General features: G+C 26.9%; 2 protein-coding genes across 7 annotated transcripts; both read right to left on the bottom strand.

The window, feature by feature from the left end:
- Positions 1 to 19,971: 19,971 nt before the first annotated feature.
- LOC129970465 (F-box-like/WD repeat-containing protein TBL1XR1-A) lies at positions 19,972 to 46,618 on the bottom strand. 5 transcript variants are annotated; one of them, XM_056084462.1, is made up of 13 exons: positions 46,320 to 46,618; positions 41,094 to 41,186; positions 39,337 to 39,472; positions 36,347 to 36,491; positions 35,244 to 35,307; positions 34,223 to 34,320; positions 32,759 to 32,816; positions 26,897 to 27,018; positions 24,223 to 24,297; positions 23,306 to 23,433; positions 23,044 to 23,209; positions 21,144 to 21,245; positions 19,972 to 20,554 (listed from the first exon to the last, which is right to left on the bottom strand). In XM_056084462.1, the coding sequence occupies exons 3-13, from the start codon at positions 39,456 to 39,458 to the stop codon at positions 20,492 to 20,494; spliced, it is 1,143 nt and encodes a 380-aa protein (XP_055940437.1). In that variant the 5' UTR covers positions 39,459 to 39,472; positions 41,094 to 41,186; positions 46,320 to 46,618; the 3' UTR covers positions 19,972 to 20,491. The 5 variants fall into 5 exon arrangements, with proteins under 5 accessions (XP_055940437.1, XP_055940436.1, XP_055940439.1 ...); XM_056084461.1 differs by lacking the exon at positions 46,320 to 46,618 and adding an exon at positions 46,082 to 46,297; XM_056084464.1 differs by lacking the exon at positions 46,320 to 46,618 and adding an exon at positions 46,082 to 46,297 and having other exon boundaries at positions 41,094 to 41,182.
- Positions 46,619 to 51,551: 4,933 nt separating this feature from the next.
- LOC129970439 (F-box-like/WD repeat-containing protein TBL1XR1) lies at positions 51,552 to 71,540 on the bottom strand. Of its 2 annotated transcripts, XM_056084459.1 has the most exons (15): positions 71,257 to 71,540; positions 70,395 to 70,471; positions 66,614 to 66,759; positions 65,139 to 65,286; positions 64,728 to 64,860; positions 62,599 to 62,743; positions 61,610 to 61,673; positions 60,664 to 60,761; positions 59,201 to 59,261; positions 57,447 to 57,568; positions 55,365 to 55,439; positions 54,431 to 54,558; positions 54,178 to 54,343; positions 52,443 to 52,544; positions 51,552 to 51,852 (listed from the first exon to the last, which is right to left on the bottom strand). In XM_056084459.1, the coding sequence occupies exons 2-15, from the start codon at positions 70,450 to 70,452 to the stop codon at positions 51,784 to 51,786; spliced, it is 1,515 nt and encodes a 504-aa protein (XP_055940434.1). In that variant the 5' UTR covers positions 70,453 to 70,471; positions 71,257 to 71,540; the 3' UTR covers positions 51,552 to 51,783. The 2 variants fall into 2 exon arrangements, with proteins under 2 accessions (XP_055940434.1, XP_055940435.1); XM_056084460.1 differs by lacking the exons at positions 66,614 to 66,759; positions 71,257 to 71,540.
- Between the last annotated feature and the right edge of the window lie 217 nt (positions 71,541 to 71,757).

The following is a 71,757-nucleotide window of genomic DNA, read 5'->3' as shown; positions in this document are numbered from 1 at the left end:
ATCTACTTTAATCAGATTTGCTTATGATTCATTTCCAATTTTTTTTCCTATAAACCGCATTTGAAAACTAAGCCTTTATATACTTTTTGTTTTATTTATTTCATTCGTTTTTTTTAATTTGTGCTTTAATAAAGTATTTTCAGAATTATTCACTTATATTCGAATTCTTCACCATGATACAAAGATTAAAGGCGGTAACGTAATTGGTTTATAAAAAGTTTCACCTCTTTTCTCTTTTTGAATTTTATATAAGTTGGCCCATTTATAAAGTATATTCGATATATTTAATCTCGTCATTGATAATTTACGAATTTTATAGGCTTATATAACAAAACCCCAAGAAAATTAATTTTCAGGCGCTAATCATTTTCAAATTTGTTAAAAATTCACTTTTTTGAAAAATCATTTTCTAGAAAATCCATTTTGCTAGAACAATATATTGTGTGTGTGTGTGTGTGTGTGTGTGTGTGTGTGTGTGTGTGTGTGTGTGTGTGTGTGTGTGTGTGTGTGTGTGTGTGTGTGTGTGTGTGTGTGTGTGTGTGTGTGTCAGGTTTTTTTTTCTAAACTTAGCGATGATTATTGACTTTATTTCATTAAGTCATGAAGAAAAATTAAATGCAGTGTTGGTTGATTAAGTTCGTCCTTCACAAATCATAACTGTTTGGTCTTTAAAAAGCTACATCTAGTGTGAGAAGGATTTTGTTTAGTTTAGCTATATTATCATCCGTTTTAAAGCAACACTGGGGCTATTTTGGATGGACCTCGTCATTTTGAACTGCGGTGAGATGACAAGGACGATACCTGAGCTGGCACCCCTCCAAACTTCCACACCACAACAGAGGGGGGACGTTTGTCCCCGACGGATTTAACGTGCACCAGACCCGCTTATACGACGATTGTTCAGAGGAATCTGATCTCGAATCTGAAACCTTCCGTTTTCGAAAGCGAGACCTTACCACCAGGTCACCGCAGCCGCAGTGCGAAAAAGAATAAGCATAAAAGGAAAAAAAATTTTATCAAGTGGAATCTGTCATCTATTCTGTCCAAAATTCATCTTCTAGGACCACTCGAAACAAATGATTTTATTTTATTTTGTTTTGAATTCTCTTCGGAGCAATGCACTGTAAATTCCATGTAAAGTACATACATTTTCTTCAATTCATTAGTATTATTTTCATTTTCATCTAAAGTTATCTATTACCAAAGAATGCTAAAGTGTTGAGCTATGGAAGAAAATTTAAAGCCAATTACTTCGAAAACAAGCATAACTATTATAATAAATGCACTAATACTAATTTAAACACTGCTATTGAGAAAAGGGAAATTGACAAAAATAAATCAGACTTTCCAAAAGATCAGCAAGTACCATAATAGAAAATTGAAAATACGAAAAGTAAAGACAAATTGATCTCGGGGGGGGGGGGGGAAGCTGGTAAAAGATTTAAAAAAACGAATTGGAAACTAGTTGAAATCAGATACGAAACTAGCCCCGAAGTAAGTGAAAGTGAAACAAATTTAGAATCTTTTGAAAGATCAATAAAAAGAATTTTAACAGTGAGAATTCCTATACGTCCTGAGGTCTGGAATCTTTTCTTTAATTCTTTAGAGTGAGTTTTTAGCACAAAACTTGCACCTGAGATTTATAAAGCAGAATTCTGTTCACTTTTAAAAGATAGAGCTTTTAAAATTATTAGCATACTTGTTTAATAAGAATATCACGAAAAAAATAAAAAGAATTAACAATAAGAGAGTTTCCGCCAACGCCATGTTCTTACTTAGAGTATTTTTTTAAAAATTATACAATCGCATAAAATTTCTGTGTATTTTGCTTTAATCTAAAAAAAAATAAGGATTGTTATTTAAAATTCTGAATTTACTTTTCCCTATTCTTGAATACACATCAAAACATATTATCTCTCTTTTTAATTGCTTTCATTAATTTCAGTCACGTAGCCCGATTGTTAATATTGTTACAAATTTGCGAATTCTGCACTTCTCAACGCAGTAATTCTCCTTAGAAAGAAGATAATTTTGTAAATATGATAATGACTGCTATTCTGGTCTTGATGACAAATTTGGCAATGAATTGGCGACAATAAGGAAGAATCCCGGATATTCGAGAATCTTGGCGGTAGCTCCATTAGCACTTCATTTCCGGCTTTTGCTCTAGAACTTCCCATGCTCTGTCACAGAGGCTATAAAAATACAAGATACAGGGTCCATCAATAATGAAAAATAATCGATTTGAGAGAGAGTAGTTCAGTTCTTTCTGGACATTGTGTATTATTACGGTTGTTGATTAGCGACTTGTTGCTTCTGTCTTGAAGTTTACTGCAAGGACTGATCTTATGCATTTTTCAGTTCTCTATTGTGTTTTCGAATAGAATAAAGCCTCTTTATTTGTTATTGAACTTGTTAAATTTTTCATACAACCCACAGACAGACTTCGGATTTTTTATCCGTGACTATATTCTTAAAAAAAATTTTAATATAATTTTCAATATTCAGACTTCTTGTCGAAAAATTCCATAAAGTTGTATTTATAATTACAACCTATTTGAAATTTCCTAAAATATTTCGTACCTCTTTCACAGCATTTTAGCGACATATCAGCCAATTTTATCCTATGCATAATTTTCTATGAAACATTTTTCACAAATTAATGCATATTTTTTTTTAGTCTTTTTAATTTCGTCACAGAAAAATTTCGTCGTTTTTTAGTATCCCAAAATGTTCTAAGCATTTCATCTAGATTATTTTCTTCCTTTGTAAGTCCTCTTTTTTATTCTTTGTTGAAAAACTTCAAGATGCAACAAAAGTAAAAACAGTGTTTTGAAGAATAAGATCGGAAATACTAAACAAATTTGTTCTTATTAAAAAATATCCGCTCCTAACAACATGCTTTAACCTTTTGAATCTAACATCTATTAGTTTAGCATTAGAAAATATTGAATTGTCGATAACGTGCAAAAGCATTAAATCGGCTGTTATTTTTGGTACTGTTAAGAAATTCAAATTTTCGACAAAAACTTTCATCCTTATTGTGTTTACGCATAAACATGTAAATATATTGATCTCACTGCATATTGATGAATTATACTGTCAAAGATGCATCAATTCAACCTGAAATTAAACGTTTTTCTTTCTTTTTTTAATTGCAAAAGTTCAAAGAAATTCAAAATAAAACCAGGGGAATAGACCCACGAAACTTTCTCGCATATCCTTTAATAAAGGTGCCAAATCCCTCGCATAATATTGTGAAGAATTATTGTAACCATATTAAAAAGATAGTCAATACCATGTATGTTCAAATTTTTATTTTCAGAGTCCCATACCGATTTGTACTTCGCAATATCGTAACAAAAGCCGAGAATGCAGTTTTTTACTTTTTTTTTTTTTTTTGACGAAATAAAATGTGACACAGAATTATATTTTTAAAAGGTAAGATCACATCAAAAATTTCACTTATCTTAATCGTTGTGTGTTTGAGTTAGATATGCTAGTTTACAGATCGATTGATGGTCAGTAAGTCGACAAGTTCATTTAAAACTTCACGTAAATCTACACTTTAGACATTAAAAGCATGTACCACTTTTATTTATCTACTTCTTAAAGTTTTGTAATTATCACATTCACTCATACTCAAACAAACTTCCCATATATAGTTTTCATTCGGAATTAATTTCAATTCTAATTCCAAATTTGCAGACAGAAATCAATAAATTTGTTGGAAGATCACACGCTGAAAATTCATCCATCTAATCGTTTTTGAATAATTGTTCACTGACAGAGAGTTATAATTTCCAAAAATGTGTTTTTCGAACTCAAGGAGGTTTGAAATATCGAAGTCCAATTTTTTGATGATTATAATATTTTCTTGAAACCCGTTGGCGAAGCGGTACCAACGCACAGGTCCGAGGTTCGATCCTCGGGCTGGGCAAAGTCGACTCAACCTTTCATTCCTTCAATGGGTCGATAAACTGAGAACCAAGCATGCTTGGGAACTAAACACTGGAGGTTCCGCGTTGGGCTGACCACCTAAAGCGGCGTTCCAACGACCGGAGAATCTTCAAGCATGCCACGAGTTCCCCCCTTGACCCCCTCTTGTGATTTTCTGGGGTGCTTTGATGCCTGTCCAGTTTACCAAAAAGTTGTCGTTAAACTGGGAAAACATCAAAGCACCCCAGAAAACCGCAAGAGGGGTCGAAGGGGGAACGCGTGGCCCGTCTGAAGATTCTCCGGTCGTAGGAACGCCACTTAACCGGGACATATGCTTTGCACCCCAGGGGCCTCGGTCAAGAAAGCAGATATAGGCACTGTAGGCCTTGACCCACATGGCTGTCGTGTCACTGAGTTTAATTTATATTATTTTCTTTTTGCATATTTCATATAAAAAGAGATAAAAATTTATAAAAAATTTTCTCGGCAAGTTATTAAAACTCAAGATTTAACAATGCTTAAAAAAGGCTCTCTGTCTCAGAACTCCTTGGAGTAGATCGTAGAACGAGGTCTCTCGCTACAAATTGAACGTTATTGTGGCCAACTTTTATTTAATTAGCGATTTATTGCTTGCGTGTGAGGTGTCGATTTTTGCATGTGCTGTTTTTTTTTTTTTTTTTTTTTTTTTTTTTGTACATATGTACTGTGTTTTTCTACTTGTGTTTCGTGCTTTCTTGTGAAATAAAGCGTAATCATTCGTTATTGAACTTGTCAGACTTCTCACCGTACATCCGCCTGATGGATTTTCTATTACAATATTGAAGAAGGAAAGCCTCTGTGAGTCAAGAAAGTGAGTTTTAAACTAACAATTTGATATGCAAGAGAGTACTTCAACTGTCAAATGATGAAGGAAATAAGTCTCCTTTGACAGCAACTATATTTAGAGACATCCATTATATGAACGATATCCTTTCTTGGGCATAATTTCTAAGCTCTTCATTACAGATTAAATTGGCGGTAGAATTTTAATTAATTGTGATGTTTTTACACGATAACTTCCGAAAACATTCTTGTATAAAAATGTTCTTTTACGCCGTTTTGAATAGCAAAAAAACATCTTTTTGATCAAGTCAATTTCTTTGCTATAAAATTCTAAATTTAATTAACCTTAATTCATATTTTAAATATAATTCATAATAATATTTCCATTGTAAACCCAAATCGTATTCATTTTTTCATCAGATATTTGAACGCTTGATTTTCTTACATTGTTGAAAATTGGTGGATTAATTTAATACTATGTTATTTACAAGACAAATAAAAAAAGACACAATGAAGACACAATGCCATTAAATTAATCAGATAGATGAATCTGACATTCACGCTTTTAATAACGCTATGTCATCGAACTGGTCTCCATCAGAATAGTTCAGAGACACAATAAACAGATTATATGTAATACATTTAAAATAATACAGTGTTCATTTCTCACAATGTGACGGAATCATGCTCATGAAATTACGTCTAAATACTCTAAATGAAATTAAATACAAACCGTATCTCAATCGAACCAGCTGGTTACCAGAAGAGATTAGTCAAGAATAAATCTTTGCTTCCACAAGTATTTAAATTAAAATTTTTTGAAACAAACTTTTGCTATCTGATTAATTTTATTCCAAATATATTTTAAGCAATTATTTTGTTATAACAAAAAAAAATTAACACTCTGTGTGATAATTTTATGAAATCTATGAGAATGTTTTCTTTTGCTACCTTTAAATAATACCCGATGCATTGAAAAGTCGATTTCGCTTTGATTTTAATTTTACCAAAATTTGATGATCACCCCTTATACAAACAGAAGCAGTGATATTAATTAAAATCTAATAAATGAAGCAGATGCTCCAAAACTCAAATATTCATCATCACATTTGCAACCGCGATGATTAAAACTTCCAATTCATTCGAATTACATCCCCTTTTAAATTAAGAAACATAATTTTTCATCAAACGAAAGCGAATCGTACTTCTTTCCCTCTTATTAATCTAGTGATGCAGAGTCTGATTTAATCGAACCCGCATTCCGCGCGAAATATTTCGGAAAACCATTTGAAGTTTTTGATCGATTCCCGTTTCTAGGAGATAAGATACGGAAATCGTGAAATATTGAAGAGAAAAAAGCCGGAATCAACGGCTGATGTTCAAAAACTCATCATTTCTCCATCCTCCTGGAAGAATTGCGCCGCGCAAAGATATCATTTGTAGAGGGAAGCGACAGACCTGCGAGCAAAGTAGAGCTGTTAGGCTACATAAAATGAAAAATGTATATGATGTCCATTACTTGAAGCGTTTTGCAGTGCCGCAACGCCTTGGCGTTGGGCTTAATGTGTACTGGAGTCCGGCAATAAAATCGCGGGTATTTGAATGTTAGAAATGTTTTAACGAGATAGCGGAAATTTCAAAAAAGAAAAAAAATCAATATCTGAAAGCTGTATCAAGCGAAAAATAATGGATTCCTTTATCGAAATGGCAGACAAATAAATGTCTTCGTTTATTTGCTAAATTCTATGTTTAAACCAGACAGAGTGATCTATTCAAAATTTTATCTCATATTATTTTTTTAAAGTGTTATTCCCAACCTCCCGCAAAAAATTGTGAATTTCTACAATTAAGCACATGATAGTCACCAATGTTCAGAATTTTATTTTCAGGGTCTTGCACATGAGAGCTGTGTGCTTTGTAATATTGTAAAGAAGAGTTATACTTGTGCGTGGATCGTAAGCCATTAGTGTACGGTAGTTAGGAAACAGTCTTTTAGATCAGTCAGTCGATCTTTGGAGATTCATCGCTGACAATCAGTTAATACAGAAGTACCAGAGCCGGCGTCCTAGCATAGGGGTAGCTCGTCTTCCCCGGGATCTGGGCGTAGTAGGGTCGAGTCCCGGTTTGGGCATTGTTGTTCTTCCGTTGTTCTATCTGTGAGATGTGTGAATGTACCCTCCTGTAAAAAGGGGTTGTGCAAGCGAATGAGTGATGCGGAAGTGGCAAAGTCGTACTCTTGGCCCTAGTTACGCTACTAAAAAAACAAGGGACGCTCCCCCACCGGCTTAAAATCGCTGTCATCGTAACAGCGGGCTTGTCCATGGCAAGTGCCGTAAGATACACAACACAAGTACCAGAAAATGAATATGTATTTTCGACACCTTTCTTTCCATCTGATTGAAACCAACATTTGGTACAAAGATACAATTGCACATATCATTGATTGATTTAAGATTCACATATAAAATTTCATTGATTTAAGTTGTATTTTTTAACTATCCTCCTACATGCATAAAGAAGCAGATTGAAATTTCTTTAACAGATTTCGTTCAAAATTTAATAAGAATCTACACTTTAGATTTTAAAATTTGGAATCCCATTTCAGTTATGTTTTTGAATGATCGCGTTAACACGCGCACATAAGTATACACCGACAGATGGTCAATCTCAGGAGACAATTCGTTCCAAATTCGATACGAATCAACAATTTAAATGCTAAAATTGTGCACCAAATTTTATCGACCTATTTCATTATGTGCTGTTGTTTTCACAATCACTTGCCCTCAGACAGTTAAATGCATACATACATTGTGTATGGATTTCATTCAAAATTTGACAGAAATCTACAAATTTGATGTGAAGACCACATACCAAATTTCATCAATCTAGCTCAAAGTGTATTTGAATTATGGTGTTTACAAATAAAAAACAGAATTCCAAAAATGTGTTTTTAGGATGAAAACATAGAAATTTGTTAAAAGAACAGAGATTATACTTTTTGAAGCATTACAATCCTTTCTCTTTGTATACTCCGTGTATTAGCGAAAATTCTTGAAACTTTAATCAAGTAAAAGTAAAAAATTATTTCTTAGATTTAAAAAAAAATATATATTTCTTAAAAATTCTTAGATTTCAATCCTCAACTTAATATGCCACGATTTCCGAAATACATTAAGGTGGTTAAGTTTCATATGGTTTTGAAATATGTAAAGTGGTCAATGCTGGATTTAGGCATTTTGCAGTCCTAGGTATTCCATTTTATAAAGTCCTTTTTACTTTCTCGGCTTCGTAGAATAAAGAAAATATAGTAATCGACAAAAAATTTGAACTCGAGATTTTAATGAATTTTCACTTTTAAGATCTCACTAAGTTAAAAAAAAAAAAAAAAAAAAATCCGCATGTCTATCTGTCTGTGAGCTAGAATGTTGAAATTTGATATACGGTCTTTATACCAAATTTGCATATTTCTATCAAATTTTGAATAAAATATGTTCAGAGGAAATTTGTCTGTCCGGTTGTTCAAACATAATTTGACAAATTAACTACAAAACGAAGTGAACTAGTTAGATAAGATTTGGTAAGTAAATTTGACGTCTATGGTACAGACAGTTGACGTTGCATCCTATCCGAGGCAGCCCTCTACCACCAAAGTGCAGTATCGAAATTGCTTTATTTTAGCTTACCAGGCTCTTATCTCAATTGAAGTCTAATTCGGTTTTCCTGAAATAAACTTGTCGGTAAAAATTTATCATGATATAAAATTTTAAAAATTGCCTCAATATTTATTTTTAATGCCTTATTGTAAAATTCCATTTAACTACAAATTGATATAGTATACCACTAACTTTTTGCCTCTGTTTTCGTCTTTTTTGTGTGCAATTGGATCTTTCTGTGTCCATTCGTCTGAGAATTATTATTTTTTTTAAAAAAATCTGACTTTAAAATCATATGTGTTTAGAAATTATTAGAACTTCCAAATGTATTCAGATTTGCATAGTATACAAAAATCAATCCAAACTCATTTCTTTTTTTACACATAGTTTAAGATAAGCAATAGCAAAGAACGATATGGAAATATGTTTTAAAACTGTTTTCATTTAGAAATAGAAATTTAAAAAGAAAAAGAAATTCTTATTAAGATTTCGTAAAAAGTACAAAATTTAAGAATTCAGTAAGAACATTTGTCAAATATATATATTTAAAAAGGGAATTTTGATTACATGCATTGGGAAATATTAAGCTATAGAATTAATGCATATCTGTGAAAATTTATATTCATTGCTATACAATAATTCAAAAGCATTTTAAACTTTACTAAAATAAATATTCGACTTCACATTATACTGCAAGAGGAATAAAACAAAATAAACCGTCACAACTTTTGTTTGGCCATTTATAACGATATGGAAGGATTTCTTTAGTTGAATTTCAAGTCAGATGCTCTATATTTCACAGATAAGTATTTTAGAGAGGATTTTTTTCTCTCTATTTTTTCGAAAAAAGATGGGAAAACCTTGTCATCCTTTTCCCTTTTTCGAAAGTTAGAGAGAAAAAAAGTCAGGGAAAAGTCTTGTTACTTTTTTTCACTTCCCTTTTCTGTTAGAAAGAAAAGAAATTGCATGTCCTAAGTCGTTTTTTGGCAGATATACATAGCTCGGCAACCGTTGGCTCTCCATTCATTTTTCTTCCAAGTATATCTGTCTCTTAAACTTAGTATCATAAGAAAAATAGCAAATCTTTTATTCCATTTTTTTTTTTTTTTCTTTTTTTGTATGTAGATTTCGAAATCAGTCCAATCGCATCGGAGCACACGGAATTCTTAAAGAAAGGAAAAAGAGAAAAAAAAAATCGGAACAGAAAAAGAAATCGTCTGCAGAGAAGCAGTAATAGTTGATGAAACTGCAGAATGTGCAATATTTTCGAATTCTCGGAATAAATAAATGTTGCATGAATTTTTCGCATCAAAACAGATTTTGCTATAATAACATTTTTCTAAACTCGCAAAGAAGTCCATCGAGTACTATTCTGGACTGGATTAAGTTCCTTCAATATTTTACAAAGATCAGAATAATATTTTTAGGACGAATAATTTGATATAATAGTTACTGTTTTTTTTATTGAACAAACGTCTATAATACTTATTGTATTTATAAACCAATTGTTTGCATCTAAAGATTTACATTGGGATAAAATTATAATCTTTGTTATTACTACATGCTTATATAGCATTTTGCAATTTATTTCATTTCAGTTATTTATTCTCAGAGGCAATGTTAACTAACTGATTAGCTGGATTATCGTTGTACTTAATTTAAATTAACTCTCTTATACACAACTTGATATTCACGATTCTCGCACAGAGAATCATATTGTTTAACCCTTTAAAAGGCCCTTTTTTTTCTAGTCATATTACGTTAAAATATTTTTAGGCTTGCAATTAGAATAAGAAAAGGGATTCATTTAGCTTATTAGATAAATTTAATTTGATTCATTAATTAATTTGGTTAATTAATAATTAAGTGAAAAATCAAGACACATCATTTTGTCTGATATAAAGAACTGAAGCATCTAAGTTTCTGACTTACTAAAAAAATGTGTCAGAACTTATGTCAACCTACATAATTTCATACAACGATTGATAAATTTGGTGGGAAGCGTACTTCCCACTGCCCTAGAAAGGGTTAATGAAGAGTTCCATGATATCAAAGAGCCATTAAAAATTTGTGTCTAAATAATTTATTTCAAACTGCACATTATGCTTTGCGGTAGTTTAATGGCACTTTTGAATTCTGCTTATAAAATGTCATATAAAAAAAATGGACACCAAAATCTTTCTTGTTTAGTTTTTAGCAATGGAAAAAAAATCATGTTACTAAATGTTCAATGAAACAATGAACGGTTTGTACTTCTGAGAAATAATATAATATATTGCTGGAAATAAGACCAAAAACATTTTATTTTAATTGACAGATTTCAGAAAAAATTTTCAAGAAATTAAATTAGTAGGGGATTGTACTTTTGACCGCTTTTGTCTGGAATAAAAATGGGAGACAAAATTTGAAAGTTTTTGTGTTTAGCACAATGATTAATTATAAATTACTTAATTTAATTATTTACTATTTTTTTAAAGAAATGCATATTTTGATGAATAAAAATTAACCTAATTTTATTTTTAAAAAGTATTACAAACATAACATTCTACCCATAGTATTTTTTGATACAATTAAAAATTATGTAGGGTATTTAAAATTACATATGGCACACAGAGACTCGTATCTCTATTTCTACTGTATGAATCCGAATGAAATCTGAAATTTTTGACCAGGGATCCGAGGTTTCCATCTAAGAAAAAGAGTTTGAATTTGCTTAATGGATCTATATTGTTTTGAAATCATATGTTAATGAACAGATCATTTAATTTAGCTATAAAAACGATACGTATGGTTCGAAGGAATCATTCGCTCGCCCTGCACATGCTACTCACCAAGACAGAGCGTGTATTGATCGCAAAATTTTTTTTATCAGAATGCGAGCAATGCTTCAACAACATTCCGTGCTTACCAACATATAAAAAACTTAAGGAAGAAACAAAACAGCGTGATGAATTTGTCATCTCGCATACTTCCCCACTTACCTGGCCAACACGATCATCAGACTCCCTTTGCGACTACTCGTTGTGGGGTTTTCTCAAAGATCGCGTTTATCAAGGACGTGAAGTGGGCTTGAAAGCTTCGGTTGGTTTACAGTATCTTTTGAAGTGCCTCTTTCATTCATAATAAAATATTGCGTGCGGCCATTGATAATGCGGTGGTACGGTTTCAGTATATTGTTGACCAACAAGGTATGCACAAGTTTGTAAATAGATTAAATATTCTGTTACTCTTTTATTTTGAATTGCCATCTTTTTATTTATTTCGTTACAACAACATATGTTGGCAAAATTTCAAACTTTTTTTTTTTTCCAATGAAACTCTTGGCCTCAAGGTCTAAATAACAAATATATGATATTTCAATCGGATTCAAACAATGGAAATGGAGCTTCGAGTCTCTGAATGCTGTCAGTTTAATTTTAACCATCCTGTATTACTGAATGTACAATATAAATAGACTAATACGTATTTCTTATTCTGTTCCAAACCAAAAATGAATTGCGGAGATTTAAATGCGAAGATTTACCACGTAGTACCTTGGCCCACCATGATGTGTTATTCCTCTGACCATAGAAGAGCAATATTTCTTATAAAAAAGATTTTCATTTAAGATCATTTTCTCAGGTTGTGACGAAGATGGTAATTTCTGCATGCTGTGCATATTTGACCCTTGGTCCTATGGTCCGATGTCTTGCTTTATATTTTATTTTCACTCCAATCTGAAAAACTATTGTAATGGTGAGTTGATAAATATGTTTAGGAAGCCCAAAGTAAATCTTTTTCCATTGATCTGCCAAATGAAAATTAATTCACTAAAAAAGCTTAATTAGAATATTTCTGAGTTTTATGTCTTTTTTAATTCATACTTTGATATCCGATAATAAGCAATTTCTAAATTCTTAGTGGTTTAATCTTCAGTGTGTGTGTGTGTGTGTGTGTGTGTGTGTGTGTGTGTGTGTGTGTGTGTGTGTGTGTGTGTGTGTGTGTGTGTGTGTGTGTGTGTGTGCGTGTGCGTGCGTGCGTGCGTGCCCGTGCACGATTTTTTTTCTTACGAGCTTTTTTTTTCTACTTTTCGATCTTTAATTTACTTCGCACGCAAGACTACTTTTCTTCAGTTATTTAAGTTATTTCAGTTCTCCTATCCGATTAAGATCTGAAACTCAGCTCTGTTATATTCCTAATTACTCTTTTTATTGAGGCGAAAAAAAATGATGCGATTATCATGACAGCAATCGTAGAGTGCAACTGTTAGACAGGGATGTATTTGACCCATCAAAAATCCTTGCAGTTAAGCAATGTAACCAGTGGGAGTAGTCTCCTAAAACTTTCTCGCATACTCTCTAAAAAAGATGTTATCCCATTGAATCCTTACATGGCATTGGCGTGCAATAGCTACAAAATATTAAACCTTTGCGAGAATTTAGCATTCTTGCTGAATCTATTGTGTAATCTTTGGGTGTTAATTGGCGATTAACCTCTGGCATAATATTCAAAAATCGAAAATGTATTTCAAACACGTTTTTCCCAACCGACGGAAAGAACACTTTCATACAAAACTGTACTTGTAATTACAATATACCAGACCAAATTTGATATACTTAAGTCATTGCTTCGTCTATAAAAAAGCAAATATGTTCCAAAATTTGATTACTCTAATTAAGATTTCTAATAATTATTTAATATTTCTCAAATAAAAACTTGATTTTGTTTGAATGAAGGGGTTAAGGGATTTTTAGCAACAAAGTCTGTCATCCCAGCGTTTAACAATATCTCCAGTTAATAAATGTCAAAAAATTTCAAGTGTTGAAGGAAAATATGGAGACACAGTTTATCTGCAAATGCTTTGCTCGTGAGTTGTTTAAAATTACAGGTTGAAAGAGAGTTGAGGCCTAACTTCGAACAGAGGCAACGTCTGATACTTGAGTATTTTCGGCAGTGCAGTAAGATATGATCCAAATTATTCAAAGAGTGACATGTTTCGCAATTTGGTTGATTCGACAGGTTAAAACGAGGTAGAAGGCCAGGTGCAATTAATGTTTTGGTAGAAATTCTAGCGCAAATGACAACTTCTATTTCTTGTTCATTTAGCAATATTTTTTATCTCTGGAATTTCTCCAAGAATTTCATAATATTTGCTGTGCCTATAGCTGTCTGTTGTTTTTCTTTTTGAGATTTGTTTGATGCATGAGATGATGTCTTCCGATGCGATCCATTCCGATGCATGGGTTGATTTCTGCTACTGATTTTGCGATCAAGTCCGCTTTTTCATTCCATAAAACTTGATTTTATTTATATATATATAGATTTTTTTACTTTGAAAACAACTAATAATTCTTTTATTTGTAATAATTTCTTTTCCAATATGTGAAAATTTGTGAAGCAAAATTAAGATTCCTTCGCAACTTTCCTTCTCTTTCTTTTACTTCTCTGCTTCATGAATTTTTAATTTTATAAAATGCATTTCTTTCACGGCGAAACATATTGCTTTATACATAATTAGACCGCTAAGAATTCTTTTTAATATTCTCTTTTTGTACTGTATTTTTTATAGTTACTCCTAATATTTTTCTGTGTTACTCCTTAGCTCAAAAACGTATATATAAAAAGGTTTTCTAATCATTCGATTCAGCGAGTATTTTTATGTATGTGTATCAAATTTTATTCTGAAATTCGCACCAATTCTTGAGATACATTTAATTTTGTCTGCTAAAAACACCGCTTTTTTTTTTTTTTTTTTTTTCACGTTTCTATCCCAGAAATTTTCAAGGAGTAAACAATACGACTTACATTTATCCTTAATATGAGCGTATTTTTTCATAATATAAATATTTTTTTTTTCTTTTTATTAAATAGCTTTTCCTTCTTTTTATTTTAATAGCAATTCCATTACTTTTACAATCAATTTATTAATATTTTTTACTTGATCCCGCTAAAAAAAATTAACATACATCATAATTTTTATGAAAAATGAAATACGTTGTTTAACTTTTTTTTTTTTTTTTTTTCGTAAAAAGTCGCTTATTGGTGAAATGTGAACACCATTAAGACATTTTAAGCCAATGAAATTATCATTGTTTATTAGAGAATGGACTTTTATTTTCTGGTGGAAACAATTGTTAATCGGATAGAGAATGTATTAAGTTTATTACTCTAAGCTACTGTAAGAATGACAGAGTGATGGGCATTCTTCTTATTATGCAATGGCTGAATCAATCAAGACAAATAAATAAAAACGAATTAAGCCAAACACATCATCATACTATATGAATGAAAGCTCAACGTTACGCCATAAAGTATATAAATAATACATGTCAATTAATTTAATTATTTGTGTTAAATATTTATTTATTTATTTACTGAATGGTAAAAAATGTTATGGATTTTCTTGGGTCTCTGTTTCATTTACTTGCTAACGATAACTGCAGATAAAGAGTAAAAATTAAACATTCCAACAGGCAATCCGTCCTACAATCTAAATTTTTATCGCCTGAAAAAAAAATATTTTTTGAAAAAAAGTAGAATTCACGTTAAATTAATATCGTTTGATCTGAAAATAAATTTAATATATAAGTAACTGCGATATTCTAAATGCCATTAAAGCTTGGGCTTCAGAAAAAGTAGACTTATAAATCCGAATATACGGTCCGTTAAAAAGTAGGCATTGAAAATCGATTGTGGAAATTTTACAATTTTTATAGATATTTCGAAATTATTTGGAGAATGCGCGCAATTTTTTGAATTCCAGCATTTTAGCATGTCAGCTTTGCTCCCATGTGAAAATTTTACTTTTTCCACATTCATCTTTAAAAATTAATTTTAAAATAAATTTGTGTTTATATTGATAATAAATGCATAAATATTAAATTAATATTAATAAATGCATTTATTTCATGATATTAAAAAATATGATGGTTTTCTTTAAGCGAGTGAAAGATATTTTGAGAAATATATGTTTCCAATATCGACGAAATTCCACACGGTTCGTTTAATATTGGGACAGTCATTTTTCAAAACCCTGCAACTCTCGAAATTATCATCAGAATTCCATAAAATTTTATTAAGAAATTAATTTTATTACGACAAATCGAACCAGTAAAAAAATTTTAAAGCTGTAATGGAAAAATTTCTAGATAGTAATTAATTAACCATGTTAATTAAATTATTTAATCAGTTTGTCTATCTCAACAAATCTGCCCCCTCGAGTCATTTTCATCGACACCAAACTTCTAAAGAAGCGATAATAAATAAGAAAATTACAGAGATGTTTCTCTTTTTTAATGACTATACATAACTAATATTCATTTACTCAATACTGACAATATAAAATTTATTCATATTATCTCATAGATATAATGGCGGATTTAAGTATTTTCCGACCCTAGGTAATGTACATTATGAGATTTCTCATTTAATAAGATGGGCAATTTAATTTTACACTTCTACACATTTTTAACACAATAATGTTTTATTTTAGATTAATATTTTCATTTATTAACTTTATGGATATGAATTTGTTTTTATTTATCTGTTCGAATCGATATTTATATACAACTAGCTGCCTTTGGCGACCAGCCGGTTCGCCAATCTTAATATTCGTTAAAATTTTAATAATTAAATATTTTAGGCAATTCCTACTTTAATAGCTTCTTCATCAAAATATTTTAAAGCTTCAAATTTTGATAGTCATATAATTCTCTCATAATATTATAAACGCCTTCAGTCATAACGTAATATGTATCTCTCTAATTTTCTGTTAGTTCCCGTAGAATTTATACTATAAATTAAAGTGGAAAGGATTAATCTGCAATTAATATAATAATATTTTTTACTGAAACAAAGTATTTTTTTGTAATATTATTACTGAAAACAGTCACTGAGCGTTTAAACTTTATGGGCACTAAAGAATATCTTTCCTAATTTATGTAATATTTCAAGAATTTGTCAACAAAATATTCTCAGATTCATTATGACCAGAACGATTAATTAACAATGTTTCATTTTAAATGCATCAAACACTAAGAAAATAAAACGAATCGTTTAAAATAATCGGTTGAAAACAGGTTAAAAAAACTAAAAAAAACGATGTACTTAAAACTATAAGCGTATACAAAAAATATATAACTAACATAAATACAATTTAATTACAAAAACATGCAACTAACGTAAAAATAATTTAAATCATCCGTTGATAATGGTTGTCATGTCAACAATCAGAACACAATGCGCATGCATGAATTTTCAACGCCAGTTACGGTAACGCAAATGCGTGAGTTTTTCTACGCCAGTTGGGGTAACACTATGCAGATTAGAAATTTTTAATTTCCTTTATTCTGTTTTATTTTAATTCAAAAGTACTTAAGAATGAATCTGAAAGATCGATTCATTAACAATGTTTAATTTTAAATGCATCAAACATTAAGAAAAGAAATAGAATCGTTTCAAATAATCAGCCGAAAAATCTTAAGCCTAGCCTCATGACTGTTGGGAAAAAAACCGAAGCCGTACTCATTTGGCGGTGGGGAAAATGAAAATATTTTTTGGCGGAAAAGTTAGTTTTTAATTAATAATTAAAATTCTAATTAAAAATTCAGAAAAAGGGCTATCCTATCTTTTAAGTTAGATCAAACTGCACACGGTGTGCAAATTTGATTAAAATCGGTTAAGTAGTTTAGGAGTCCATCGCGGACAAACAACGTGACACGTAATTTATATATATTAAGATATAATTGAAACAGATGTTCCATAAATATTCTAATAACTAAAAGAACCTAATGAAACGTACAGAAAACATTTATTACATTTGATTAAGTGTTAAAACTATCCTAATAATTTACTGTTCACAGAATTCGTATTTTTCATAAACTTACTTGATAAACGGCGAAATAACATTTTTAAATCGCTCTTTTTGGAAGTCCTAGATTATAGGCATCAGCCTAATCGGAAATCCGATACTGCATATGACCATAACTATGCAGTATCTTAAACTGCATTATGAGAGCATTGATCTTTCTTTCTACAAAAATTAAATTAGTTCTAAAATTAAACTTGCGAAACAAATTGAGTAGATCACAATATCAAAACGAAATGTCACAAACCAAGGATTATTTGTAATTTTTATACTATCTATAAAATTCCCTGGATTTGTAAATTGAAAGAAAAAAAAAATCTGGTAATCAAATTAAATTCAGGATCTACAAAACGTCTCTGTGCAATTTTCACTAGAAAATTAACAGATTGTAGACAAAAGAAGTTCAAAACAAGTTTGGTTGATTAAAAACTACAGACATAGGTAGTAAAAGTTACAAAAAAGTAAATATGCTTGTTGTCAAAATACTATCCAAAGAAAGAATGCTTATTTCATCATAGTGGAATTCTCAGTTATTAACTATTTATTAATTTTTTTTTATCAGAAAAGAATTTAAAAAGTAATAAATAAAAAAAGCTATTGCAAATAACTTTTTAGTACCAGGTTGACAAGGAGAAGATAATCATGTATTTTCACTAGGTAAATAAGTTATTTTAAATACACTTAAATTTATATTAAAAAGAAAATTAAACATGGGAAATCATTACAAATTTTTAGGAAATGATTGACGGCATTTTATAGAAAAAGTTATAAGTACCAATTGCTCGTAATCACCCACATCAACTGATTGATGAAAATAAAGCTTTTCTTTGGTAAAATTAAAATATTATTATTATTATTGATAGCAAGCCTCATTTCCCCACAGACCAGAGATAATACTCTGATTTTTTTGAAAAACTAGATAATATTAATGTGACAAAAGTGAATAGCAAACAAGAAAATACTATGAAATATGATATTTCCATCACAGCAATTTCAGAAATCTTTTTACAGATTCAATCCGTTTTCAGCTACATAATAAGTAACAGCTGAAAAAGATTGGATTATAAAAATGTTTACTAAGAAATGAAACCTGACAAAACAGTCTCTTTGTATTTTTATTATCAAGTAATAAATAATATCTTAAAACAAATTCAATGTGTTGTTTGAAAGTTTCAAAAAAAAAATATTTTTAAATGAATTTATTTAAATCTTCACATGAAATTTGAATTCTTTTTCTGAAGCTGGCTTTAGATTGTCACGTATTTTCCCAAATATTTATACTTAGATACCTCTTTAAATGCAATTATGTCTTTAAGAATATAAATATTGTAATTACAAAACTATGTTTTGTTAATTGTTAAGAGAAAAAAATTCAAATTTTTTAAAACAATAAATAAAGTTTTGCAGTCTACACAAAATATTATTGTAGCAATATTTTTAATTGAAAAGAGACTGAAGAATTCTCTCCTTGATTCTCATTATATTATATATATATATATATATATATATATATATATATATATATATATATATATATATATATATATATATATGCAGAAGAAATGAGATACAAGTATTTCTCTTATAAATTGTGAGCAAAAATTTGGTTATGATGTAGTAAAACCTGTTTTAAATGACATTCATAAGTACCCACAAAAGAATCTTTTCCATTTTTCAGCTTGTATTTTCTTTTCTGAATTAATAATGTTGATGTTTTCTGACAATAAATTTGTTTTTTAAGTAAATAGTATATCAAATAGTACGTAATAATTTTAGTAAATAGTATATCATCAATATAAATATATAAATTCAAAGCTTAAAGACATTAATCAATGTAAAAGTGGGCATTTAAAATCGACTTCAATAACCTTCATGCTGATAGTTTCAGATATGAGTGAATGATTCATGACATGAGCTTGTACACTATAGACGTTTTTAAGTTGAAATGGAATGCCTAAATTTAATAATTAACTAATTAGGTTTCCAAATAAAAAAAAATCACTATAAAAAATGTTATGAACATGAAAATGCTTTATTCTAGTCTCTGTTTATGAACTTCCTAATATGAATTCATGCAGAGTGGGATTTACAACTAAGCAGAATAGGCAACTGCTTAGGATTGTTTGCTTAGTAAGAAGCTACAAGAAAATTGATTTAAAAATGTGTCATTAGTCTAATTGCTAAATAAACAAATCCATAAAAAATACAAATACAAAACTTTAAAAAGGCAAATTCAATTAATTATAAAATATAAGAATAACACCAAAACCTTGTGTCAAGTGTACAAGGCTGCTTTATTCCATTCATTTAGAATAGGGTTTATTATAAAATAGCATATGGTTAAATAAAACTGAGTATAAACATGGATGCCATTCCACCATGAGTCATAATAGATAAAAGCAAATGCCTTTTAAAAAGTTGTTAAAATAAATTATCTAAATAAGTTAAAAACGTTTTTAATGTGAAAGTAAATCGATTAAAAATTGGAAATTTATAATGTGCACTGCCTAGGGCCGCAAAGTATTTAATTCTGATTCTGAACATAGCCAACAGATTTATCACTGCAAACAACCATTTCAGGGCATTATTCATGGAACCAACTCAGTTCTAAGAGGCAGAAAATAATAACATTAGTGATCAAAAAATTTTATTTTTTTTCATTGTGAGAAACAATACAAATAAGGTAACAAAATTATGAAAACTGCATAAAGCATTTTTAATCAATGTTAATATGGCTAGAACCTTCAAATGAAAAAACTTAGCAAATATGGTTTATTAATGCTTCTTACACAAACAAATAATATAAAGAAAGTACTACAGTCATCAAAAGATTCAAACTCAAGATTTGATGAAATGATGACTTTAGTAAAAAATGGAGATCTTGATTGGAAAACAAGTGGAGATCAAAAGCTCCAGCAGATTTCTATCTAAACTATAAAATGAACATGTATTTAATTCTTATAGCTAATATCTATGAAATGACCACACAATTTAAATTGTTTTTGAAAACATTATGAACATTTATTTGTTTAAATTATGAGATGAACAGTATTAAACATAATTCAAATTCCACAATTAACTTTCTGTACATAAAATCAGCATTCACACATTTTTCTTAAACATATGCCACCAATCGTAAATTGAAATAAATAGGAATAAGATCAGATGGGCACTATAACTATTCTGGGAATGCTAATGAGTTCAATAAGATCTAAAGATGAGAGAAATAAAATTAGTTTCGTACACCAAAAATCCACTGATCTTGAGCCAGCCTTCGGAAGTCCAATACAAACACCTGGAAAAATAAAAAATATATCTTTAATATTAAAAGAAACATGAAAGAGAATACTTCAAGCCTTTAATTCTGATGAAAATTGATAATTTATATCAAATTTTTGATTGATTTTTTTTCAAAAAAAGAAAGTGATAATTTTTTATCAGACATTTAACACTGCGCTTTGTAATGTTCAGAAATACAGATATTGTGATGAATACAATTTTATTTTCATCACAAATAAAATTGTAACGAAAGTAAAAACTTATAAATAAATTTCAAAAACATAAGAAAATAGACCTGATGCAGTTTCCTACCAAACATTTAAATTTCTAATAATCTTATAAATGATTCATACACAATTTGAGAATGTTCGAAATGTATAACGATATTATAAAACTTAACACTTATAAATCACTTGGAAGGTATTTTTCAATTGTTTTACTATTCAGATGTGAATTCATAATAAAAAAAATAACAGGTATGATTGGTAAAAGATATATTCCAGATAAATCTGAAAAGTAAATTTAATATTTAAAAATTCAAAAATACACTTCCTTCTTTAGTATAATTATTTCAATATTTAATATTAAACATATAAAATACTTACACTTCCATCAGAAGTACTGGCACCAACTTTATCACCTCGAGAATTCCAACACATTTCAAATATTCCACCTGTAGTTTTGTACTTATAGAGCAAAGTACCAGTCTGAAGAAGAAAAAAAATGTGGAATGTATCATTCAATTTTATTACAAACATACAACCATTTAGAGCAGATGACATTTTCAAAATGTATTAATAAAGTTACCATCTAATTACAAACATATAACCATTTAGAAAAAAAGGCATTTTCAAAATGTATTAATAAAGTTAATATTTAATTACATGCAAAAATTCACGTAGCACTAATTGCAATTTTTAAAAATAAATTATGAAATTTATTCCAGTTTTAAAGAGGCACACAAAAATGCTGTCTAAATTAATATTTTAAATTTCATGAGTCATTTCATGTAATTGCATATAATGTCATTACATATAAAAATTATATTCTTATGGCAACTTTTTAGATGATAAACAGAAAATAGCACATTATTAAAAAAATTAATCAAATTAAAAACATTTTCATTACAAGCACCTCTAAATATACTTTTAATATTTTTCTCATGAAGTCAAAGATCGAACAAATTACGATAACACCATTAAAATAAACATTACAACGATACTAAAACCACTTAAAAATTAATTGACGCAATTTAACACTTAAACTAAATGAAAAAAAAAAATTGGAAATATATATATTACACATATAAGCATGCATACTATTTCATTTAAAAATAAAAACACAAATACCTTATAAAGCCATTATTATTAATCTGCAACACTATTAGGATATAGCTTTATAACAAAATAATTCAACTTAAAATAAACAATTCCAATTCTAAATTTTACACTAAATTATTGCAGCTAGTAAAAACCAATCAACAAAGCAATGACAATAATTAATTGTACTTGATGAAAAATTGCTTAAAAATCTGCTTAAAACTTCCCTTTTTTTATCCATTTGTATAGCTTTTATATCCTTCAGTATATATTATACCTTTCATTATAAAATTATTTTATAAAAGAAAAAAGTTAAAGATGCATGATAACATCAATTCTAATGAAAATGTAGAAAAGATGCACTAATATATATTACAATAAACTTTATTATTATTTTTAGCATATCCGTATCCTTAATTTTTATAAATGCAACATCTTAAAATTAAAAATTAATTTTTAGAAAAATAGTAAGTGAAGAAATAATAAACTAATAATTCTATAGGGAAATTGTATGAAATTATACAAATTTCATCAAACTTTTAGTCTCAGTCCTAGTTAAAACAAAGAAACATTGGTATATACTTCACCTTCATAATATCACATTTTTTACAAAACCAACTTTCTTTTAATCAGCTGTTCAATTTTCTTGTAATATCTAATTAGATAGAATCTTCTATTTCAGATCTAAGTTGATAAATTTGATTTACTTTAAAATCCACACAAGGATTTCACAAAACGTTTGTAATGAATTATAAGATCTGAGAATAACTTCATTTTAGCTTTTCAAGCATATAAATACATTAAATACATATGATGATATGACTTTTAAATTTAATTGGAAAACAAGCATATTCGCTCCTCAGTAAAAGAACTATTTTTTTAATAATATTACACAATTAAATTTGAGATGAAATTCATTAAAATTGCTTAAAAATAATGAGAAACAAAGAAAGATCTGTAAATGATCAAGTGATGACAATTTATGTAGAATCATTGTAAAATCACTGAACTAAGTTTTAAAAGAGATCTATAATTTAAAAGTGAAAAAAATTCAACAGGTGGTTTGATACTAAACTGTTAAAGAGAGGGCAATTGCAGTTTCCTGAAAGCAGAATAAGCTATGTCAATCAAGAAAATGAATGGAAATACTATGACTGTTATGAATTTAATTATTATCAATATTTACCTGTGTGGACCATATATAAATAAATTTATCAAAAGAACCACTCGCCAAATATTTGCCATCTGGGCTATATGCAACACTATAAACAGGTTCTGTATGCTTTGTCAATGTGTACAGGCATGCTCCTCTCTCTACTTCCCACAAGCGAACAGTTGAATCAAATGAAGCACTGCAGATTAAAAGAATAAAAACATTAAAAAGTTAAAAAATAAAGTTTATACAAGTAGTAAGCCCTGAAGTAATTTTACATAGTTTTAATTAATACCTGGCTAGGGTGAGATTCATATTTGGATTGTTAGTACCAGGTCCTGTAGGACTCCACTTTATTGAATAAATTTCCTGGTTGTGAGCTATTAGATCAAGCACACTTGTTTTTTGTTTCATATTCCAAATCTAGAAAAAAAGAATATTTTCATATATTTTTAAAAATATTTTTGTTTTATCAATTTTCATCAAATGCATAAAACATCTTTTAAGCCTATAATTAGCACTCCTGATGTTATATATATTTAAAATGATAATTTTTTTCCCCTCTATAGCATAAAAATGAAAATCTAAGCCCTCATGATTCAAAAATAGTTAAACAATTTTGTAGGGATTTTTTTTAATATTAAAAAAATAGTAATGAGTGAATTACAAAAATTATTTAAATGCAAAAGGTTTAACGCTAAGAGATATTTCTCAAATATACAGTAAATACAAGCTGTTCACATGAAAATAAGCAACTTTAAATTTAATCAAAATTAATTTAATATAATCTCCAAATCTACTCCAGACTACTATGGGCTATACAGCTGCTACATAAAATGTTTCATTTTTAATTATTAATGTACTTAATTGTTTATTGATTTGCTTAATTCTTTTCAAATAAATCAAAGATGAAACTAAAAATCATTATCACTTCAAATGCAATTAAAGCATCAGTCATAATTAAACTGTTACAAGTTTCAAATGCATACAAATAAGTTGTCGGGCAAATATTATATAAATGAAGTAATACAGCTCCATTCATGCAAATGATATATCATATTTATTTTTCACAGATAGAAAATAATTTTCTGAATGACTTACATTACTGATCTAGAAGATATGCACAGAAAAAAAGTCCAGAAAAATTATTTAGCTTAAAAACATATCTAGACAATTATTTATACAGTTGATGAATAATAGATAAAGTAGTACCTTCACTATTGCATCATCAGAGCATGATGCTAATATCGCACCTTGTGGATCCCATCTAACACAATTAACTTCATTCTAAAAAAAAAATTTAAGTTTTAAAATACTTGGTAAGCATCAAACAAAGTTTAAATACTAAAATAAACAATACAGACAATAAAAAAAGAACATCATTACTTAGTGCGCCAAATAACTTACCAGAACTCTTTCATGTAATGTAATGAAAAATGCACAAGTAACTTTAAATTTCAAACAAAATATGCAAAAAAACAAAGATGCATTTACAAACATAGATGCATTTTATAACATTAATAAAGGGGGGGGGGTATCTTTCAATACAAAGTTTACATCATATATTGATATAATGAAATTTTTATTAACCTTAGGTTACATTGAAGTTATTTTTAAAACAGTCAAGAAAAAAATTCATTTTAAAAAGTTGTAAGAAACATGAAAAAAATACAATAAAATATTAAAGGATATGCCTTACCAAATAATTAAATAAACCTACAAAGAAATATGAAAATTTTTAATAAAATTATAAACAGTGGCACAATTTTACACTTTCCATCATTCATCATAATATAAAAAAAAAAAAAATTTTTAATGTATCAGTTAATGCAAAACTCATCTCCCACTCCCAAAGAAAAAAAGAATTTTTTTTAAAGTTTTAACACAGACCAGCTACACTTCTTACGAAATAAATATGGGTACACCTTATATTAATTATTTAATCTGTCTATTAAATGAATTGCATGGACCAAAACAAAAAAATTAGATTATTTTTACATTCATGATAGCTCAAAGAAAGTTCATTTCAGTCAATAACAAAAATATTAAAGGTTTCTTTAAAACTGTTTGTTTATATAAATCAATTCATCAATTAATCATTTTTATATATATAAATCATACTCCAGCATAACTTTATATAACATCCTTTAGTGATTTATTCATTCATTTTAGAGTTATTCAATGTTAGCAATTCTGTTTACTTGATACAATTTACTTCATTATGCTAAATTTAAACTACAGAAGATATTTATATGATCATTAGATACATAATTTTAATACAATTTAATATCATTTTTAATAATTATGACTTTAAGACAAGATTCCTAAAATGAGAAATGAAGCAGTATTAATTATATTAAACTAAAGATTTAACAGGAGCTAAAACATGAATATTAATATAATTAGTAACAGATTAGACAGTTCTTGAGCTAAAATTTATCTGACCTTTTAAATGTTTGACTGACTTTCAACCACAGTCAACAGTGTTCATACAAAAGAGAAATCAAGTTTCTTATGATTGTTCCCATTCACTAAGAAAAATAACTTCTGAATATTATTTTGCAAAGATTATCACAAAATTTTCAGTTAAATTGTAATTCAGTTTAATTTTTGTACAAGTTATATTTTTATATATTAAATAAGCTTTAAAAACTTTCAAAAAATTTATACATTATTTACAAACTGTCTGTCTAAATCTATTATTGTGTATCAAATACTTTGAATCACCTTTCAGATTTTATTTAAAAAATGAAAAACGTATAATGGGAGAAATTGCTTGCTGAGAACATTCTATTGTACTAAAAATAAATTCTCAGACAAAACACTGTAATGGAATTATGCATGTGAAAACATCTTAATTAATATGCAAGTATCTACTTTATTCTTAATCTTACAAGAACTTTTTTTAATTCATGCATACTTTAATTAGTTACTTATATTCTGCAAAGATGCTATTTAAATTAGAGGCATGTAAGTATTTAAATGCTTGTAATTGTTAAATTCCAAGGCAAATCTTAATAAAACTGATATTTTAAAAAATAATATCAAACACTGTGCAAGTAAGCAATATTTTATAAAAAGCAGAAATAGTGTGAAAATATTTTTACTTTAGACTATATGTAAGTAAAAAAATTAACTAAGGCAGGAAATTCCATATTTGATTTATTCATATTTAAAAATTTCAACTGAAAATTCAATGTATAATACAAAATTGATATATTTCTATACACTGTCTCTCACCTTGCTTCACAATTATTAATCCAAGACCCTCTAGACATTTTCACCCTTTTCCCTGTGTTCTTTGCTTATGATTTTATTTAGAAGTGACATCAATTAATGTTCAAATGATCTATCCATATTTATTTTTAAATTTAGATTATAATTTCAATGATAAAGCTATTGCAATCATGCTTAAATCAAAAAATTACAGAGAAAAGCAATTCTAGTTTCCTTTCCAAAAATTATTTTACACAAGAACATAAAAACTTTTGCAAAAATAAACCAACTTTCTAATTAAATATATCCCCCCCAAAAAAAAATGGTATCTCTTTCACATTATTAACCATCACCATAACAGATAACTTTCATTGCTATGAAACTGGGGCACACTTTCTGAAGTATTAAGTTCCCGTTTTTCACATTCCATTAATTCATATTAGCTATTTTAATCAGTGACATGTTTTTATCGGAAGTATTAAAATTTATTACAAGTATATAAGATGAGAAAAAAATCCTTATCAAACTATTCAAAATTAAACTAAAGACACCAAAAAAAGCATGGCCCTTAGAAGTTTCAAAATATTAGACATAAAATAAACATAAATATCGTACCTCTTAAAAATTGTATAAATTTATACATATGAATCAATTTTTCAATTCAACTCACCGTATGACCAGTAAAAGTCCTTAATGGTTTATCCACACCCAACTTGCAAACATGAATATTGTGACTTGTTGAGCAAGAAGCAAACACGAAATTGGTTCGCCAATCAACATCCAGTACAGGAGCTATACAAAATTACATTTATAAATGAGAAAAGATCAATAAATACTTATTAACATTTACATATAAAAATATTTGGATATTATAAGTAAACAATGACAGAACTTTCTGTCAAAGAATCTTTCAATAAAAGAAATCTTGTACAGGAAACAAAATTTCTACAAGCAATTAAAAGGAATATCGTATTTTGAGAAGAGTTTAAATTATTAATTTTAACAAATAATACAAAATATTTAACATAACTAATTTTAAAACAAAAATAATTACTTATAATTAATAACAGATAAATTTTGATAATTTCAATTACTTATAGAAGCTGAATGTCATGAATACTACAAGTTAACATTCTAATCACTTGCGGAAAAAATTTGATGTTACATAACTAGTTAAAACCCTAAGGAAAGAAACAAATAAGCTAGAAATAACTTTTTTTTTTCTTTTTTAAAAATACTGTTGGAACTAAAAAGACTTCATATACAATCAGAATTTATAATTTCAAGCAAATGTACAATCATAAAGACTAAATATAGTATTTAGTAGGCTTTCTGAAACTTTCTGAAAATAATTTCACAAAAATGATCATGATCCTTATGTTTGCAATTTTTAAAAATTAAAAATTAAAATTTATTAAAAGTTCAAATTTTAATTATAACTGCAATTTTAGATTAGATATTTAAAAATAAAATAATCTAACACAAGAGATACACAACCTAATCAGTTAAATGATTGATAAAATGTACACCTAAAAATTATGGTACATAATCTTTCTTCAAATGTATTTATCATAAAGATCAAAATTCAATTTTGATAGGAAAAAATAAAAATCATGTAAAACGATTATTTCATTTTGTAAATAACTGTTCTGTAAATATTAAACGTGACTAGGATTCGGCGATGACCGAACTTCATCAGCCCTATTAACATGAGATATTACTATACTATATTTTACTATATATATTACTATATTTAGTACTATATATATAGTACTAAATTTTCACGTTGTTGTTCGATATTCTGAATGGCCAATATCGTGAATATATCTTAACAATTTTGTTGCAATTTGCTAATAGAGGTCGGAATATATCGCCCAATATATATTGCTATTATCCATATATTGCGATTACATTATTTATTTACTATCATTACAAATTATAAATAGCATTTTTCAACATACTGAATAATTAAAACACCACCAAATAAAAGGAACCTTCATTTTATATAAGAAAAATATTCATGCTATTTTTTCAATAAAAATAATTAGAAAATAATTATGCTAAAATCTCTGCAACGAAGTGCGTCAATATGTCAAAACAATGTCTGTATTTTGCAATTTATCATATTCCATTTTTTCAGTTATATAATAATTTTTAAAATCTTGTCTTCTTTAGTGACATTTACTAGTTTAGAAAATGTCACTTTTTTTCTTCTTTATTTAAAGAAAAAGGAAAGGAAACGGTATAATAAGACCTTTAACAGGTAAAATTAAGTAGTTTAATAAAACTTGAATAAGAAAACTAAAGTCTAATGTCTTGAAAAATTAATTCTATATATAAATAACAAATTTTAATTCTTATTTCAAAAATATTCCGGCAGATTATTTTAATTATTCACTGGAATTTCAACATTAGGTAGATTAGATAATTAAATTTAAATCAGCTGTCATGAAAATTACAATTTCAAAAATCAAAAAGAGATGAAAAAGAGTAGTTCTGAAATGAATAAAATATGAATAACAAATATTGTGGAGGGTAAGTTCATTTACAGGAAAATGATGCAATACATTAAAAATTTTAGAAAAGGTCTTAAAATTTTAGCTTTGTCAGGAAACAACATAGTCGAATAGAACAAAAATGTGCCATTATATATTATCATTAATGTAAACTCAAGCAAAATGCTAAGCTACTGAATATTAAAATATTAAATAGCTACTGAATATTTTCACTATTCTATCAACATTTTGGTGTTATAAAATTCGAAATGAAATAAAAAAAAATTCAAAATTAGAATAAAATATGAAAGATGAAATAAAAAAGGGTGATATAAAAGTCAGTTATAGATTGAAAAATTACTACTAAATAAGCATCTTAAAAACAAAAAATAATAACTTGAAGAAAAATTTCTTACTTCAATCAAATGAAGAATTTTTTCATGCAATTCAAAATACTATATATTTGAAAACATAAAAAAGGCACATGAATAAAAAGCAAATAAAGAAAAAAAAATTTTAACTGAGTGGAAATTTGAATAAAGCGCAACATATATTCTAATCACATAAACTGAAATAAATCAGAATAATAAATAAATCAGAATAATAAACATTTACCCATTAAAAATAATCTTTATCTTAAATACAAAATAAAATTTAATAAAAAAATAAATTATGAAAATTGAACGGTGCATTTTATTAAAAATAAAAAAAACTAGAAAAATTATATATTTTTAGAAATATAAAAGAAAACTACAGAAAAGCATGCGGGTTAAAAAAGAAAAAAAAACAACAACATACTTTCCAGTGATATACAAAGCAATGCCTTGAAATCCAGTAGTAAAACATTGCCAGGACAGATTCTCGACGGTCATGAAAATTCGATCATCATCGAAAGCTCGATTACTATCAAAAGTTTGATAATTATCAAAAGTTCAATCAGCATGGAAAACTTGATAATTATCATAAGTTCGATAAAGTCCGATCAGCACGGAGAAATCGATCGAGTTTGATGAGCATCAAAATTGACATAGCTATGAAATGAAGGTGAACCGTTCTACCATTAAAAATAATCTTTATTTTAAATATAAAATAATTTAATAAAAAAATATATAATAAAATTGGAAAGGAGCATTTTTTAAAGATATGAAAATAGAAAAATTATACTTTTTTTTTAAATATAAAAGGATATACAACAAAAAGCATGCAGATTAAAAAGCTAAAAAAAAAACAAAAAAACAAGCATACTTTTTACTGATATATAAAACAAAGCTTTGAAATCCCAGTCCTAAGATATTAACATGATTGATTCTTGATAGTCATGAAATTCAGGCATTATCGAAAGTTTGATAATTATTGGAAGTTCGATCAAGCACTCGAACTAGTTTTGAAAGGAGTTGAAAATTCTAAGAACCACTGATGGTCAGAGATTTAGCAGTAGTTGATATCCTTTCCATTGTCTATTCCTATGTTCCTTAATGTGGAGGAGAAAGGATTCCCATCCACTAAAAAGGCATTTACATAAAGTTTTCGTACAAATGTGTTGTTAGCATTTATGTAAAACTCCATGTTGAAACAAGTGCATATATGTGTAGATTTTATGGCTGACGATTAAGCTTTTATGTTGCAATTAAATCACGTTGAATCTAATACCAATATTCCAATCATGTTAACATTAATACAAATCTTCAATTTATTATTGTACTTCAATTATGTACTTCAATGCACTAACATTAATCAATGTATTATTGTAGGAAGATCTGCATGACTACAAAGACTATTGAATTTTTTATTCCAGATTGTATAAGATTGCATATATTAAATTTTTAACTCCAATGCGCTACTCAAAATTTCAATTTTGCACTTCTTTTATATTTACTTACAATTTGAACACAGAATTTGAAAGTTATCAGTAATACTTTGAATAAAAAAAATTTTCACCCTCCGTGGAGTGAGGACTTTTCAAATCTCAGCTATATTTAGTTATTAACAGTGTATTATCTTATAGTAAGATATAATAGTTGTATTCTTTTCTAAAAGAAATTATATTTTAATTTGAAGTTTATTAACTAATATTTATTTATTGGAATGAGGTCTCCATCCCCTTGGCTGCCTAAAGCAACAATTCAAAGTTTTTTTAATGCCAATTTTGATGGTAAAAATGTTCAAAAATTATTATAATGAACTAGTTTTCAGAGTTCCTAAAAATTATAAAAAATAATTTCAGAGGTAAAAAACACGTTCAGTAGAAAACAGTATTTTTATTTAAATAAAATTTTATAACAAATTTAGTTTTTTCTTTACATTGTATATATGTAAGTAAATTTATTACTTACATTAAAGTCATTAAGAATTTTATACTTATAAAAACTAACCTATAAAGAATTAAACAGAAAAAATACTTTGAAAATGAATGAAACATTAAAATACTTCATTAAGCATATCTGCTCTAAATTTCAAATTTAAATGCATTTACTTTTTAATGATAATAATAATTAATATCTTAATAAATTGTACCGTAATATCCTAATTAATTAACTGCATATGTTTAAAATCAAATAGATTTAGCATCTGTTACTGAACAGATACATTTGGAGTTATTTGTATGGAGGTGAAAATATGCACATTGGAGCAATGTTTTTTGTCCCTTGAAATTTCAATCAAAAATTGAGCAATTTTCTGGAGTTTTTTCATGATAACTTCCAAAAATATTGTACAAAAAAAAAATATTTTTACATCAATTTAATATTTCAAAAATTATCTTTCAATGACAAATTTTTTGCCATATAAATATTTTTTCTATAATCAATCAATTTTTTTTAATAAATTTTAAGCATTTTTTCCAACAAGTATTGTAAGAATTCCGATAAAATATTAAATGCATCACAAACGATAATATAAAAACAAAAAAAGAATTCTGGAACACCAAAGAAGATAAGAAGAACACCAAAATTATTGATAAAAGTTACTAGTAAATTTGCAGATATTTTTTCATTGTTGTTTTACATTACAAATTGTTATTTTGTCCTTAAATCATTTTTGGCAAAGAAGATGAAAGCAAACAATATATTATAGTTACTCTAAGAAGAATCTGAAGAATAAAAAAATTATATTTATATTTAAAATTTTATTAAAATGAAGAAAAATACCAAATTTTATATTGTTTTGGGTTAGAAAATAGTTCATACTGTCATAATTTTTTCCAATATGCTTTTCGAAGAAAAATAAAAGCTGAGAATTTATTTTAGTACTGGAAGCTTTATTCTTTTCTTATGTTTGTTGCAATTGACACATCATTTATCATAGCATCTGTAGCATTATATTTTTTACACATCTATGAAAATACATTCCATGTTTGAATAAAATTGATTACAACTGTGCCAAATAAACATATGCAATAAGAAAAGCATAACTTGTAGAAAGTGTAGCACAATTATGTACAGCTCATTAAGATCATTTATTAATATGGATTATATTTCTGGAATGATTAATGCAGATTATATTTGAAATTAAAATAAGCGAAACTATATCAAGTCGACATATTTTTATTCCATAACAAGCAACTCATGTTGCCATTTTTAAAAAGGAAAACTTTTGAAAACAAAAGATAATAATACACAGATATAGCTGCTACATAAGAAGGCATAAACTGTAGAAATTTCATCAAAGCTGTGATGTAAAGAAGTACACACTTCCAAAACTAAAACTTTTCTCAATAGCTAAAAATTAATGTAAATGCTTATGCTTTCTTTGTATATACATTTGTTTTGTGAACATGATTAAATTAAAATGATTTTAGACGAATTAATCTCGAAGAAAATGATGTTTCCAGGAATCAAGGAAAACATAATGTTCTTAGGTAATACAAAAGCAGCAAAATTGTTGCAAAAGCACATGCAAACAAAATGCTGATACTATATTTAATACAATTATCCTGTCACATTTTTTTTTTCAAATTACATATTTAATTTAATTATTTTCATGTATAATAATAAAGCTGTTGTATACAAGATTATGACACCAACAAGACTGTGTATTACCTTTGTGAAATCCAAATTTTTGGGCACACTGCCCAGTGGCTACTTCCCACATGATGACCTTTAAAAGAATCATATTTATTTTTAATTAAAAATTTTTTATTAGAACAAACACATAAAATGCAAATAGACATAATTTATAATAAATATGACTCAAATGGATTCAGATAATAAAGAAAAAAATACCTTATTGTATAGTTCTTTTCCTTCAAAATGCATTTTAAAATATACAAATTTTTAATGTAAACTAGAAAAAAACAGCATTTTCTGGCAGCATACAACAATTGCAAAGCATGCATAATTTGAGAGTTAAATGTAGTTCATTTACATGTGTACATTTCATCAAAATGTTTTGGCAAATTCAATTTTGATATAATAGTGGTGATACATATAAGAAATTCCTTATAATGTGACATTCCACAAAATTCTAGATTTAAGCAGCAAACAAGGTTAGTATCTACACACAGGCATAAATGAAATTCTTACACATTTATTGAAACTAATATACGATTTATTTATTTATTAATTCATGCATCTGAATTATATTCAACTCATTTCTGTAATTACATTGCATATGTATTATTAAAGAAATTAAAATCAGTTTTTCACCTTAATGAATCCTTACAATTTTTGAAATCTTCAACAGATATATTCTTCAATTATAACCCATAAGTAGTGCTCTAAAATTCTAAATCCATGCACTAAATTATTCATTCATAAAAGAATTACACAAAATTGATTTTGTTGGAATGGTTTTGGATATCTATTTTCTTCTTAATTTAGAAGTAGGATTCATCTATAAATCTTTTAAGTGCAGACTTGGAGTGATATAAATATGGAAATGAAAAGAAATTCCCTGTTATAAGCTATTTCATTTCCAAATTACTGAGAAAACTTATATTTTATTTATACTAGAGTACTTTTTCATAGCATTACATTATACGCAATATATCAGATCAAAACAAAATTGATAGAACTCAGTTGTAGATAATTTAAAATCTAATCATCTGAATTTGTCTATATTTAAAAATCTCACACACAAATATGGCACAAATTATTCAACATCATTGCAATCATATCATGGAATATGTTATCCTCCCAAGGAATTGGACCTATACACATTTTACATATGTTTTTTCTTCAATGAAAAATTATGCACTGCATTTCTGAACAGAAGATGAGGGTTAAAATAAGTTAGGAAAATGAATTCAAAATATATATACAGATCTAAACTATGAATCTATCCAATATAAGATATAAAAAAAAATTTAATACAATTTTTAAAAATATTTTCAGAAAACAAAAACTGATCTAGACAGAAAGTTTTTTTTAACCATCTACATGAAATCAAAAGAGCTTTAACAAAAGTTTAATATTTAACTGGTAATCAGTACTGGTAAACACCAATTAAATATTAAATATTTACATATAATGGCAACTCGAAAGAAACTAAAATTCAAAAATCACCTGATCCACACCAGCACTCAGAACATAATTTCCTTTTTTATTCCATTTTACAGCAAAAATTGGTCCTTTATGCTGTCCTAAAGTACGGACTAAACAGCCTGTCAATGAAAAAAAAATTAATTAAATGAAATGAAAGTAAATGAATAGGAAACAGCTGTGATCAAATTATAATTTAGAGATTTATATTTTACAAAAAGGAACACGCTTCTAACTATAATAGCTTTTACGCAGTAAATTTTTATATTCAGGAGATTTTATTTTCACTTTTAACAAGGAAAAAAAACAATGGAAATTAACAAAACTGACTTAATGTGAAGAACAACTGTAATATTAGCTAAAGTCATTAGAGCATGTATAATCTTAAATCATTTTAAAAATTTTAAATTACACACAGAATTTTATTCAGTGAACAAATTTCTATTAAACTAATCAGCCTCAATATAAATAATTTATACAGAATTATAGACTTAAAAAAATCATTATTCTTATTATAATCTTGATATTAAACTGAAAACATTTTATTATCAAAAACATTCTATTATCAAAACTATGTTACTAGAGATTGAATTGTTTTCAAGGGATGATGAACTAATTTTTATTTTAAAAGAAAATAAGTCAAAATATTTTTTAAAGTCTATTTGATTATTTTTAGCACATTTACTTTTTAAAAAATTAAGTTTATTTCAAGAATAATACCAGAATGATAATAATAACTTTAAATATTTAAGAAAACTCAGGAAATTCAAATAAAAATGACAAATTAAAGTTTATTTGATTTAAAGCGAAATGATACTTTTATTAAAATGCCACATGAAAAAAAAGTAATAAAAACACTTTAACTTTTATGAACAAATAAAAACGTAAGTTCACATGAAAAGAAAGACTTCAACAATATCAGAAATATAAAATGTTTATCAAATTATGTTTCAGAACATTCCATGTATTTCGAGAGAAAATGAAAGAAATTAATCATTACACTGATATTTAAACAATATTAAGATGTAAAATAAAGAAGTCGTACCATCTGTTGTCCATATTCTTGCTAAACCATCATAGGATCCAACTACAAGTAGGGTTCCATCAGACTATTTAAAAAGAACAGAAAAAGTTATTTATTTCTATCATTACACAATTTTAGAAAGAAAGAAAAAGGAGCCAAACCAATAATAGCTAATATTAAAATAGATTTTGGAAAACTTGACTAAGCCTGATGACTTAAGTCATCAGGCTTAGCATACTGGTTGTTTTTGCAATAATACCATATTTATTATTCAATAAATATAATAAAAGAAAATTTCAATGAAAAATATAATACAACCATCTATTTAATCATTAATAATATTTCAAAAGTTATAATTGAACAATAAAAAAAAATTGCTTTTTTTTTTTTTTTACAAAGGTTGATGTATATCTGTTTCTTTTAATCTGAATACAACCAATGATTACAGAGCAAGCTATATTTGTTTTAGAAGTAAGGATTCAGTTAGTCGTGTCACCCATTAGAATGAGTGATGCAATTGTTATTAAGCTGCTTTCTTTGCATCTGTTTTGTATCTTAGGTTGGCAACTCAGAAAGTGATGCGAAACAATATAATTCAGAGAACAAGATTGAAAAATTGATGGAAACTTAATGGCATTCCCAATTTTTTTTTAAAGTATCATAAAACTATTTTACTACAAAAATATATCTCATAATAGAAAGAAATAGTATTATAATGTGGAAAAAACAACAATCTTAACACACAAAAAAACGAAATACTTAGATGGCAACTTAGATAAAATGCCACCCTCCTATGTGCAGTTGCATGAAAGAAACTCAACAATACCGAATGATAAAAAAAGTTAATACAAACAAAAAAATTTAAAAAATTAGAAAGAGCTTGTAATGGTATTATTAACACTCAAAGTTAAGCAACAATATACTTATTTAAATATAAGAAGAATTTTTTTTTTTTTTTAATCTTAGTTTTTCAGGAAATTTCCCTTTTATAATTACTATTATATATTCTGGATAAAAATATTTTTTTTCCAAAATGTCATCAACTTTGGTTACTAGTGCATTATTCTATGAATATTACATAAAATGAATTATAAATAAAACTAGTTAATACGAATTATACTTACATTCCAATCCAATGATGTAATATCATTACCGCTTAGAGATTTAGAGTCCGCTATTGGAAAGTAGTGTTTGAGAATCAACTGGTTCACATTATTTGCAATTGCATCCTCATTCATGTTCCATATTCTTACAGTTGAATCACCAGAACTATGAAAAAAAGTTTTGAAAATTATTCTTGATGACAATATATTAATGCCTATCTAAATACATATATGAAAAAGAACAAATAAACATTTGCTAATTTCAAATATGCTAATGTTGCTGCTTATAAAGAACATAATAAACAAAACAGAAGAGCAATTCTGAATTATGTAAAATAAAAACTCAGTTTACTTGGAATCTTCTTTCATCTTGGGCAAAAGAGCATGGTTCTAAATGTGATATGGAATAAGACTCTTAAAGAACCAAGGGAAAACAAAAAATGAGCTAATGCAAGATTACTCTTAAAAAATTCTATGTATATTCTATAAAAATTTAAAGTTGACATCTATTTGATACAAAATCTTGAAATTAAAGTGATGATAAGCATCTTAATTCAATCACTTTAATCATTATAAATGATTTTTTCATATCTTCTGTTTCTCAATAAAAGCTCAAATGCTGTTTGGGAGATGTAAATGACTAATAAATATTTCAGATGAAATTCTGGGTTTCATTTATATCAAATTTTTTAATGCTATTTTACAGTAGATTTAATTGTAAACTATTATTGCCAGTTCCTCTTTTAACCCTTTCCAGCACAGGTCATTAAAATTTTTAAAATATAAGAAAAACACAATCACTGTGATTAATATATTGTATACACATGGATTTTGCAGTTAAAAATTGTTTTAACATAACTCCTTCAACGGGGTTAGATGGTCGTGTCCTCAAATGAGGACACTGACCATCTAAAGAAATCTATGTGCACGAAAATGTTTCGTAATAATAGTGTACATTCCTTACAAAAATAGAAGTAATTATGATTATTTTAGATTTATAAACGCTTTTAACCATAGTTCTAATTAATTTAAAACATTTAAAATATTAAAATTACAAAATATAGAATATTTAATACAAAAATTTCGCAGTCTAAGAATATAAATAATTAAAAATTAAAAACTATTACAATTTAATAAAAATTATAATAAATTACAATTTAATTCAACTAAGAATAAAAATAATCTAATTAAAATGCTAAAAATAAATATTTACAATTAAATTTAAAGTGGAAAATATCAAATTAAAAATAAATTATTATTTAGCATGAAATGAAATTATTCTCAAAGCATGTCGGAATGCTTTTTGGTGAGACATATAATGGGACATGTTCTGCACATTTTTCATGTTTTGTGCAAATTTTTTTTAATATTGCATAGTGAATATCTTAAAGGAGCACACTTAATGGGCATGTTGAATATTTTTTTTTTGTCTTTTCTTCTATAATTTTTACATGCCGATTGCAATAATAACAATTATGAAAAAAAATTTTAATAAAAAATTGAGACTATGTAAAAGTAAATATTTAGCAAAAAAAATGACAAAAAATAAAGCAGAACAACCTACAATAAAAGATAAATCTGAAATGTGAAATGTCTGGCTTCGGGAGAAAAACATGGGTTCCTTTCTCCCAAATCCCAAGATAAATAAACAACTACCACCACCACCTCTGAACACAGAGAGAGCATCACATCATTCTCTGCAAAATATAAAATTACACCTTTCATATGAATAGAGGTGGTGGTACAGAAGAGAGGCGAATGAAGAAACAGATGTTCTAGACGGACGGTGTCCCCAAATGAGGACACCTGTGGATCACTTATTTTGGTTTGTTCTTAAATTAAATTGAAGATAAAACAAAATTATGGTTTAAAATCTAATCGATATTGTAGTTAAATGGGCAATTTTGAAGATTAAACAAAATTATGATTTATAACCTTGTGGATATTGTAGGAAGATGGGCGATTGATTGATAAAATTTCAATTTTTAAGAATTCATAAAAGTTCCCAAATCTGATGCAAAATTCAAGGTATTTTTAACAAGAAATTAATGCCACAAAAAAAACTAAACTTGCTTGTGTTGCCATCTATTTTTCTAAAAAGACATTAAATGCTATTTTTCCAGCAATTTTGGGGTTCTAAAGCCAATGGTTTTTTTAATAGAAAATTTTAAAATAGGTGTCCTTTTTTACAACCACCACCCTTGAAAGGGTTAAAATGTTTAAATTAATGGATGTTTCAATAATTAAGATTTCTTTTAGAAAAATCTAAAAATTTCTGTCAACAAGCCAGCAATAATTAAAATCATGCACTGATGCTACAACATTTTTATTTAAAAAATATTCAAATACCAAATTTTGCACACTTACAAAAACCATTGACCAATAATAACTCCAAATTATAAAAATTCATTAAAATACTCTTGAATTTAAGTTAATTTAAAGACTGTCAGAAAAGATTAATTTACATTAAATATATACCAAGTGAGAAGTATAATATATTAAGAATTAGCAATTCAAAAATATTTGATATTTTTCTAATCAAGGAATTATTATTAGTTCTTGAAATACATTCAAAATCATTTATGCATTATACATTTATACATTAATATGAGTCTCACTTTCCATTTAATGTTTTAATAAGTTGTTTACAAGTTACTAAGAGAAACTAGTCTCATCATAATAGATAATTTCAACAAAACTATCAGAAGTAATTAGATTTTTTGAATATATTAGAATCTTCAGAACGTTCCTCATGACTACTTCAATTTATATTTTTCCAAAAAATGTCAAAATTACATAATCATTTCAATTCCATTTTATGGAATTAAAATTTTAATTCTGGTAATAAAACAGATAAAAAATACAAACTATGTAATATTTATAATCAAATTAAATAGAAATAATAATTTTTTTAAATAAAAAGTTTCTTGACCTTGCCACAGATTTTGCAAAATTCCACAAGATTATAATTCACAAGTTAAAAAAAAAGTTAGAAAAGACAGCATTTTTACCCAGATGCAAGCAAATCAGAAACAGGATTCCAAGCACAAACATAAGCATCTGATTCATGACCCCTTAAGATTGAAGTCGCAAAACTAGGAATTTCAAAGCCTTCCATGCCATCAACATCCATATTATTATAATTAGCTGAAATTGAAAAACATATGTAGCAAAAAATCATACCCATAAATTTAAGAGAATTTGATTTCCTATTAATCATATCAGGAAATCTCAGAAAATTATTCATTGAAGGAGGCAAATTTAAAAATTTCATCAAGTCAATATTTTTACAGTATACTATTCATATTGTTTTTACTTTAGTATAGAAAACAATATACATAAAGAATACCCTATTAGCATGAAATACCCAATAACATTGTTATATCCTCACAATACTGTTTGACATTCAAAATAATGAAGAACATCATGGCGAAATCAATAAATATCTTTTGCTAATAGGGTATGTTGCCCATCATTTAGCATTAAAAATGTAATAATAGATAAGAGATTTCTATATTTGCATGTATGTGTAAGTATTTTTCTAGATGCAATGTACCACTGAAAAAATATTAATTTTTATTTGTCCTCATTTCCATCTGAATTGGATGTTTTAGAGCTTGCTGTTGACATAATAAAATAACTTCTGACATAACACAATTGATCCAAAAACATGGATTCTATCATTGTTTCTAAACCATCCTAGCTGATATTTATACATATTTTTCGAAAACTAAGTAAGATTTTAAAAAAATAAATTGATAAAAATTAAAAGAGTGGGGTTTTTTTTTTTGCAATAATAAAAAACAGATATTAATACAGCATTAAGAAATATAAATATGAAAGTAGATAGTTCAAGGAATTAAACTATTTTTATAAGAAAGCAGTTTTAATAATCCTTATGCATAACATTTTAATGTAGAAATAATAAAGTTTAAAAATTCCAACATGTCTTCAATCAAAACATAATTTATGAACAATATCACGATTATGCATTTAAAAAAAAACTCAAACAAAAAAAAAAAGCCTATAACCTGTATAAGTGATTGATTAAACTTGTATAATACATATTAAAATTCTGATATTAATTATAAAATAAATAATGACAATTTCCTGCAAGTAATATATCTACAATGTATAACAAATCAATTCAGGAATGCTTTTAAATTGAATTTTTCATTTCAAATTAAGAAAAATAATAAATGTTAAGTAAAGATAAATTAGATAGTAAATTTAATACTCAAACATAGCTCCCTTTTTCAATATTTATATGATTTAATTATAAGCTGATTAAGAAAAAAAATTGTTGAAAGAAAGAAATTGTTGAAATGCAAAGCTAAATCGACCAATTATTAAAAAAAGAAACTCAGAAAGTTAAATCCGAAATCCCTTACTGCAGGTGCAGAGATTTAAATAGAAGCAGAAACCCAACAATATGGATGAAATTTATTTTTTAAAACTTGAAACTTATATATGAATATTACATTACTAAAATGGAAATTATTTCATGTCACTTATGGTTTTAAATGATAAAAAGTAACTTATACTGTTCCAATATTAAATTTGATATAAAAAAGTAAAAATCTTTTGCTATGCAACTACTTTAAAATTCAAAGGAATTCCTTTTAGATAACAGCATCTATTAAATGCATTCATACAAATTAATTTAAAACTAGCACTACAATAATTATGTAATAAATACAAGAAGATGATTAACTTTAATAGCTGTACTTAGCATATATTTAGTAATTTATAATTAACCTGACCTCACCTATCCTTCTTTCAGCTTCAAAATTGCAGTCCTTTATGAATGACAGATAAAAGTGCAGCTTCAGGAACTAAAGCTCCATTGATGTTTGCCTAGCTAATGTGAATTATAAATATAGTTCAAATATATATGGCTGACTGAGAAAAACATTCATAGGAAAAAGAAAATAATCAAAATTTTAAAAAGATTAAAAAATTCAACAAATAAATGCATGAAAATTCATTTCTATTATAGAATTTATAACCAAATATTTAAAATAGATTTATAAATATTCTTTCACATATTAGTATTATCTCTATTAATAAAGAATGTGGGTGCCCATTAGCAATGTGCATACCAGAAGGTTATTTTTTTTTTAATTTTAAAATTTAAGTGAAATTATGGAATCTTTCCCATAACTTCAAAAATATTGCAGAAAAATTATTTTTCCATCATTATAAAATTCAAACTGTTTTTTTAATGAATAGCAATCTAGTTGTCCTAGCAGTCTCCATCCCCCCCCCAAAAAAAAATTGGGGAGAGGCAATTTTCTAAAAATATTTTCACCCTGATTTTAAATTATACTTCTCATTATTTCAATGAAATTAAAACTCTATTTTTGTTCCATTCAGTATTTAATTATGTGATTTTCATGCATTGCTGAAAACTAAGGCAGAAAGATTTTGTTAACTATCAGTTCAATTTACATGTGGAATAATAAAATAAAGTTATAGTATTACTAAATATGCTATTAAAAAAACAGCATGCTGATCATAATTTCTTATTCTTAATACTTACTCATCACAATTCAATGCTTATAAATAATTTATTGATTGGAACATGAACATCAAGTAGTGAGCAAGAGACTTAATTATAATTTTATACAACCAACAATAATGATGTACCAGCTGGTCACCAAAAAATGCTATAATAGTAGCCAAAATTACAGAAACCTTTTGGAAAAAGCACATTTTTGAGATTTGATGGCTCATTACAGCAATTATATAAAAAGAAATGCCATAAAGTTCTAACTCAATTTCAAAATAATCTAACCAGAATTTAATAAAATAATTTTAATAATGCATATTTGTATTGCAAGAGCAGTTATGAAAAACAAAAAAAAAGGAACATGGAAATAATAACATATATCAAAATTTTAGCTTATGGTAATTAATACTTAATCGGAGATAACCTTTAATATCAGTTTCATTCTTGCCTTGCCATTCAATGCAATACCTTATTCATTACACCCCTTATTTTTGACACCCTTATTTTCTCAGCTGTTATAATGTGATACCATTATTGAATTATTGCTTCACTTATCAGCTTTGATGACCAGCTGGCTAGCCAAAAATATTGGTTATATTTATTTCAATTAAGTCATTTAGATAAAACTTTATGTCTATGATTCTCTTGCATATGTTCTGTTCACTAATAAATGAACTTTTCTAAGGGACATTTCCATGACAGAATAGCATTATTATAACCAGTTTATCAATCTTTTAAATTTAGCATAACAGTCACTTTTTTATTCATCCTGTAAGCTACAAAGATATTATACAAAATCCTTCTTTAGTTTTCAACAATAGAAAATCATGCTATCAAATATTTGATGAAACATTGAAAATGATTTTGGTTTCATTCACCACAGTGAAAATATTATAATCAAATATATTTAAATATGTGTTTAAGAGTTACTTAAATCTAAATTAAAGAATTTTTCATAGCAACTAAATTGGCATTGCTTTGAAGCACATATTTGCATGCTCTAAAGTATACCTGGGACAAATTTGGTCTGGCCTATGAGTGCCAACACGCACTCATCTATGTTAAAAGTATAAATTTAATTGGGTTTTATTAATAGGTTGCTTCTGTATGATAAGTTTCTTTAGTCTGTTCAATAAACTTTTGATGGGTTAAGATCAGGATCATTCCACAGTGAAACATAATTGTCTTCAAACTTGTTTTTACATACAGTGACAACATAACAAGAAGCTGAATCCTGATGAAATATAAATACTTCAATATCTAGGGAAAGTCCAGAAGGCAGCAGTTTAGAAAACACAATCACATTTCAACAGAATCACAAATTCCACACATGAATTTTGCTATCATACAACCCAGACCATAATACTATCCAAGTGCTTAACAGTAAGTATAAGGGGTACTTACGTATTAACACGACCGCAGCTACAGTTTTGGTGGTTTTTGCTCTAATGCGCCAATAAAGAGCCATCCTGTTACATATTAACGCCCCCACAACTACAGATTTGGCGGTTTTTGCGCTAATGCGCCAATAAAGAACTTAATCTGCAGCTGCGGTGGCACTGAATTTTGAAAATGTTAAATTTTGAAAGTGATTGGTGGCACTTAAAAACCTCCAAAACAGTAGCTGCGGTGGCGTTAATACGTAAGTACCATGCAAGGTAATTGCGAAGGAAATTCTCTTTTCTTTAATGCCATTTTTACCAAATAGTAAGATTTCGGTCTGATTATTCCAAATCATATGTTATTGCATCATATTTTTGCTTTGTTTAATCTTTTCGATATCTGTTTTGTATTTAAAAATGATATTTTGCATTAAATTCTGGCATTTAGACCAGATTCTTGTCATTTGAATCGAATAGTCCTCACACTCAACATCATATTGCATTATGTCCTTTCATTTTGTATATTCTCAAATGTCTTTTTTGTAAGATGCAGACGAAATCTTTTAAATAATCTATCATTACTTGGTGAGGTACTGGTTTTCCTGTTTGTAACAATTTAGTTTTCTAGTGGTGTTTTCTTATACTTCTGCAAAAATTCAAAAGTACTGATTTATCTTTTATTAGATTTCAACCAATTTTCTAATTAATTTAAAAATAACTAAAGCCTTATTTTTGCAATAGTAAATTTTTACATCATTTTTTGGCTAACCACTCAACTTTCCGTGCAATTTCATTTAATCTTCACCTTTTGACAACTCACAAATTAGAACTTCATCACAAAAAGCATGAAAAGCAAGATGCCATTTTAATCACTTTCTAAAATCTTGTACTAATTATCTATATTTATATGAAGAAAAACTATGTCTTATCAATTTAAGCAAAGTGTGCTTCTTTGCATTGACTATTAACTATAAATTTTAAAAATAACTACAGAACATAATTTAGTATACTACATTCCTGATTATATTTCTTAAAAAAGATGCATAGCTATAGCGTATTACTGCAAATAATATTGCTATAATGAACAATCAAATCTTCAAAATGAATTCTTGCAATTTGGGCCACTATTGTAATTACTAAAATTGACAAAGATTTAAAAAGAATATACAATAGCTAATACATTATTTTTTAACTTTGTGTTTATTTAGTAAAATCAACAAGAACTAAAACTAGTGCAGAATCTTAAATCATGAAAATAAATAAAACTTATGACAGAATTACAAGAGGAGGAAGGAGAAAGTAATATAAAATAATTTCAAAAACCTTTTAAATAGTGATGTGACACAAAGGAATGCCAAAACATTTAAACTCCTTTTATTGTTCTCATTAACTAAAATAAGCTAATGCACAGTACTTCAGAATGCAATTTTAATATGTGCTTAGGTTTTAATTATATAATTTAAATCCAATCAAATTTGAAAAAAATTATTAAAGATATGAACTATTCAGTAAAAGTTTTATGAAAAAATTTATCTAGCAAAAATTATGGAAACATAAAGTTGTAATTTAGGAATATTATAAACCCTATACTTTCTTTAATTAAAAAAAAAAATTTGTATTATTTTAAGTTTGACCTTAAATACAACTAAACTTGGCAATAGGAATTATTTTGTTTGTATTAACATTCGCTCATATAAAAAGTTTTATCAAAAACAGTTTTTAGTGAAAATTTTGCTAACATATGGTTATAACTTAGAGGTGCTATGAAGCCCTATAATTTTTTAATTGTAAAAAATTTGGCATTATATTGTTAGTTGGACCTTAAACATAGCTAAGTTTAGCTGTTGTAGTCATTCTTACTTTTTATTAACATTTATTCATAAAATTTCTTCATGGGAGTTATTTTTATAATTCAACAAGTTTGCATTAAAATTTTTATTTCAGACTTCAAATTGCACAAAAAAACTATGCAAAATAAATTGAAAAATGCTATTCAATTCAGTATTTAACTAAGCATCAATTTATTTTAATCTAATACCTTTAAGGTTTGTAAAATTAAGATTTTTAAATAAACTTAAATTTTTTTGTATGCAATGAAATTTTAAAAATTTTAAGAATAAGTCATCCATAAAACTACAAAAATACCAATATAAACATGAACTATTTACTTCTACTTTGAATATGAAAAACAGAAACAGCCAATTCAGCCACTAAAACATTGATCTGATTGCATATTGATACATTATACATGTCAAGAATACATGATTTAATCATGAAACTGAATTTTTTTGCTTTTTACCCCCTTTTTTAAATGCAGACGATCAATAAAATTCATAAAACTAGGGATCTGAAACTATACTTTTTTGAATTGACATTAACATATTTACAATTAAAATTAGAAATATCTGGTAAGATTTTTTTTTGGTCGTTTGTTTATTTCTGTAGTACAAGATGTATCATTTTCACTACCTAATTAATTTGAAGGTCACCATTTATCTCTAGGAATCATACAGATACTGGGAAACCGTTTCTTTATTTAGTGCAAATTGCAATCTATCTGATCCAATATATTAATTAAGAATCTCATGTTGGTATATATTTGTTTCACGATAATATTTAACACTTCTTCCTTGGCATTCAATGGAAACTCTCTTAATTTTACACAGTATATTGAAGGTAGAATTTTTGAAGATTTACTTTCATATTAGGAAGATATACAAAACGCACTTTCGCTTTCACCCCTGGCATTCAAACCAGTGGGAGCAATTTATCCAGATCTTTCTCATATACTCACGAATTAAGATCTTATCCCCGTCCACATATACATATAAAACTGGAAAATTTGAATAAGGATATGAATACCTTACATGGATGAAACTGGTGAACAATAGCTGTGAAATATAGATCTTCTGCGTAAATCTAATAGTAGATTTATGGCGCGCATATGTCGTTTTATCGATCGATTGAAACCAAAATTTAACATGTAATCACAGTTGTAGTAGCAAGACCGCATTTCGAATGTTCATTGATTTAACCCAGTGCGTTTTTAATTTATTGCGTTTACATGACTGTGAATGTCAGACCAACTGACGGATAATACCTTAACGGGTTTGGCTCAGAATAAGATATGATTCTATGCTTCAGGTGTTACAACTATGGGCAATCTATCCAACTTCTAACGTTTTGTACTTATCGTATTCAAATGCATTTGGACAGGCAACATCCTTGAATGCATTTCGTTCCACATTTGACGGTAATCTACAAATTTTGCTTATAGACCAACACTAAATTTCATTCTTAAAGCTCCAAGCGTTTCTAAGGTATCGTGTTCGCAGATAATTAAAGATATTCCAAATATTTGTTTTTTCGGACTCGGAGGAAATCTGAAATGTGGATTTCATCAAAATCTTGAGTCATCAAATCTTTCATCAGTAATTTATGTTTGTATAATATATAAAAAAAAAGTAAAATTGTATCTGGCTGGTGCTATTCATTCGAAAAAGAAATAGTTAATAAAAAAATGTTTTTTTCTGTAAAAAAAAAGTTATTTTTTAGTCCACAAAATCTTTTTGCGGGAAGAAAGTGTAGTGAAGCTTTATAAGCCAGATAACAGACTCAGGACAAGAGTGATCACTTTTGTCTAGTGGTCATGTTACTCGGCTACGAACCCAAACAATTGCGAGTTCGGTCCTCGCTATTACCAAATCACTACAAAAGTGTTCTGTTCGTCTCTAGGAAAGTTAAATATCCCCGAAATTAAGTGGGTTTGTATAGATTTGGTTTTCAAAAAGAGATTCTAGATGAAAAATTTGAGAACGACTATTGAACTGCTAATTCTTGGCAGCAGCTGTAAAAGAGAGATGATTATTAGGATGGAACGAAAAAAATCAACTTTTGATGTTTAATTTGTAATAGCTCCAAAAAAAGTGCTTTTTGTGTAGATAAGATAAATTAAAAATTTGAAAAATATTGGAGCACATCTTGAGGTCGTTAAAGTTCCCTAAAACCACATTTTTTTGGAACTTTTTCAAAGATTTTTGTATGTTCCGATTATGAAACAAAAAGTTCTAAATAGGCATTATAAGATGAATAGAAATATAAAAACTGTTTTAATATTGCATTGGCATGGCATCCAAGACGCTGAGGCATCGCCGAAACAAATGTTTTTCAGGTCAGGCGGAGATCTGTCTGAGTGTTTTGACAAGCTCTGAGCTGGTGTCAGGTTCAGTAGCTTTGATGAGTTCAGTTGAGTTGGCGTCTCTGCTCCGTCTATTGTGCAACTGATTTGATAGTTTGTAGGGGGGGTGGGGTCTTTTTTTTTTTTTTTTTTTTTTTGTAACCAAAAATGACTTAGACTAAATTAGTAAAGAAAAGACAAATGGCGAAAAGCCCTATTTTTGGAAATTTTAGTGATTTCAGGGTTATTTATAGTTTTTGTCCAGCTTGATATGCCGATTTTTTAGGGCTTCTCACATAGTTGTCTTCAATACGTTCAACTACGTCTTCTCCTGCTGAAGGACGACCTGTAGATATTTCCTTTACAAATGCAACCTGTCTCTTGAAATTTTGAATACCAATGATTGCCTTAAGATCCTGAGCTGTCTGCCTATATTTTGTCCGGAACTGGCGCTGAACAGTGACAATAGATCACTAACATGAAATACAAGCACACAACACGCCTTTTACTGTTGCGTCCCCATTTTACAAAGGCGTTATTTTTCTGCCAGTTTTATTTTCGAGGAAATGCTGATGACAATTGGGCTTCCATCGCCATTTATTTGCGACTATTCAAAACTTGCTTATATTACCTCTGCATGTATGTACATTTTTAATGAATACAATTATTACATTTTGCTCAGTACACCTATGAAATTGGGACGTTCATTTTGGCTTATGCTGTACATTGCCCCATAATAATTCAGCAATACTTTACTACATTAAATATTCGACATCATTTAGTATTGCAAGAGAAGTAAAACAAAACAAATAATTTGGGGGGGGGGGGGCTATTTATAACCATATGGAAGGGTTTATTTAGTTGAATTTCAAATCAGATGTTCTTTGTTTCACAAAAAAAGTATTTAAAAAAAAAAAAAAAAAGGTGGGAAAGGTGAAATTACTAAGGGAAAGTAATCTTTTCCCTTTTTCGAAAGTTAGAGAGAGAAAAAGTCAGGGAAAGTCTTGTCACTTTTTTAACTTCCCTTTTCTGTTAGAAAGAAAAGAAATTGCATGTCCTAAGTCGTTTTTAGCTGATATACATAGCTCGGCAAGCATTGGCTCTTCATTCATTTTTCTTCCAAGTATATCTGTCTCTTAAACTTAGTATCATAAAAAAAATATCAAATCTTTTATTCCATTTTTTTAATGTAATTTTGAAATTAGTCCAATCTTATCAGAGCACATGGAATTCTCAAAGAAAAGAAAAACAAATCGTCTGCAGAGAAGCAATAATAGGTGATGAAACTGCAGAATGTGTTATATTTTCGAATTCTCGGAATAAATAAATGTTGCATGATTTTTTCGCATCAAAATAGATTTTGCTAAAATGAGATTTTTCCAAACTCATAAAGAAATTCATCGTGTACTATTCTGGACAGGATTATGAAGCTCGGTCGATATTTTACAAATATCGAAATAATATTTCTAAGACGAATATTTGATATAATAATAATTATTTATTTAATAAATCTCCATAATATTTATTGTATTTTTAAACCAATTGTTTGCACCTGAAGATATACATACGGATGGATTTATAAACTTTGTTATTACTACATCTTTATATAGCATTTAGTAATTTATTTCATTTTAATGCCTCATTGAAGAACCAATGTAGTCTCTCCAAAATTTTCTCGAATACTCTCTAATAAACTTTACTGTCAGAAAACGATTTAAATGGCACAGGCGAACTTTAATTACAAAATATGAAATCTTGGAGTGAATTTAGCATCTATTGTGTCAGCCTTAACGAGTTATTTGGCGATTAAGCCCTGGCATGCGGTTAATCATATCTGAAAATCAAATTTACGCTTTAATCATGTTTTTCTCACCCGATTGGAACAAAAATTTGGCCTGCACTTGTGGTCACAAAATCCCATACCAGATTTCATATATTTAAATAATTCCGCTTTTGAATTACCACTTTTACATATTTTGGAAATTACAGACATTGAACTCATAGTTGGATTTGGCTGCTAATTTGACAGACATCTACGCTATAGATGTTAAAATCTGGGAAATGGGGTGTTATCTTTTTTCGTTTTATAATTTTCGTGTTACCTTATATTCGTACAACTGGATTTCCTCTGAATAGATTTTACTTAAAATTTGATAGAAATCTACAAATTAGGTACAAAAACTGCATACCAAATTTCATTAGTGTAGCTCAAAGCATTTTTGTGTTATCTTTGTCACAGACAGAAATGTGTTTTTCAAGATCTAAAACGTGGAGATTCATCAAAATCTCGAATTAGAATTTCTTGACAATTACTATACTTGCTCTATACTACGTATGCAAGAAAGTAGGTACATAACCCCCCCCCCCCGCTGCATCTTCTATTAAATTAAAGAGCCACGAAAAAGAAAGTGAGCCAGTTCCCATTCACTTCCGGAGTTGTTCATGAAAACCGAGATATTTTTTACAACGAAAAAAAGTATATTCAATTTCATTACAAGCAGGACATTTGGGTGATTTGGTCAGACCAAACGTATACAACTTTTCATGGCATAGAAAGGTTCCAAAGCGAAAGCACAAGTGCAAGACATTTGTCTTTCAATTGGAAGGATATCGAAGATGTATTCCCATCATCCATCTTAACTATAACAAAATATTTATTTTAATCCATTACTGAACAATACTGAGCTTTAGAAAATACGAGTGAAGTTGGAGAAAGCAAAAAAGGTCGGTATTACAGTTGCAGTTGAGCTGAGGATTTAAGTAGAAATACTAATAATACAGTTAAACAATTAATGAGTTTAAGTTTTTCAATTTTGTTGCTACCATTATCTTGGTTCATTATTTGTTAACATTCGAACATCAAAACCACTGCAATGGTAGGTAAATAAATATATTTTGGAAACTCAGAATAAATTCTACTGTGCAACCTTTCAATGCTAATATATTGTCCACAATTCTTTTTTTATGAGATTATTTTTCTACTTTTGAATTCTTTATTTTGCAAGACTTATTTTTTTTCAGTTATTATCGATCATCTCAAACTAAGTTCCAAAATTTTGCTCTGTTACTCATTGATAATCAGGAAACTCTTACAATTATTCTTATTATTGAGAGTTGAAAAAAACTGCCTAATTTTAATTAAGGCATTTAATTTCCGAATATTTTTCTATTAAAATATAAAGGACTCCAAAATGCTTTTATTGTAGCCTCTGTTTATGAACTTCCTAATGTGAATTTATCCAGAAGTGGATTTACAACTAAGCAGAATAATCAACTGCCTAGGACTGTTTGTTTAGTAAGAAGCTACAGGGAAACTAATTTTAAAATGTCTTATTAGCCAGTAGCCAAATAAACAAATCCATAAAAAAACCTTTAAAAAGACAAATTCAATTAATAATAAGAATAATATCAGCACTTTGTGTCAAGCATACAAGGCTGTTTTATTCCATTCTATTATTACAAAATAGCATAATGTTAAACAATGCTGAATATGAACATGGATGCCATTTCGCAGTCATAATAAATAAATAAATAAATAAAAGGAAATGCATTTTAAGTAGTTGTTAAAATAATAAATAAGTTAAAAACGTTTTTAATGTGAAGCTAAATTGATCAAAAATTGGAAATTCATAATGTGCACTGCCTAGGACCCCAAAGTATTTCATTCCACCTCTGAATGCACCCAATAGATTAATCAATGCAAACACAGCCATTTCATGGCATTATTCAGGAGACCAACTCTATTCTGTTCTAAGAGGCAGAAAATACTAGCATAAGTAATCAAAAAAGTTTATTTTCTTGGATGCGAGAAACAAAATAAATAAGTCAACTGAGAGAAACAAAATAAATAAGTCAACTGAATTACAAAAACTGCATATAGTATTTTTTTTAAATCAATGTTAATATGGTTGTAACTTGCATACCGAAAAAGAGTTTGCAAATATGATTTATTAATGCTTGTTATTCATAGAAAGAGTATACAGAACGCACTGAAGTCTTCAAAAGAGTCAAACTCGAGATTTTAAAGAAAACAATGATTATAGTAACAAATAGAATCCTTCTTCTCATTAAACGCTGCAGAAAATTTATATCCAAACTATCTAATAAACATTATTTCTTATTTGTAATATCTATGAAAGAATCACACAATTCAAATGGTTTTTTAAAATACTGTGAACATTTATTTGTATAAATTATGGGATGAACAAGATTAAATATAATTCAAGTTCCACAATCAATTTTCTGTACATAAAATCTGAAGGAACATTGTCCTTAAACATATACCACCAACACTGAATTGAAATCAAAACCAAAAGGATCAGATGAGCACTATTACTATTCTGGCCATGCTAATGAATTCAATAAGCTCTAAAGATGAAAGAAATAATTAATCTCGCACACCACAAAATGAAATCCATTGATCTTGAGCCGCCTTTCGCAAGTCCAATACAAATACCTAGAAAAGTTAAAATATATCTTTAATATTAAAAATATGAAAGAATACTTCATGTCTTTAATTCTGATGAATGTTTTTTTTATTTATATCAAACTTTTGATTGATTTTTTCAAAAAAGAATTAAAGTGATAATTTCTTATCAGGCATTCAATTCTGCATTTTGTAATGTTCAGAAATACAGATATTGTGATGAATACATTTTTATTTTCATCACAAATAAAATTGAATAAAATTAAATTAATAAATAAATTTCCAAAACATAAGAAAATAGATATGATGTGGTTTCCTACCAAACATTTAAGTTTCTAATAATCTTATAAATGATTCATACACAATTTAAGAATGTTCAAAATGTATAACAATATAATAAATTTTGGATTCCTCAGCACTTACAAATAGCATGGAAGGTATATTTCAATTGTAATACTATTCAGATGTAAATTCATAATTAAAAAAAATAACATAAGATTAATTAAAAAAAATATTTCAGAGTTAGCTAAGGTAAATTTAACAATTAAAAACTCAAAATACACTTCCGCCTTTAGTACAACTATTTCAATATTTAATAGTAAAATATATAAAATACTTACACTTCCATCAGAAGCACTAGCACCAACTTTATCGCCTCTAGAATTCCAACAAACCTCAAATATGCCACCTGTACCTTTGTAACTATGGATCAAGCTACCAGTCTGAAGAAGAAAAGTTAAAATTTATTATTCAGTTTTATTACTAAGTTGCATCCATTTAAAGCAAAAAGCATTTTCAATATATTGATGAAATTATCTAACCACAAACAGATTCCAAAAGCACTAATTGTAATTTTCACATACAAAAAAACTATCTTAAAGAGCCACTCAAAAATGTTGTCTAAATAAACAATTTCATGAGTCATTCCAAGTTTCAACATATAATATATTCCTACAATAACGTTTTAGATAACAAATTGGAAAAAGCAAATTAAAAAATTTTTTTTAAATCAAATTAAACACATTTTCATAATAAGCATTTCAAAATATTTTTTTTAATACTTTTATCGTGAAATCTAAGGACAGAAAAAATTAAAATAACACCATTAAAATCAGCAAAACAATACCGAAACCACTTAAACATTATGTTCAGCAATTGGACACTTAAAATATTATATTCTACAAATTGTTTAAGATTTTCTTTACACATATGATTGCATACTATTTTATCTAAAAATAAAATCTTAACACCACAAGTCCTTATACAGCTATTATTATAAATTTGCAACATTGTTAAGCTATATCTTTATAACAGAATAAACTGTTCTTGAAATAAATAATTCCAATTCTAAATTTTCAGTTAATTTAGCTAGAAAAAGCCAATCAAAAAAAAGTAATGCCTATAATTTATTGTCCTTAATGAAAAAATGAATCTTCTTAAAACTTCACTTTCTAATAATAATGTCCATTTGAATACTTCTGAGAAGTTTTATATCTTTCAACATACTTTACATTTCATAATGAAATTGTTTTATAAAAGAAAGAAGATGCACAATATCAATTCTATTAAAAATATTTTTTTTAAAGTGTAGAAAAGATGCACTATATATATTACAATAAACTTTAATGTTATTTATATAGCATATCATTAATTTTAAATGCAACACCATGAAATTAAATATTAATTTTAAAAAAAATTTTAAGTAAAGAAATAATTCTGAAGGGAAATTGCATAAAATTATGATAATTTCAAATTTTTAGTTTCCATCCTAGTTAAAATAAAGCAACATTGGGGCAGACATAATATCACTTTTACAAAACCAACTTTCCCTTAATCACTTACCTGTCCTGTAATATCTAATTAGATAGAATCTTCTGTTTCAGATACTGACTTACTACATATCCCACAGAAGGATTTCACAATTTTTTTTAAAAAGAATTATAAGATCTGTGAATGACTTCATTACAAATGATGTAGGAACAGAAAAGTTTTAATTTTAATTACATTAGTATGGAAATGTGCATATCCATTCCTCAGTAAAAGAACTATTTTTTTTTAATATTACTACACAACTAATTCGTGATAAAATTCATTAAAATTGCTTAGAAATAATGAGAGACAAAGAAAGATCTGTAAATGATCAAGTGGTGACAATTTATGTAGAATCATTGTAAAATCAATGAATAGTTAAAAAATATTTTAACAGTGAAAGAAAAATTCAACAATTGGTTCGATACTAAATAGTTAAAGGAAACTCGGGAAGCTTTCGCAGGGTTTGAACTCAGTATATGCAATGTCAATATGGTGAATTGAAATGGTATGAATATTGTAAACTGAATTACTATCAATATTTACCTGTGTAGACCATATATGAACACATTTATCAAAAGAACCACTAGCCAAATATTTTCCATCTGGGCTAAATGCAACACTATAAACAGGTTCCGAATGCTTTGTCAATGTGTACAGGCAGGCTCCTCGTTCTACTTCCCACAAGCGAACAGTTGAATCAAATGAAGCACTGCAGATTAAAAGAATAAAAATGTTAAAAATGCAGTTAATACCAGTAGTAAGTCCTGGATTAATTTTAGTTAATTTTCATTAATACCTGGCCAAGATGAGATTCATATTTGGATTGTTAGTACCAGGTCCAGTAGGACTCCACTTTATTGTATATATTTCCTTACTGTGAGCTTGAAGATCATGAACACAAGCATCTTGCTTCATGTTCCATATCTAAAAAGAAAGGGGGGGAAAAACTCACATTACAGAAAAATATTTGTTTTATTAATTTTTATCAAATACACAAAATATATATTGAGCATGTGGAAATTTTCTCAACATCAGGAATGCTAATTATTGTATGTTAAAAATGAAAATTTCTTACTTATTGAACTATTCCTAAAAGCCCCAAAATTCAAAAATAGTAATGCAATTTCATATTGAGCCCTCCCCCCTTTACATACTAAAGAACAATAATAGTACTTCAAAAATTATTTAAATGCAAAAGAAATCACGCCAAGAAATACTTCTTAAATATACAGCAAATTCAGTTTGCTACAGACTTTCTATCACAGAATAAGCAAACAGCTATTGCATACAAGCTTTCACTTTAAATGATTAAATTGAATAACTCGTTTTGATTTGATTAAATTCTTTACAAGTAAATCAAGGATGATATTAAAATTCATTATCATTTTGAAATACAATTAAAACGCAAGTCATAATTAAACTATTACTGTTATCAAATGTATGCAGACTAAGTTATAAAAATATTATAAATTCTTCATGACCAAATCACTTCTATGGGATGTTAAATTTGAAAGACTTGCCAGCATAATTATTTATAAATGCAGTAATATGGCCCCATTGATACAAATGACGTATGGTATTTATTTTTCACAGATACAAGACAACTCTTTTGAATGACTTGCATTAGTGACCTACGTGATATGAAAAGGAAAAAGCCTCAAAAACCATTTAACTTGTAAAGATATCTAGAGCATACTTATGTAGTTGATGAATAATAGATAAAGTAGTACCTTCAAGGACATATCATCAGAACACGAAGCTAATAATGCACCTTGTGGATCCCATTTAATAGCATTAACTTCATTCTAAAAAAATTAAGAGTTTTTAGAATACTAGGTAAACATCATTAATCAGTGTACCGCATAACTTACTAGAACTTTTTCATGTAATGCATTTAAAAATGCAAAGGTAACAAATTTCATACACAACATGCTTTGAAGAGAAAAAAAAAAAAAAAAAAAATGCATTTACATTCTTGAAAAGCTTCTCTAACAATAAAGGAAAAAAATACCTTTTTATATGAAGTTTACATCATATAACAGCCAAGAATAAAATTCATTTAAAAATTTGCAGAAAGCATGAAAAATATACAACAGAATATAAAGATATATTTTATCAAATAGCTAAACGTAAAAAAAAAAAAGTACGAAAATTTTCAACGAGATAATAAACACTGAGAAAAGTTCACACTTTCCACTATTCCACTTAATACAAGTTTTAAAAAAATGTGTTGCATAATACAAACTCATCCTCCACAAATTCTTACGAAATAAATTTGAGGACAGCTTATATTAATTATTTAATCTGTCTACTAAGTAGATTGCAGGAACCAAAACAATGAATTTACTTATTTTTACATTGATTTAACTCAAGCTGATAGCTCAAAGAAAGTTCATTTCAGACAATAACAAAAATATTCAAGGTTTCTTTAAATTGTTTTTATATCAATTAATCGTTTTTATATAATCCTATTTTTTATATATAAATTGTACTTTTGCATAACTTTATATAAAATCCTTTAGCATTCATTTTAGAATTCAATTTTGAAATTCTGTAGGCTTGACACAATTTATTTCATTTTGCCAAATTTGAACTACAAAAGATATTTGCTTGATCATTAGATACATACTTTTAACAAAATTTAATAACCCATTTTTTTAAAATAATGACTTTAAAACAAGATGGGAAATGAATCAGTATTAGTTATATTAAATTAGAGATTTAACAGAAGCTAAAACATGGATGTTATTATAATTAATAAGAGATCAGGTAGCTCTTGAGCTATAATTTATCCGATCAAAGCTACAGTCAACAGTGTTCATAAAAAAATGGTCACTTAAATTTCTTATAAATGTTACCCTTCACTGAAAAATTAAATATTTTCCAAAAGGTTATCACAGAATTTTCAGTTAAATTTTAACTATTTTGCACTAATTTAAATTTACATATTAAATAAACTTTAAAAAATTTCAATATATTTATGAACTGTATCAAAATCCATTATTGTGCGTCAATATTTTGAATCACCGTCAAGATTTTATAGAAGAATGAAAAGCATATAATGCGAGCAATTACTGGCTGAGAACATTGTGTTGCACTAAAAACAAGACAAACAAAACACTTTAATGGAATTATGCAGGAGAAAATTTCTTAATATGCAAGCATCTACTTTATTCTTAACCTTAAGAGAACTTTTTTTTTTTTTTTGAATTCATGCATACTTTAATTAGTTATTTATATCCTGTAAAAATGCCATTGAAAATAGAGGTCACTCAGACATGTTACAGGTATTTGAATACTTGCAACTGCTAAGTTCAAAGACAACTTTGAATAAAACTAATATTTTTAGGAATATCGCATTCTAGTACATAAATTTCCACCAAAATAAAGTTAGTGCATACTTTTGTCTAAATATTCTAAAATAAAATGTTTTTTTTTTAAACTTTCATAAATCAAGACTTTATACTACAGGCATGTAATAAATTAAGCAATAAAATTTTGTAATTTAGTTGCTGATTTATTCAAATTTAAGAATTTCTACTAACTCCACAGTAAATATATCTAAAAATGTTATTCCTTCAATTACCTAAAACTAATTAACAAAACAGAAGCAAGAGAAGTATTAGAATTTATTACTAGACTATAAAATGGAAAAAAAGCCATATCCACCTATTTGAAACTCAATTAAAAAATTAAAGATGGCCATTTGAGATATCAAAATATTACACATAAAATAAAGAGAAATAATATATCTCCCCAAATAAAAATTATAAAACTTTATACTAATGAAATAATTTTTCAATTCTACTCACGGTGTGACCAGTAAAAGTCTTTATTGGTTTATCCACACCTAACTTACAAACATGAATACACTGATCTGTTGAGCAAGAAGCAAAACTGGAATTGGTTTGCCAATCAACATCCAGGGCAGGAGCTATACAAAAATACATTTATAAATGCAAAAAGATCAATAAACACTTATTAACATTATTATACAAAAAATATTTAAATACTACAAATAAACAATGACATGCTAGTTTTCGAAAAGTATCATTCAATAAAGGAATTTTTGTATATAAACAAAATTTCTTTCTTCAAATGATTAAAAGGTACATTAAATTTTGAAAAGAATTTAAATGATTAATTTTAACAATAAATACGAAATATTTAACAGATAACTAATTTTAAAAGAAAAATTTCTAATTTCAATTGCTCATAGAAGCAGAATGTCATAAATACAACAAAGTTTGCAATCTAAACAACAGACACTTGTTGATACTAGAAAGAAAACTCCATGTTAAATAACTAGTTAAAACCCGAAAAAAAAGAAACAGATAAACTATCCCCCCCTTTCCTTTTTTTAAACAGAATCTTGAAACTAAAAAGACTATGTTCTGAACTTATAATTTTAAGCAGATGTAAAATAATGAAGATTTCAAATATAGCGTTTAGAAGACTTTCTGAAACTCGTAACTTTCCCAAAAGAAAATCAAAATTTCTTATTTCTGCTTCGTTTAAAAATTAAAAAGATAAAAATTAAAAATCGGGGATATAATTAAAACTGCAATTTTAGATTAGATGTTTAAAAATAAAATTTAATGCAAGAAAAACACACAAACTAATCAATTAAGAGATTGATAAAAATAAATATTCATCATAGTATATAATCTTTCTTAAAATATATTTATGATCAAGATCAAAATTCAATTTTGATAAGAAAATGAAATCTTGCACAACAATTATTTCATTTTGTAGGTAACTATTTTATAAATATTATTTGTAATTATTTTATATGATTGTAGAGAATATTCAAATTTTAACCATTAAATAAATGATGATCAAAAAATACATTGTGGCTACAATCACTAAAATTAGATATAATGTTGCTGTAATGGAAAAGTAACCAAAATTACGAGGAAGGAAAGTTAATTTTACTAAAACTCTTTCCAATATACTTTTTGAAGAAAATTAAAAATTGAAAATTTTAGTATTGCAAGCTTTATTCTTTTGCTATGTTTGTTGCAATTGCCACATCATTTCTCACAGCATGTGTAGCATTCTATTTTTTACTTGTCTATGAATATATATTCCAGGTTTGAAAAAAAAAAATTTTTAATTGTGCCAAATACACATGAGCAATAAGAATAGCACAACTTGTAGTAAGAAGACAAACTGTAGAAATTTCTTCAAAGCTGCATGCAAAGAAGTAAGCATGTGGTCACACTTCCAAAACTAACACTTTTCTCAATAGATAAAAAATTAATGTAAATGCTTATGCTTCCTTTTTATTTAATTTATTTTGTGAACATGATTAAATTAAAATGATTTTAGACAAATTAGTCTAGAATCAAGGGATGTTTCCAGGAATCTAAGAAAGCATGTTTTTAAGTACAACATAAGGAGCAAAATTCTTTTGCTAAACATGCAAACAAAATGACGATACTGCATTTAATAGAATTATCCTGTCATAATTATTTTCAAGTTACATATTTAATACAATTACTTTCATATATAGTAATAAAGTTATTATATGCAAGATTATGAGACCGACAAAGCTATGGATTACCTTTATGGAATGCAAACTGTTGGGTGCACTGACCAGTGGCGGCTTCCCAAATAATGGTGGTCTATAGTAAAGGAGAAAATTTATTTTTGATAAAATATTATTATTATTAAAGCAAATATAGTAAATTACTAAATGAAATTAATCAAAATTTATAATAAATATTTATATCTTTATTAATTTTCACAAGCAATTATACTAAAATGGATGCAAATAATATTGATGATAAAAACATTGCTGTATAGCTTTTTCCCTTCAAAATTAACAAAATTTTTAATGTGAATAACAACAAATAGCATTTTTTAGTAACAAAACAATCTAAAGCATACATAATTTAAAAAATGAATGCAGTTCATTTACATAAGCATATTTCACAGAAATGTTTAAAATGTTACATATGACATTGTGATAAAATAGTGAACACACACACACACACACACATAGCAAATTTCTTATAATATGACATTCAGTAAAATTCTAGATTCATTCAGCAAAGTATCTATATATAAGCATAAATGAAATCCTTAAAAACACATGGATTGAAACTAAATTTTATTTAATAACTCATTTATCGGAATTATATTCAACTCATTTATTTAAATCGCATATATACGATTCAAGAAATGAAATTCAGTTTTTCATCTCAATGAATCCATACAAGTTTTGAAATCTTGAATAGATGTATGCTTCATTTATAAACCGTAAGTAGTGCTCTAAAATTCTAAATCTTATTCGCTCATAAAAAAATTGCACACGATTGATTTTTTGGAATCAGTTTTGGATATCCATTTCCTTCTTAGTCTGGAATTAGGGTTCATCTATGAATTTAATGACAGACTTGCAATGAAACAAATATAACATGAAACACTTTTATTTCCATAAGATATTCTCAATATGAGAGCTTTTTTCCCCTTCACTCTCATCCCTATTTTACTCAGAAAACTTACTTTTTTTTATGTAAGAATCTTTTTTTTTGTAATAATACACTATAAATATGATAGACAATATATCCATTTTAAAACAGAAGGTAGATAATTTAAGATCCAATTATTTGAATATCGCTATATTTAACAATCTAATACACACAAATATTGCCTGAGCAACTGAAAATTGTTGCAATCATAACATCTATATTTTCTTAAGGAATAGAATATACATTTTTTTTTTATTTCACAGGCAAAATTATGCATTGTTTTTTTAAACAGAAGATTAATATCAAAATAAACAGAATTAATTCAAAACATATACAGAACTAAAATATGCATATAATCAATAAAAAAAGTATAAAATATTTTAAATACATTTTTAAAAAATATTTTCAGAGTATGAAAACTGAATTTAACAATATTGAAAGATCTTTAACAAAAGTTTTATATTCAATTGGTAATTGCTTCTGGCAAATACTGTTAACTATTAAAAATCTACATATAATGATAATTCAAAAGAAGATTAAACTCAAGAATCACCTTGTCCACACCAGCACTCAGAATGTAATTTCCTTTTTTATTCCATTTTAGAGCAAAAATTGGTCCCTTATGCTGTCCTAAAGTATTGGCTAAGCGGCCTGTAAATGCAGAACAACTGGTTTTAATTAACTGAAATGAACGTAAATGAATGGGAAAACAGATGTAGAAAAATCAACAAGGGGATACACAAAGACAATGAAAATCTACAGAATAGATTTAATGTGAAGAACAACTAATCTATACTAATAATTAAATGTGTGTGTTGGCACTCTACAGACCAGACTATTTGACCTACAGATATCAAAATATGCACCTTGGAGGTCAAAAATGTGCAACTCAGAGGGGAGGGATTTTTTTAAATTTAATTAAAAATTAAAATGAAACTTCAGCATTTTCCCTTGATAACATCCAAAAACAGTATTGTACAAAAATAAATTCAGTGCTGTTTCAAAATTTAAAAAAAATTTTTATCACACTTGAAAGAAATGATGAGTTAATTTTTATTTAAAGAAAATATGATTCAAAATATTAAAAAAAAAAAAAAAAAAAAAAAAAAAAAAAAAAACTCCATTTGATTATTTTCAGCAAACTTATTTTAAGAACAATAAAGTTTACTTCAAGAATACCAGAATGATAAATTTTAAGAATTTAAGGGACACTCTGAAAATTAAAATTAAAATAGATTAAATAAATTTTAATTCATTAATACATAATAATATTTTCACAAGTCATATTAAAAAGAAATGAGAAAAACACTTTCAACTTTTATGAACAAATAAAAATGCAAGCTCAGATGAAAAGAAAAACAGTAGCAATACCAGAAATGTAAAATGTTCTGCAAATTGTATTGCACAGTATTTCACAAGAAAATGAAAAAAAAAAAAAAAAAAAATCATTTTATAAATATTTAAACTGCAAAAAATTGTGAAAAAAAAATAGCCCATACCATCTGTTGTCCATATTCTTGCTAAACCATCATAGGATCCAGTTGCAAGTAGAGTTCCATCAGACTATTTTAAAAGGACAGAAAAAGTATTTAATACCACCATTACACAATTTTAGAAAAAGAAAAAAATTATCCAAACATTAGTAGCCAATACTAAAAAAACTTTAGGCAAACTTGTAACTTTTAAGTAATCATGTTTAATAGCTGTTATCAGCTGTTTTTACAATAATTTATTTACTATTTAATAAAAAGATTTCATAAAAAAATATAATCGTCTATTTAATTATCATTAATATTTCAAAAAATGCAGACATATATTATATATTTTTACGAGGACCAGTATATAATAGTATCTTTTCATCTGAATAAAAGGTTACAGAGCAGGTTATTCATCTTGTGCATTAGAATGTTTTATGCAATCCCTATCAAACTGCTTTATCATATCTTTAAGAATTTGCTGGTCACTCAGAAAATAATTCAATACATAGAACAATATTATACAAACATGAAATTAGAACAATTTATCAAAACATAATGTATTTCTAATTTTTTTAAAAATAACACATGATTAAGTTTCTAAAAAATATATCTCATAATAGAAAAAAAAAAAAAATAGAACAGAATAACTGAAATAGATGACAAAAGAAAATTCTCCAGACCTATGCAAAATAAAATGAATACAATCTTGCATGCAGCTGAAAGAAAGAAACTCTGCAATAATATCAAATTACAATAAAATAGTACAATAAAACGAATTTTAGAAATTTTAAAGGCCTTGCAATGGTATGATTAACATTCTACGTTATGCAACTCTATACTTAATTAAACACAGCTGAAACAAAAACTAGGAATTTTTCAACTGCTATTCTACATTCCGAATTAAATAAAAAATTTACCTAAAATTGGTTACAGTATCATTAGTGCATTATTCTATGAATATTACATAGAATGAATTACAAATAAGATTAATGAATATGAATTACACTTACATTCCAATCCAAAGATGTAACATCTTTATTGCTTGGAACTTCAGTTCCTCCTTTTTGAATGCAATGTCTGAGAACCAACTGGTTCCCACTACTTGCAGCTGCATCATCATTCATATTCCATATTCTTGCAGTTGAATCACCAGAACTAAGAAAAAAAGTTATAGAAAATTATTCTTGATGACAATATATTAAAGCCTTTCAGCTAAATACATATACTAAGAAGTACACATAAACGTTTGCTAATTTCAAATATGCTAATAATGCTGCTTCTAAGGAAAATAAAAAACAGAACAGAACACCAATTTTAAATTATAAAATAAAAGATCTATTAACTCTGAATTTTATCTAGGACACAAAAATGTAATTATAAATGTGATCTGGAACAAGCACTCTTCAAGAATCAAAGGAAAACAAAAGATGAGGCAATGCTAGATTACTCTTAATATATTCAAAGAAAATTATACAAAAATTTGAAGCCGAAATTTGTTTAATACAAAATTTTGAAATTAAAGAAATGATAAACAGCTACACTTCAATTACTTTGAACATTATAAATGAATTTTTTTATACTTTCCGTTTCTGAATAAAAATTCAATTGATGCTTGGAAGATATGAATAACTAAAAAATATTTCAAAAAAAAATTCCGATTTTCATTTATATCAATTTTTTTTAAAATGCTATTGCAATAGATTTAATTGTAAACCAATATTGCCAGTTCCTCCTTTAAAACATTTAAATTAACAAGTTTCAATAATTAAGATTTATTTTTGAGAAATCTAAAAGTTTCTATCAATAAGCTAATTATAATTAAAACCATGCATTAGTTCTAAAATAATTTCATTTGAAAATATTCAATGACAGTCGCTCAGGTTGCTTCAAAAATTAAATACTTTTAAGCACTTTTTAAGGACCTTAGCCAAGAAATTAAGCAACCTTGTAATAAACACATGTAAACCAGCATAATTTTAAATATAGAATGTTTTCCATTTTATATTATACAGTACCTATTAAGAAAAATTTTTTTAAATAGAAATGTGCACTTTTTTAATTTTAATATTTATTTCTGTATTAGCACAACTTCTATTACAAAATAAATAATGTCTTTTGAGCTTTGGCAAAAACAAAAATTATAAAAATATCAATACCAAAAAATTAAGTCAATTACTATAAGATTAACAAACAATAAAAACCAGTTATGATTTTCAATATTTCTTATAATTAAAAATTACTAGTTTAAATATATTCATCATTTCTGAACATGTCAGTAGTGATGTAGAAACATAGCATGACCAAATACTTTGTATTTGATTTTTATATATGCAACAACAAGATTCAACATGAAAAGTGTAAATTTCCTTCTGTAATAATTTAATAATTTTATTTGCAGTCTTAAAAAGCTAAGGACTAAATATATAAAAAATTCCAGAACAGAAGAAGCAACCTTCATAAAACTGGCAAAACTGCCACAAAATTGACGATAGAACAATGACATGTTCTAAATGAATATTTTAAGTCATTTTTTTTAATAGAAAAGAATAGCAGCATCATTCAGAAATGTCAGACAATTAAAAAAAAAAAAAAAACTGCATTATTGACTTCTTACTCCTAAAGTTTAGTAAAGGCTTTTTTTTTTCATTTTAAAAAATTGAATAAAAATCTCCTTTCTAACCTATATGTTAAAAAAACTTTAAAAAAATTTTAAAAAGTGAAAAATGAAAAAAAATGAAGATGCTTTAAAAGCTCTAGTTTTTATAAACAAGAAAGCAAATACATGAAGTAAAAAAAGTTAGTTCTGCAGTTAGAAGCCAAATGGAAAAAAAAAAAAAAAAAAAAAAATGCTAATTGAGGCATTTTTTAAAAAATATTTTTCGAAGCCAGCATGAGACAACATATCGCATTGCTTCAAAATTTAAAAAACTCGTTTGAAGAATTTTATTCAACGAACTACTTTAAATTTTTTTAATTGCAATTGTCCAGAATTAAAATAATTCTAAACAGATGTAAAATTTATAATCAAATTAAATAGAAAGAACTGCTTAAAGTAATTCTATGACCTGCATTTGGTAAAATTCCATATAAAAATAACTGGCAAATTTTTTTTAAAGAAATCAAAAGACAGAATTCTTACCCAGAAGCTAACAAATCAGAAGTAGGATTCCAAGCACAAATAAAAACTTCCGATTCATGACCCCTTAAAATTGTAGCTCGATTACTAGGAATTTCAATGCTTACGTCAACATCCATATTATCTGTATGATTAGCTGAAATTGGAAAATATATGTAATGAAAAATCTTGCCATAACTTATATCTGGCAATCTAAGAAAACTATTCATAACACGGAGGAAGCTAAAGATTTCATCAAGCCAGAATTTTTACAATATAACATTCATATAGTTTCTACTTTAGTGCAGAAAACAATATGCATAATGAATATGCTGCCCTTTATTTAACATTAAAAATATAACAATAGATATGACCTTTCTATATGTGCAAGTATTTGTTCAAGATGCAATATACCACAGAAAAAATATTCATTACCTGTACCCTCATTTCCATTAGAATTGGATGCTTCAGTTTTCACAACAGTATTTTTTGAATTATGAGCTTGCTGTTGACGTAATAAAACAGCTTCTGGCATAACAGCATCAATCAAAGACAGGGATTCTATCATTGTTTCTGAACCATCCTAGATATTTATACATATTTTTCAAAAAATGATTTTTTAAAAATACATTATTTTTGCAATGGTATAAACAAAATACAAATTTATATTTAAAATACAACAAAGAAATATAAGCATAAAAGCACATGATTAAATGAACTGTAACAGTTTTACAAGAACATTTCAATATAAAAAAATAATAAAGTTTTCAAATTCCAATATGTTTAATCTAAACACAATTCATAAACAATATCCTAATTATAAATGTAAAAATTTTCAAATAAACAAGTTGCATCAACATATGTAAGCAATAAAACTTGCATACTACATATTAAAATTCAGATATAAATTACAAAATAAAGCATGCAATTCCCTGCAAATAAAATATCTACGATGAATAACAAATCATTTCAAAGATGCTTTTAAATTGCATTTATCAGTTCAAATTAAGAATAGCTACATATTAAATAAAGATAAATTAGTAAATTTAATAACTAAACACAGCTCTTTATTTTAATATTAATAAGTATTAACTGTATGATTTCCATTGAAGCAGCTGTGAAGGGTGACCAAGTTAAAAGCGGCCACAGCAAATAAAAAAAAATAGAGTTTAACATAGCAGATTTGTAAAAAATATAAAAACCATAATTATAAAATATTAGGACTACAATGTATGCATATATTCATTAATAAAATCATTATTGAATAAAACATTTAAATGCTTTTGCTGATAAGCAAGGAAATTATTAACTTATAATTATAGCCAAGTTCTCAAGAATTTTATCAACTAGGCCATTTTTTTCAAGGTATATAAAAAAATAAGTAAAATTCATATATTGCCATAAAATTACAAAAACAAATCATTAAATATAATACATTCTAACAAAAAAAAACTGTTGAAATGCAAAATTAAATTGACCAATTATTAAAAGAAAGGTAATGTATTCAGAGGCCACAAAATCCCAAATCCAATACTACACGAGCAAAGAATTAAATAGAAATTCAAACCCAACACAATTTAAGAACATAAACAACCGTTTTGTTATTTAAAACCTTAAGCCTATATACGATTACTACAAATCTAAATTTGAAATTACATCATGTTAATTATGGCTTTAATGATGAAGAGTAATGCCAAAATATTAAATTTGATATGAAAAAGTAAAGAACTTTTGCTAGATAATAGATTAAACATTGAAAGGAATTCCCTTCAGGTAATAATGTCTATTAAATACATTCAAACAAATTAATTAAAAATTTGTACTACCATAATTATATAATAAATACAAGAAGATTAATAACTTTAATAATTGTACCAAGCATATGTTTAATAATTTATAATTAACCTGACCTCGCCTATACTTATTTCAGCTTCCGTGTACTGCAATCCTTTCTGAATGATAGATAAAAGCGCAGCTGGAGGAACTAAAGCTCCATTGATGTTTGACTGGCTAATGTGACTCTCGATTCCAAATGTATAAGCTGAGTGAGAAAACCCTTCAAGGAGAGGGGGGAAAAAATCATAATTTTTAGAGCATTAAGAAATTTAACATATAAATACATTAAAATTCATTTCTATTATAGAATTTATAACCAAATATTTAAAATGAGATTATCAATGTTCTTTCACATTTAAACATTAATCTCTATTATAAAGGATGTAGGTATGCTGCTTGTTAGCACTGTACATACCAGAATGTTTGATATACAGCTACTGAATTTGGAACTAATATACTTTGGAGAAAAAAACATACAATTTTTTTATTTAAATACGATTACGGATTTTTTCCCACAATAGCTTCAAACATATGACAGAGAAATTTTTTTTCCATCACTTTAAAATTTTAAAATATATTTTTTAAGAAGAACAGTCTAGTTATCCTGGCAGTCCTACTTCTAACCCCACACCAAACAAAATTAGCAATTTTTTAAAAACAATTTTCTCTAATTTTCAATGATACTTCTCTTTACCACAATGAAATTAAAACTAGTTCTTTGTTCCATTCAAAATTTAATTCTGCGATTTTTATCCAATGTTGAAAAATAAGGAAGAAAGATTTTGTTTATTATCTGCATAGTTTACAAGAGAAATAAAAAGTAAATTTACAGTGTTACTCAAGATATATGCAATTAGAAGACAGCTTGTCCAGATGGTTAAATTTTCTTCAAAATTTATATCTTAATTTCTTAGTCTTAATATTTACCACAATTCGAAGCATGCTTAAAAATAATTTGTAGAAGGATCAAGAGATTTAACCATAATCCAACACAACCAGTAGTCACGATATACCAGTTGGTCATCAAAAAGAGCTATAATAATGGTCAAAATTGTGGAAACCTTTTGAAAGAAGTCCACTTTTGATATTTGACGACTCATTGCAGCAATTTTATTAAAAGAAATATTAAAAATTATAAATCAACTGCAAGAGAAATTAACCAAGAATTTAATAAACTAGTTTTTATAATGGATATTTGTATTGTAATAACAGTTATTAAAATGAAAATCTAGAAATAATTATACAAAAGGTTTCATTTACAGTTAATACTTAATTAGATAATGTTTAGCATCAATTACCATCTTGTAACACTGTTCAATGGATTTTAATAAGGCTTTTAGTTCCTTATCTGTTATAATGCGATACCATTATTAAATTAAATTATTGCTTCCCTAATCAAATTTTGTAGACCAGCTAGGTAGGTAGAGATGTTCATTATATTTAATTTCAGTAAAATAGTTTAGATGAAATTTCATTCAACAGTCAAATTGTAACTATTGTAAGTACATTTTTAATATCTTGCATATATTTTGTTCATTGTGTATATGAACTTTTCTAAGAGAGACCAGTTCCATGATATAATAGCACCATTATGTCCAGTTTGTCTTCCAATTCTAATAGTATAGTCAGTTTTTAGTTCGTCTTCTAAATTACAGAAATATTAAATAATCTTTCTTTAGCTTTCAACAATGGAAGAAAATCATGCAGTCAATATTTGATGAACAATAGAAATTATTTTGGTTTCATTCACAACTATGAAAATATTGTGAAAAATACTTTAAAATATTACAGTAACTAAATTGGCATTATTGAAAACATTATTAGTACCTTTCAATATAACTGAAAAATAAACTGATATTCCAAACTCTCCATCATAAAACAGTATTTTCTACATTAAATTGAATGAAAAATAATTGCAGATAGTAATTAATTTCTCCAATTATTTTTATAATGTAAAGATAAGCTTTTAGTTCTTGCGAACCGATACAAATCTGAAATTTACATAAAAATTTCAAAGCTTTTCAATAACAAGCTTTACAACAAACCTATATCTGTATATTATTTTTATAATATACAGATATAATTATTTGTTACCTAACCATTATTTATTTTTCGATTAAATACTGAAATGTGCAAAAGGAATTTAAAAAATTTATAGTTGCTTTGAAATGCAAAATTTACATTTTTATATCTAAGGATTGAAAATAATTTAAAAACAAAAACTCTGATATAATAGAATGTACCTTTGCCTTAAAGCATGCAGAGAATACTTTAAAAAAATAAAGTGACAGTATTTTTTACAGCTACATTGAATTCAACGGTTAGCTTAGATAATTAATAGTGGAGTAAAAAATTACTGGAATTATTCTGGGAAGTGTTTGCTGTATCATAAAAAAGTCCATTCAGCCAGAGGAAAGAAAATATAAAAAGAAATCAAAATATAAGTTTCAAATAAAAAACTTAATCAGGAACAAAAGTAGGCTTAACTGTCACCAGATGGGTAGTCACTATAGCTTAACTATGGAAACAAATGTTCATATCATCCAAAATAATAATCTTATAAAAATGGTATTTATTTTATCTTAAGACAAAAAAAATTATATTTTTAATGATATCAATTTCATATATGTACAGTTCTTCCCTTAATTTTAATAATTTTACACAATGTTTTTAAATGTGAAATAATCCATCCAAAACATTCAGATGCATGTCTTTGTCAATTATTAACTCTGTTGTAGAATTTTCACTTTTTTTTATTTTGCAATGCATATACTTTTTAATTTGCAAGAAGCTGATTCAAAGGAATTCAAGTATTTCAGTGATATCATATAACAAAGTAAATATTTGAAAAATAAATATATGTATTCTATATGAATCATTTACAGCCTTTAAAAAAAAAAAGTAAGTAATGGGTGAATAACCTAGTTGCTAAAGAAAGCTAGTTTTAATATATGCAGCCAATTCACTTCAGCATTTCTAAATTTTAATATAATTTAAATCCAATCAAAACTGAAAAATGACTAAAAATATGAACTAAACAGAAATTTTATTAAAAAACACCCTTTCTAGCAAAAATCATGAAAACATCAGGTTGTAATTTAAGAATGCTGGTAACACTACAATTTTTTTTTATTAAAAAAAATGGCATTAATTTGTTAGTTGGATCTTAAACATAGCTAAGCTTGCCTGTTTTAATTATTCTGCTTGTATCAACATTCATTCATTAAAAAGTTTTTATCGAAAACCTTTTTTTAGCAAAAATTACACTAACATATGGTTATAACTTAGAGGAGCTATGAAAACCTACAATTTTTTTAATTGTAAAAAAATTGGCATTATTTTGTTAGTTAGGCCTTAAACATAGCTAGGCTTAGCTTTTGAAGTTATTCTCTCTTTATATTAACATTCATTCATAAAACTTGATCTGAAAGTTATTTTTACAATTCAACAAGTTCATATTAAAGTTCTTATTTGGGGCCTGAAATTGCAATTACTGTAAAAAAAAAATTGCTAAAAAATGTTATAGCAAATTGGAAGATGCTATTCCATGCAGTAATTACTTAAACATCAATTATTTTAATCCAATATCTTTACAGTTTGTAAAATTAGATTTTAAAGTAAATAAACAATGTTTTTGTATTCAATTTAATTTTTAAAATTTTAAGAAAAGTCATTCATAAAATTAAGAAACTACACATATAAACATGAACTATCTGCATCCACTTTGAATATGAAAACTGGAAATAGCTAATTCAGTTATTATGGTAGTAATATAGTAATAGCCAACAGTTAAATCTTTTATACAGCAGTTTAAAAATACAGATAACAAATATAAAAGTACAGTAAATAATTTACCAGATTCCTGTAAATATCTGTAAACAAGAAAATTTACTTCGTCACTACTAAAACTCATTTTTTTTTCTTTTATTCACCTAAAAAAAAAAAGTTTAAATAATATAAATGCAGTTCAGTTTAAAAAATACCGTATTTACAGCAATTAGAAATAAAGATATAAAATAATTTTAAATACAATTAATAATTTTAAAATACATTTTTCTTTTAATAGTTATAACAGCCAATATATAATAATTTAAATTTTTGCAATCAATATTATATGGAAGAGATTATAATAGCCCAGTTTAATCTTAGTACATAACAATTTTTTTACAGATGATTTTAACCTAATGGGAGCTTTTATATATTGATGATGCAAACTAGTTATGTAGGATGACATTGCAATGTATTAAAGGAAAAAAATTCTTTATTAACATTTACTACAGGAATTTTCATATCAAATACTTTTTAAACTAATTTACCAAACATATTTGAATACAATCAAATTTAAAGTAATACATTTCTGACAATTTTTAAAGTTAATACGTAAATTTTTCATATATATTTATGATATTATTTGTGTATATATTATTTGTGCAGTTATAAGATATTTTTTTAATGCCAGCACCATTGAAAGCATAATAAAACTAACAAAAAGTACTCAATCTAAAAACCAAAGCTACGATAGAAAATGCGAGAATTACGATAACAAATTCTAATAAAACGAACAAAAAGTACTCAATCTAAAAACCAAAGCTGCGATAGAAAATGCGAGAATTACGATAACAAATTCTAAGATAACAAATTCAATGTTTCATTCAGCTTCTGGGAAAAAATACAGTTTTTACTACTTTTTTTTTTAAAAAAAAGCCTTCATACTTACTACAATACTAAGTAGATGAAATATGTTCGAAAAATATTTATGAAAATGAAACGCAAAATTTAAGCATAACTAATACTTGCATGCCGTTTTGAGTTATATCGCAGTGCACAGACAATTACTAAAACGATTAATATAAAAGCTGATACTCATTTGCTTAAAACATTTGCGAAGATAAGCAAATGTGTTCTTATATAAATTCTAAAATACTCATTGACAACTTATTTTTTTATTTTTAATATTCTAAAATTAAAATAATGCTTCACTTCAGCGGCTCAAACAACAAATACACGGCAAAAGTTACGATTTTATACATTTAGAATCGATTGCTACAGATTTTTTTTCTTTTTTTTTTTTCATAATGATTAAAAACACTGAAGTTTTTAAATAAACTAAATTTTTTAAGGAGCTTTTAACTTTTTAATTCCATTTCTTTAATTATTTTTATTATTCAAATGGAAATGTGTGTCTAAATCGGAATAAGTACTCCAGGACTCCACTGAT

The sequence above is a fragment of the Argiope bruennichi genome, chromosome 1 (assembly GCF_947563725.1).
Source record: "Argiope bruennichi chromosome 1, qqArgBrue1.1, whole genome shotgun sequence".
NCBI lineage: Eukaryota > Metazoa > Arthropoda > Arachnida > Araneae > Araneidae > Argiope > Argiope bruennichi.
Note: the sequence above shows the minus strand (reverse complement) of the source record. Positions and strands in the feature narration are given on the sequence as shown.

Excerpts from the sequence above, each read along its gene's own strand:
- LOC129970465 (XM_056084462.1), bottom strand. The coding sequence starts at position 39,458 with ATGGATGTTGATGGCATGGAAGGCTTTGAAATTCCTAGTTTTGCGACT. Across the intron at positions 36,492-39,336 it reads TCTGATTTGCTTGCATCTGG|TTCTGGTGATTCAACTGTAA; the intron begins GTAAAAATGCTG and ends TTTTTTTCATAG. Across the intron at positions 23,210-23,305 it reads ATGAATCTCACCCTAGCCAG|TGCTTCATTTGATTCAACTG; the intron begins GTATTAATTAAA and ends TTTAATCTGCAG.
- LOC129970439 (XM_056084459.1), bottom strand. The coding sequence starts at position 70,452 with ATGAGTTTTAGTAGTGACGAAGTAAATTTTCTTGTTTACAGATATTTA. Across the intron at positions 66,760-70,394 it reads CAGATATTTACAGGAATCTG|GGTTTTCTCACTCAGCTTAT; the intron begins GTAAATTATTTA and ends CTCTCCTTGAAG. Across the intron at positions 64,861-65,138 it reads TAATGGAAATGAGGGTACAG|CTAATCATACAGATAATATG; the intron begins GTAATGAATATT and ends TTCCAATTTCAG.